The sequence below is a fragment of the Python bivittatus genome, unplaced genomic scaffold (assembly GCF_059951505.1).
Source record: "Python bivittatus isolate LINGU-HERP-01145 unplaced genomic scaffold, Pbiv_v1 ctg000700_np1212, whole genome shotgun sequence".
Taxonomy (NCBI): domain Eukaryota; kingdom Metazoa; phylum Chordata; class Lepidosauria; order Squamata; family Pythonidae; genus Python; species Python bivittatus.
The window spans coordinates 103,659,101-103,720,874 of record NW_028277098.1 but is presented as its reverse complement, the minus strand read 5'-3'; the positions used below and the strand labels follow the sequence as shown (position 1 = coordinate 103,720,874).

General features: G+C 49.1%; 1 protein-coding gene across 1 annotated transcript; it reads left to right on the top strand.

The window, feature by feature from the left end:
- The first annotated feature begins 12,748 nt into the window (after window positions 1–12,748).
- On the top strand, window positions 12,749–30,060 carry CDK5RAP1 (CDK5RAP1 mitochondrial tRNA methylthiotransferase). The gene is made up of 14 exons (XM_088153441.1): window positions 12,749–13,142; window positions 13,955–14,273; window positions 14,817–14,920; window positions 16,167–16,201; window positions 17,440–17,540; window positions 20,035–20,245; window positions 20,615–20,735; window positions 21,913–22,143; window positions 22,223–22,320; window positions 25,777–25,832; window positions 26,681–26,811; window positions 27,978–28,127; window positions 28,682–28,822; window positions 29,255–30,060. Exons 1-14 carry the CDS (start codon window positions 12,855–12,857, stop codon window positions 29,363–29,365), a joined length of 2,097 nt encoding a protein of 698 aa, XP_088009567.1. The 5' UTR covers window positions 12,749–12,854; the 3' UTR covers window positions 29,366–30,060.
- The last annotated feature ends 31,714 nt before the right edge of the window (window positions 30,061–61,774 follow it).

Genomic DNA, 61,774 nt, shown 5'->3' with positions numbered 1-61,774 from the left:
CGTTAAGCAAACTGACTGATGGCTGATGGTAGATTTGCATTGAACTGACGCGGATGGTTGATGGCTCCCTTTGGGAAATGCCACCAACCTTCAGGGGAATCCCGTGACGTTTGGCTGCGGTGCAAGGCAGCCTTCAGCGCCACTCCCCGTTGGCCTTCCACGACCCCAGCGCCCTCCGGGAGTAGGACCCCATGCCACGAGAACAGCAGGACCCCGGCAGCTGCCTGAGGAATCTGACCCGGTGCCAGATCAGATCGTGTGCTGCCTTCGGTCCAGACCCAGGGAGGTGACTAGGCTCACTCAGCAGGGAGGCCAAGAAAAATGCAACAGATGGGCAGCCCTGTTGGGCTGGACCGAGCAAGCAAACACAGCTTCTCCATCCACTGAGTTAGGATTCAGTCCCCATTTTTAGCTTAAAAGTGGTCCCTCCTCTCAAATCAGTCATGCTGTTTGCTGTGCTCCCTTGGTTTCAGTCACGCTTTGCTCGCTTGTGAGAAGAAGAGAGACCTGGCGTTCAGGTCCAGCACTGCAGGGTGTGGCCAAGAAGTCAAGAGGGTGGTCATGATGGTGCAATTGATGGATTGATTGATCGAAGCTCTGCATGGTGGCCACCATCCTGGCTTCCACCGTCTCTGCATCGTCATCCAGTAGCACGGCCTCGTTGTTGTTGTTGTTCAGTCGTTGTGTCCGACTCTTCGTGACCCCATGAACCACATCGCGCCAGGCCTTCCTGTCCTTCGCTGCCTCCCTGAGTTTGCTCAGTTTCATGCTCATTGCTTCAGTGATGCTATCTAACCATCTCATCCTCTGCCGTCCTCTTCTCCTTTTGCCTTCGATCTTTCCCAGCATCAGGGTCTTCTCCAAAGAGATCTCTCTTCGCATTAGGTGACCAAAGTATCTGAGCTTCAGCTTCATTATCGATCCTTCGAATGAGCAATCAGGGTTGATTTCCTTTAAGATTGACTGGTTTGACCTCCTAGCAGTCCAGGGGACTCTCAAGAGTCTTCTCCAGCACCACAGTTCAAAGGCATCAATTCTTCGGCGCTCAGCCTTCTTTATGGTCCAGCTCTCACAGCCATACATTACTACTGGAAAAACCATAGCTTTGACTATGCGGATCTTTGTCGGCAAGGTGACGTCTCTGCTTTTTAATATGCTATCTAGGCTTGCCATAGCTTTCCTCCCAAGGAGCAAGCGTCTTTTAATTTCATGGCTGCAGTCTCCGTCTGCGGTGATCTTGGAGCCCAAATAAATGAAGTCTGTTACTGCTTCCATTTCTACCCGTTCTATTTGCCAGGAATTGATGGGTCCAGATGCCATGATCTTAGTTTTTTTAGTGTTGAGTTCCAAGTCAGCTTTCGTATTCTCCTCTTTCACCCTCATCAAGAGGCTCTTTAGTTCTTCTTCACTTTCTGCCATTAGGGTGGTATCGTCCGCATATCTGAGGTTGTTGATGATTCTCCCTGCAATCTTGATTCCGGCTTGTGATTCTTCCAGCCTGGCATTTCTCATGATGTACTCTGCATATAGGTTAAATAAGCAGGGTGACAGTATACAGCCTTGTCGTACTCCTTTCCCTATTTTGAACCAATTGGTTGTTCCATGACCGGTTCTAACTGTTGCTTCTTGGCCCGCATACAGATTTCTCAGGAGACAGGTAAGTTGGTCTGGTACTCCCATCTCTTTAAGAATTTGCCACAGTTTGTTGTGATCCACACAATCAAAGGCTTTTGCATAGTCAATGAAGCAGAAGTAGATGTTTTTCTGGAACTCTCGTGCTTTCTCCATGATCCAGCGAATGTTGGCGATTTGATCTCTAGTTCCTCTGCCTCTTCGAAACCCAGCTTGTACATCCGGTAGTTCTCGGTTCACGTATTGCTGAAGCCTAGCTTGTAGGATTTTGAGCATAACCTTGCTAGCATGTGAAAGGAGCGCAATAGTGCGATAGTTTGAGCATTCTTTGGCATTGCCCTTCTTTGGAATTGGAACGTAAACTGACCTTTTCCAATCCCGTGGCCACTGTTGCGTTTTCCAAACTTGCTGGCATATTGAGTGCAGCACTTTAACAGCATCATCTTTTAGTATTTTAAATAACTCAGCTGGAATACTGTCGTCTCCACTAGCTTTGTTGTTAGCAATGCTTCCTAAGGCCCACTTGACTTCACTGTCTAGGATGTCTGGCTCAAGGTCAGTGACCACACCAGCATGGACATCAGGGACATTAAGATCTTTCTTGTATAGTTCTTCTGCGTATTCTCATAAAACATTCACAAAGGGTTAAAACTGAGGAATGACCCCAAAGACAAGGCCAGATAAACATTTGGTTCCGGCTGAAGACAGACAGACAGATAGAAGTTTCCCAGAGGCAGAATCCCAGGAAGAGTCCAGGCTTCGAAGCACCAGCCTCAGCAAAACGCATTCACTTGCAGGCTTGAACTCACAACACCCGAATCTCTGCCAGTGTGGCTTCTGCCCAATTAACTTTTTGCTTCTTCTGCGCTCTGTACTGAAGATGGTACCCGCAGGCAGGCACATAAAGCGCTCGACCCTTTGGCCCTCGAAAGCATTTTTCTCTTAGCAAAAGGATTTTTTTCCTGGGGGCAGAGGTTCCCAGCCTTGGATTCGGCGAGTCGGTTTCCTTGGAAAGAGCGTGCTCTTCAGCTCATGATGGAAGCGCAGGCAGCCTCTGCCAAGATGCGCAGACAGGCTGTTAACAACGACTGAACGCTGCGATCGGCCAGACTGCAGGGAGAAGGCAGGTGATGGATGGCAAGGAATGCCCCCCGCCCTGCCCCGCTGCTGCTGTGTCTGGCGCCCCCTGGTGGCAAGAGGAGGGCCCGAAGTGCCTTCTCCGGCATCTGCGCGGATGAAGGGAGACCGCAGCCAGCCGTGGCCTAAAATGCGCCTGGAGATGCCCGCGTTCAAGCGCCCTGTCAGCCCAGCTCACGGTGGGGAATGCGCACGTCTGACGGCCGCTCCTTCCCCCTCCCAGGGTGCAGAGCTGCGGTGGACCTGGCTAGCATCACTCCGCAGCCATGCCTGGCCTCGGCTAGTAGGGAGCGGCGAACGTGGAGGCCTGGGGGCCGGTCAAAGGCACCCGGGAAGGCTTGGCCTCTGAGAGGCACGCAAGAAAGCGCAAGGCTTTGATTGCATGGTGGGGCCGCCATCTCGACTTTTTGGACCCCCTCCTGTGGTCCTACACCTCTGGCTCACGGGGCCTGGTTTGGCAAGCAGATCAGGGTGCTGGGGGCGGATAGGATGACTTTGGGGGTGGCTTTGGGAGACAGGCCAGTAGAGGCTGGGGTGGAAGGGACAGAACAAGCTTTGGGCCTTTTCCCCAAAGGGACATCCTTGCCCATCCATCGTTCTGGATGTTTTTTCTTTTTCTTTCATATTTCCTGTCACTTCTGTTCGCCAAATCCCACATTCGGTGCATGCTCCAGCCAGCAACTTTTCTTTTCAGCTTTAGCTATCATGGCTGGGAGGAGGGGAGCTGAACTTGTACGCAATGGGTGGCACCTGCTTTGGGGCGGGTGCACCGGAAGGTGCAGGTTCCCTCAACTAACATCTCAGACTACTTCATCTGCCCTTTCTTTCCCCGATTTTTTTTTTTTTTAGTCATTTTTTTCCAGCGACAGCATGGCTGGAATAGATTATGCCCCTCCGGATGCTACCAGGACCCTCAAGTCCTGCTGCTGAAGGTAGGGGAAGGAAGTTTGTAGCGCGCGTGCTGCCACGACCGCGTTCAGGCTGCCTCCACTGGGTGCCCTCCAAATGATGGGCATGGACTCCTGGAGCCCCTGCTGGTCTTAGTCTAGCACACCTGGAGGGCATCCGGTTGGGAAAGCGGATGTTCCGGCTGCAGCCCGGGCCAGAGCAAGGACACAAAGGGTTGCCCTCGGATTTCCTGCAAGGGCGCCACGGAGATGCCTCTTCCATCCAGAGCTAATGAACCGCCCACCACTGAGGGCCGCTTCCTTTGGAAGCGCCAAGCGGGAGCCGTGATTCACTCGGGGGTCCTGATCCATCACGTGGCGAAAAGCATTCAGAGTCACCAACCACCTCTCTCTTTTTATTTTTCCTTCCTTTCTCCCCAGGACGAGCTCTTTTCCCTTGGCCCTCACAGCTCCCCTCCCTGCATCTGAGGGTAGGACAAAACCCCAAACAGGCAACGCTTTCTTAGCACCGTCAGGGCCTCCATCTTGACTTTTTTGACCACACCTTCGGAGCGTGATCCCTGAGCACCCTGAGCTCTCTGAGCCCCAGAACGGTGGGAAGACCTTATCGTGTGCAGATCCTCAAGGACCTCAGAGGGAGCCTCCCAGCCCCAGTTGACGAAGACAAGGCCGTCCATGATGATGATGAAGACCATCCGTTTTGCAGAATTGGGGGGGGGGGAGAATTACTTCATGCCCTTCAGCCTTTGATGCCCACACCCTTGTTTTATCTGCTGCAAAGGATGTGTGTGGGGGTGGGTGGGCTTCCCTTCTTCCTTCTTGAAATTGCATTCTATATTTTATCCTAACAATTACAGCGGCAAAAACAACTACATGTTACATGCTTTTATCAAACGAATCTTTTATCATCAGAAAGATTTACAAAAGTCCATCTAATAAAAGGAGTTCACAGACTAACAGCAATGCAGCCATGTATAGCTCCGTTATTCAAATAATTAGGGAGCACAGCGTGATGTAGTTTGGCGTGGTCGTTACAGCACTGGGCTCGAAAGTGGGCAACCATGAGTTGCAGTCCTGCTTTGGGCACGAAGCCGTCTGGGGACCTTGGGACGGTCCCTCTCTCAGCCCGAGGAAGAAGAAGGCCAGGGCCCACCGTTTCCGAAAATGCTGCCAAGGAACGTGCCTGCGCAGTCGTAAGGAGCCAGCGCGAGTTTGATGGACCACGACAGCCAGAGTGTGTGACAGCCAGGCCCTGCGCGAACCCGCTGATCAGCGAAAAAGACACAAGACCCTTTAAGAAATGAAGTGCTGACGGCAGAGTCAAAAAAGTCAAGATGGCGGGCACAACAGCGTGATATTTATTTATTTATTTATTTATTTATTTGCACATCGCATTGGTATAGCCGCCCATCTCACACAGAGCGACTCTGGGCGGCATACAAAGCCCTGCCCTTTTTTTTACAGGCGCCAGGGATGGAGAGAGGGGTCGGGAACCACTGCAGGGATCCATTTTATCACGCTTCTTCCACATGTGGGTGAGAGTGTTCCTGGGGGCTACATGGCTGGGGGTTGGGAGGAGGAATTACTGCCTCCGAGGCAATAAAGGAGGGGATCGTGTGGGATCTCTCCTCTGGATTCCCGTGTCCTTCCCTTTACTTCCCCCCCTCCGCTGCAAAACTCTGTCCCCCAAGATGCTTGGGCACCTGCACGTCTCCCCTTCTTCTGCCCCACCTCTGACCGCCACCTCTGAGCCCCTGGCACCAGCTCCCACCTTCGACGTCCAAGCATTCTCCCCACCTCAGCTGTGGCTCCTCTCTTTCTCTGTTGCGCGGCCAACTGACCCACGCGATCCCCGAGGAACACTTGCATCTGATTCACTGGACATTCCAGCGATCCAGTAGGTGTGTGTGAAGCCTGCCTTGCGGTTTCTCAAAGGTTTTCTTCTCCTGCAAAAAAGGCTTCTGTTTTCTGTCTTATTTTCTGGGGTGGGGTGACCGTTTCTTTGGAACTGAACTTCAGTGCTGGGTGATACGTGTAGGTTGCCTCTGGCACGATCCTCTCTTCCACCTCTTTCCAGCCCTCGGAAATCTCCCTGCGGCTCTTCCCCTCCCAATCCGCCAAAGCCCCACCGTTCCCCCTCAACGCCTTCCCCTGGGGTTGATTGAGGCCTGGGAAGCCGGGAGGCTGCAGACCGTTGGGGACATGACCGCGCAGCGAAGGCAGAACGTCCCGCCCAGGCCTTGGTCGCCGAGGGAGAATGTTCGTGCAATGCTCACATTTCTCTGCAATTCTCCCTGGAAAAGCCTGTCCTGGAAGGGCACTTGTGATTCGTGTGCAGCCCCTTCTGGGTTGCTCTTTTGCCCGAGGGCAAACCTTTTCTCTGGACGAAGGAAAATGTGCTCCCCTCCCCCGCATGATATGCAGCCCTTGGAGAGGCTGGACTGAACATCAGGATCGGAAGCAGTGGTTAGAGCCCTTTGCAAAGCGAACTCTCCGTCTGCCTCTTTGGGGGTCCTAATCCAGCACCAGCCCAGCCCAATGGCCATCAACTCCACCAGGCTGGCAGGGGCAGATGAGATACAAAGGGGAAAGCGACCCAGTAGCTTGTCTCTCTATGTGTGTGTGTGTGTTCATGCCTTCAAGTCAGTCTTGATTCTAGGCGACTGCCTGGACCAGTCCCTGCAGTTTTCTTGGAAACGTTTTCTAAAACGGTTGGCCCTGGCCTTCTTCTTCCCGGGCTGGGAGAGTAGGACTCACCCAAAGTCACCCAGCTGGCTTCTTGTCTAGGACTAGAACACATGCCCTCCTGATTTCTAGCCCAGTGCCTTTAATCACTACCCCAAACTGGGTCTCCTGGGAGCTTTGCTAGCCTCTAAATCAGTGTTTCTCAACCTTGGGAACTTTAAGATGGGTGGACTTCAACTCCCAGAATTCCCCAGCCAGCCAACTCCCAAATTCTGGGAGCTGAAGTCCACCCATCTTAAAGTTCCCAAGGCTGAGAAACGCTGCTCTAAATCATCTGTGAATACTGTACCCAAAAGATGTCATTATCTAGATGCCAGACGGGATGGCGATGGTCTTGGGCAGGGGCTGGACTAGGAGGCCTCCAAGGCCCCTTCCAATCCTATGATTCTATGGTTCTATGATTCTATGATTCATGCCAGGGCCCTTGCCCAACCACATCTCCCCCTGACTGTCATTAGGGTGGGCATGGTCCTTCACCCCATCTTCTCCTCTCCCGATCTTTGCAAGCTCTCCATTGGAGGCTTCGTCCCATCGGTCTACGTTCCCATCTTCCCTATCCAGAACATTTCAGAGTTACTCCAAAATGGAAGTTTTCCCTCTAGTTTGTCTCACAAACTTTGGCCATTAATAATGGACTTGCTGAGAGCATTTTCCCTCTGGCCGTAAACAAACCATCCATTACTTTCTGCAGACCATTAAAAGGCCAAAAGCTTCTGTGGTTATTTATTGTATAGTCAAAAAGCAGATTAACTATGCCCCAGACACCTTCCAGATTTTTTTTTTAATACGGTTTTATCACAGATGGGACTGGAAGATTGGTGGGGGCGAGGGGAGAGAGAAGCAGTTCAATCAATTTGTCATATTAAACTTTGGAACTTCTTTGTGTGATGGAACCTATTACATTTGGATGGAGCCACCCGCCCTGGCGTTTACACTGGTTTTCTTTTCACAAAACCAAGCTGCAGGACATCAGATAATCTAAATGATGGGTCCATTCTCAACATTCCAGGCACGATCGTGATGGGAACACACGTCTGCTTATTCAGGAGCAAAATAGGGTTGAAGGAAGCTCCATTTTTGACATTGAAATGGCTGGATGGGAATGGACACCTCCCTCTTCCTTCCTTCCTTCCTTCCTTCCTTCCTTCCTTCCTTCCTTCCTTCCTTCCTGCCTGCCTGCCTGCCTGCCTGCCTGCCTGCCTGCCTGCCTGCCTGCCATCCAAAATTACCTTTCCTCTCCCCACCCGAAAAAAAAAATATTTTCACTACTGGAAATACTTTGGCATTGGTGCAAAGCGCTTGGGTGATAGTGCTGCTACCCAAGATCCTTTGCTGCCTGAAACAGCATCCAAATGCCATCTCTATTCATGGCCTTTCCTATCTCTCCCCTCCTCAAATACTGTTACCAACAGGTCCCTGAGCCCCGGAGGGGCTGGGGAGAGGGAGGACCAGGCCATCTTAGCTGTTTTCCCCTTTGACTACATCATATGAAAATAGGACTCTTTGCCCTTCCTACCCACTGGGGCAGGCTCTTGATTAAATTGTTGGCTACTCAAGTTTATATCCAGATGAGCACTGGGGATATTTTCTCATCTTACCTTCTTCTGATCATGATGTGACTTACTCATCTGGAACCACAGGTTAGCCTTCCGCAACCTGGTGTCCTGCAGATGTCCTGTACTGCAACTCCTAGTAATGCACCGTCTTGCAGGCTAAGAAGTCTAGAATCTAAGGGCTAATGTCTTTAGGGAGCTGTCAGAGAACTTTGCAAGCAATCCAATCGGTTTCATAAAACTGCATGAATGTGTAACATGTTTTGCTTCAACGTGAAAAGAGAAACATGATAGGCCTGTTCCTGGCTAATGGAAGCTATAGGAAAGATGGCCAAGAACTATTTTCCACGGCCACAGAAACTAGGACCAGAAATAATGGGAAGGTTCTCAGATTTGTTTAAATATAAGGAAAAACTTCCCAACAGTAAGATCTGTCCAAAAGTGGAACTGTCCACCTATGGAGGTGATAGGTTCCCCATCTCTGGAGGCTTTTAAGAAGAGTTGAACAGCCACCTCTCATGGATGGTTTAACTGATTTTTCTGCACATTGTAGAGGGTTGGACTAGATGATCCTTGGGGTGACTTCCAACTCTACAATTCTATGATAAACATCATTTTCTAAAATCAAAGGATCTGAAAGGAGAAAGAAAGAAAGAAAGAAAGAAAGAAAGAAAGAAAGAAAGAAAGAAAGAAAGAAAGAAAGAAAGAAAGAAAGAAAGAAAGAAAGAAAGAAAGAGAAAGAAAGAAAGAAAGAAAGAAAGAAGGAAGGAAGGAAGGAAGGAAGGAAGGAAGGAAGGAAGGAAGGAAGGAAAGAAAGAAAGAAAGAAAGAAAGAAAGAAAGAAAGAAAGAAAGAAAGAAAGAAAGAAAGAAAGAAAACAGGGAATGGCTACCTCCCACTGTTCCTTCTCCTTATTACACCCAGAGAAACCAAATACATGGCAGTGAGCCCAGAAGCGTCATTGCAAATATTCATTTTCATTGCATAGAACCCAAATGCAGAGTCACCTCTGACCTTTTAAAAGGGTACACGAATCATCAGGGATTGCAATGCAAATACTGCATGGCATGTTCCAGATAATGTTGAACCAGGGTGCAATATTCAGCCTTTCTTGCGCCCTTTCACTCTTTCCTGGCAACTGTGTCTATCCACTGAAGGCCATGGATGGATGTGCTCTCTTGCCATCCAGCTCCAGCTGCCTCCTTCCTTCTGCTGTGGGGGTTTGGAAACTGATGTTGCTGAAGGCCCAACTACCATGGCCAACAGTGATGAATGCGCAGAAGGGCAGCTTTCCCACCCACCCCTACACTGACCTTCTCAGTCTTCTGATGCCACCATGCATTTCTTCCAGGGAGGCTGGCAGACCTTCCCATCCTCGGCCACCCTCTTTGTGGGGCTTTTCTCCCTCCTGGATGTCCTGGGCCCTTGCACGGTGCCAGGGGCAAATTTCCCATGCTTGTGGAGTATGTTGAAGAGGACGCCAAATTCCTCTGGCAGGTTCTTCACACGCAACAAGGGTTGGTTTCCAATCAGTCATCAGCTCCTGTCCTTCCCTGAAGCTTCACCCATCAGGATGCAACAATGATCTCTATTTATCGTACTTCTGGAATATCCTTTCCAAAAAGACAGCCGTAACTGTTTGACATATGTGGAGGAGTAGCTGGACCATCTGTAGGAATACAGCAGAGCATCTTTTTAGCAGGTTGACGCGATTTGAGCTCCCGCTTGAAAGCTGCCCAGCAGAGAGCTTACAGATTATTGCGAAGGCTCCGCGCAAGCCAGGAGAATCCCTTGTTCAGGTGTCTGAAGCCCAAATGTCTGGCGGTGCATCACAGGGATGGGAGCGTCCACCTTGAGGAGGCAGAGATGGTGAGCTTGATATTCAAACAGCTGGGGAGCGCTTCAGTCAAAAGAAGAACGGGAGGCCTCTCTTCAAGCAGGACGGCGACCCCCTCCCAGGCAAAACCTCCTGTGGGGTTTTCATTAAGGAAGCAAAATCAGCCAAGTCCTTGGCAGACATTCCAGAGCATGCAGGAGCCTTGCATCTGTCAAAGTTTGGCAAGTAGTCTTTTAAATTAGTCTAAAGGGCCTGGCTGGCCAGGAGACTGACTGACTAATTGGTACAACACTCAGGGAAGCCCCCGTGGTTCACCTCCGGCCTCAGAGCTGGGAGATCCCTCCTTGCCTCATGGCCGCAAGAGGTTTCCGGGAGGTTCAGCATGGCAAGGACTAGAAACATGATGGTGCAAGGCTGCCTTGAGGGGCACCCACTTCCCGGCTGTGAGAGGTTTCCGGGGTGCCAACCCTCCCTGCCTCTCGGTCCGTTTCTCTGTGGTAACAGACTTATTTATCTGTTTGTTTGTTTATCAAATTTGTCACCACGCATCTCGTTAAAAAGCAACTCTGGGCGGTTTACAGAGGAGCTAAAATCAATTAAAATACAGTATAAAAGCAGTCTTAAAAATAATAAATAAACTCCAAGAATGATGGGATTGGTGAATAACTCAGGAAGTAACGAGACTGTATTTATTTGCAACATGCAAGCTGAGAATAAAAGTGGAGGGGGAAGAGGACCAAGCAGATTGCAGGTACATATAATTAAATGCATGTGGATTAACTTTACGTTTTAATTCATTTAATTTAATTGCAACTGGATTAAGATTAAATCAAATGAAGTCACATTTAGTTTTCACCCTGGCTCCAGCCGCTTCCTGTGCATATATCTGGTTTGGAAAAAGTTGTGCATCCTTGGTCTGAAAGGCAAAAGAATTACTTTTAGCAGCAGCAGCAGCAGCAGCAGCAGCAGCAGCAGCACCTTTGTACCACTAAGTACCAGAGGGTCAAAAATATGGGCAGACCCCTGGGTTTCCTGGGGGGTTTTCACCCAAGTATTAACCAGATCTAATCCGGGTGAGCCCAGACGAGCCTTAAAATGCAGAAATACAGTAAAACTTTATTCCATTTTTGTATGCGGCCAGCAGGGTCATTTTGTTGTCCCAAATCGGGTCTTAGCTCGGTGTCGAAGCCAAAAGACATCCAAACACGAGGTGTAGAAATCAAAAATACTTTTATTATGGTACCAAAACAAAAGGACCCCGGCCTGTAAAGCGGCCAGAGCCCCGAACAGAATTTGGCAACAGGTTTTATACTTCCCCAACTCCCACCCCGATACAGACCATCTTACTCATCGGTTAAGCTGATAACAGTTCCCATCCCTTGGCTCCCTTTTAGCTACAGTATTTTCTGCCTCATTTGGTTAGAGCTCCTGAGCATACATAATCAGCTGCCCCACCTCGACCGTTCTCCCCCCATCTCTTACGCCCCTGCAAGCTATTTCTGCTGACCGGGCTCACAGCTAACCGTCACGTATCCTGTTCATTGCAGGCCACGGGCACTCGTGCGCGGTTCCAGCCGTGCCCCGCTAGCCACAAGCAATCACATCCTTGCCAGCTGCCTAAGCTTTCAGAACCGCCGTGTCTCTTCGTGATGGGTCCCACAGACACACAGCCCAATTTCTCCGGAATGGTCATGGCATGGTGTTCATTCTACATACGACCCCTCAATTTCAAAGCACCGTCTTACGTCTTTTAGTTCAGAAAGCTCACCTAGACGGGTTTGCACGTGGCAAGGATTGGAGATGATCACGGGTTTGTGCTCATCAGGAGTTTTTATGGCGTTTTTCGGTAAGGAGACACTCTATGGGAGGGAGCTAACATTGTGAAGAACGTGATGGAGATGCTTAATTTTCCATAAGCAAGGAAATAAAGGGGCTTCATCTTTGGCTTGGGGATAGGGCTACCCATGGTATATCTTTGGAGCCTGTGTTATTTTCCAGAGACATTAAAAACACAGCGTGCATTGGCTGCAAACGTGCTTCACTGCGTTGCCGCCCCGCAGCACGCGGGATATTGCACAGGTTGAGCCAGCGAAAAGGCGCGCCTGGAATCAGCTGGCGGCCTGTGGGCAGAGACCTGACCCAGTTTCTCCCGTTACTCTCTTTCTCTCGGGTGACACCATACCCCGTGTTCCCCAGGCAACGAAGGGCCCAGGCGGCATTCCTCGGAGGGCTAGCGTTCACCTCCATTCACTGGGTGAGCCTGGGCCGTTAACGAGGGTTCAAGCCACCGTGCGAACGCAGACTCTGGGTTAACTCAGCATCCAGGTTAACGGTGCTGTGTAATGCACAATGGGGCGGGGGGAGCAATTGCAATCATGGTGTGGCAACAGGGCGGTGTTTCTCCAGCTCAGCCACTTTAAGATGGGTGGACTTCAACTCCCAGAAGGCTGGCTGGGGAATTCTGGGAGTTGAAGTCCACCCATCTTAAAGTGGCTGAGCTGGAGAAACACTGCACTAGTGCTCCTGCTTCCTGGCCGGGGAATTCTGGGAGTTGGAGTCCTCCCATCTTAACGCCGCCAAGGTTGAGAAAGACTGCAACGGGGGGGGGGGCAGGGCGGAACCTTAGGCCCCGGAACGTCGCGCCGCGGAGCGCGCTTCTAGGGGGGACGGTTTAGGTGCTGCACCCGCGCCGGGCGGCGCCCACGTGGGCGGAGGCCGGGCAACGCAGCCGCGGAGTCGGCTCCTCCCCGGAAGTCCCCCTGGAACTTCCGCCCGCCCCTTTTGGATGGCGCTCCCCTCCTGCCCGGCCGCCGAGTTGCTGAAGGGACGCGGGTGGGCGAAGGGTCCTGGGCTGGGGTCTCTCCCGCTCCCTCCGCCTCTGGTTTGGGGCGCTGCTCTCACGGGCAGCCCCGGTCAGTCCTCCTCCCCTCCCTGCCCTGGAGGTTTTCCAGCAGGGCCTGGAGAGATGGGGGGGTGGGCCTCATTATTAGTATTATTATTATTATATACTTTTTAAATATAATTAATTATAATTGTAATTATTATGTTATCCCGCCCCGACCCTCCTGCCGCCCGCTCTTTCCCCGGAACTGCAGCCCCGCGAGGCGGGTGGGCCGAGGTAGCGGCCGGCCGGGGTCGCCCCGTTCGTTCGTTCGTTCGTTCGTTCGAAGCCTTCGTGGAGCCGCCCGCCTTGAAACCGGGCTCCGGGCGGCGTCACCCCGAGCGGAGAGCCGCGCCTGCCTCCGTGAGGGAAGCCACGAACCCGGGAAGCGGGCGCTGCTGTCCGCGTCCCAAGGCCCGGGGAAGGGCCGGCCTTGGGGCTCCCCGGGAGGTTAGCGGGCGGGGGGCTGTCGGGTCTCGGGGGAGGGCGCTCCACAGGGCAGGGGCTGCAGCGGAAAAGGCACGCTTCCGAGGATCCGCAAGGTGGCAACGTTTAAGCGAAGGGACCCGGAGCGTGCCCACCCTGCCCACTCTGGTGGGATGGGCAGAGACCGCCAGGGAGAGGCGGTCACGCCTAAGGGGGACCGGCACGCGCGGTCTTTGGTTTCTAGGCCGGCACCTTCACCGTTACCCCCGACTGTGTCTCTAGTTGGATGACTTCGGGGTCCCCCTTCCACCTCTAGAGTTCTAAGCGGGGTCTGGGTTGCCACCTTCTGGGAAGGCTGTGAGCTTCTCCCACTAAGCAGGGGGCCGAACTGGAATATCTTCAGGGGTCCCCGTCCCTTTATAACCTTCCACCACGGATTGCAGAAGGAACTGATCTGCCCTCCAGGCCTGCCCCTGCTTCATGTCCTGGGGAAAAGGCTGCAAACTGCCCCTGAGCCCGTTTGTGGAGGTGGGATGGGAGTTGTACTCCAACACATCTGGGGATAGATGGGGAAGGCTGTTCGTCCGGGTGTCCTTATGGTGCTGTGTCAACCATCCTTATCTGCCACGGCTTCAGGATTCTTGTTCTGACACTTGTGCTCGTGATGAACGCTTGTTGCAAGTTGAGGAAGCGCATAGCTCGTGATGAAAGGTCCTCATATCACATACTCCCCTTTGCTGACTTTAAGCACTTTTTGGAATGATGTGTCCACACGTCTTGTTTGAAGGGCCCCTTGGAAGAGATGATTGATAGTTCTAACCTGTTGCTTGCCTTAGGGAGCGGAAGGGTCTCGTGCCAAGATGCTGGCTGTGCGTGGCGCTCTGGTCTGCCCAAGGCCTCTGTGTTGGTCTGTGTGCTCGGGATTCCAGGCCTGGGTTTCGACCTGCAATCCGGCTCCTGGGACTCCCCCAAGGAAAGCAAGACACGAGGGAAGCCTCGAAGGTTTCCGCTCCAAGCTAGCAGCGGGCCCATCTCTGCAGCATTTCCTTCAAGCGGCTGCTCCTGCACAAGATGCCCACCGCCTGCTGGCTGAAGACTTGGAAGACCCAGCACCTTATCTTGAACCCATCAGCCTGGCAGATTCCCCAAAGAAAGGTCTGTATTGCTGCTCCATCACAGATTTCCTGAAATGCAGCAGGACTGCTGGCTTGATTTTGTGTAGAGAGGCATCACTGGAGTCTTTATATGTCCTGCTGCGGAAGCCACAGCAGCAAAATATTTCTTTCATGATTAAATAGCAGTCTGGCACCTAGCAGAGTTGAGCCTGGTTTGTATTTGGAGGGGGGACCACTAGGAAACCCTGAGGCTGGAGGTTAGGCAGGGGAGTCGGAAAATAACAGTGGGAAGTTATTTCCTTGTAGCTGCCAAAAAGGCTATGCAGATTGTCCATACCGTTACCAGGAGTCAAGTGGGGTGGGGACCTTTATCTTAGATGGGTTTACTTGCAGAGAGTGGGTATCTCCTTTGTTGAAAATGGGCATTTGTCCAGGCAGGATTATTGGGGGGGGGGCTTGGCCCAGAGGGGGCTGCCTACAATTCTACAAGAATGGAGCAACCCCCAGAATGAGTGGCAGAACTGCTGTGGCCCCTCCCTTAAGGAATCCCTCCTCCTCCTCACCCCCCTTCTTTGCCACATAGTCTACCTGGAGACCTACGGCTGCCAGATGAATGTCAGTGACACGGAGACAGCCTGGGCCATCCTTCAGCGGAGCGGCTACCAGAGGACTAGCAGCCTTGCGGAGGTACTTGGGGGCCAGCCTGGGCTCTTTCTGGTGGCAGTCTCATTAGAAGTGCTAAAGGCAGCCAGGGGCTGGGGCCAATGGGAGTGCCAGTCTAGCATTCATGGGGGGCACCAGATTGGGGAAGCCTGCTAGCGAGAACCACGGTCGTCTAGTGGTGAAGGTGTTAGATTGGCACTAGGAAGACTCAGATTGTGGTCTTCTTTCAGCCATGGAAGCTTGTGGGGTGACTTTGGCCCAATTGCTCTCAGCCCAGCTTACCTCACAGGGTTCTTGCTATAAGCAGAAAATGAGAGGAAAGGGAATATGTATGCAGCCTTAAGCTCCTGAACAGAAGGCAAGATATAAATCTGGCAGATGAATAAATATAGAAACTCCAGAGACTGGGGATGTCTGTGCTTTGAAAACAGTTCAGAAGTGTTTCCATGGTGCATCTGCTTTAAGGAACCTGCTAATTAAAGCTTTAAAGTTGTCGGCTGCTTTAACAAAGGGCAGAGGAAGGCTGGGCGTGTACTGACATGTGGTCCATAGCACTGCTTCCGAATCTTCTGAAATTTATACAGCCCTGGGTCAAAAAAAGTCTTCAGGCACCTGAATCTGCTTTATTGACAGGTTAAATTATTTTTCAAATGCCCAGTCAGCCTGTCTTTTCAAAATTTCTGCTAAAGGATGTCTACTCATAAGATCTCTTTCTCTAGTTTATCAGCGCCTTCATTTCACACACACGCACGCCTCTGGTTTCCTCCATGGGGCTTCGTAAACTGTATCCTTGGTAATACCAGGATCCTGAATGTCTCAAAACAAACAGCGAGCTTTTCCTGGTCTAAGGACTCATCTTCATCACGAGAAGTTTGCAAAAGGATTCCCTTTCTGTTCAACTGAACATCTGATGGAGTCGAATTCGTGCAGACTTAAAGTCTTGTGGCACAGGAGTCATGGGCCCTCCCTGCCATCGCAAAGTTTAACAGATTAATATTATGATGTCATAAAGTTAGGACTTTTGGAAAAACAGATTCCGATTACCTTCTCCTAAGCCACGTGTTACCATCCCCAGCGTGCCTTCAAGCTTGAATGCTGGAGACGGTTTTTTCTGTTTAAATAGAGCTTCCTGAGGAATCTAATTTGAAGATCGGGCAAGAAGCCTGCTCTGTGCAGATGTGGAACATTTGACCCCAGAGAAGGAAATGTTTCTCTCCACACCTGTTTGTTTTTAATAACTCCAGCTCTTTCTCCCCACACTCTCTTTTAGGCTGACGTGGTTCTGCTTGTCACGTGTTCCATCAGGTAAGACATGGATTGCTGGTTTCTTTGGTTTTAGAAATAATTATAGCATACGGCACCATTCCCCCAGGTGTCCTTACTCCTTAAATCCGAGGCTGCTTAGTTTCTTCTTTGGAGGCTGTTCCGGCTTTTCTGCTCGGGTTAGATGTATTCATAATTCTGCTGCTGAATTGGCAAGGTCACTGGACTGTTCCCTTTCCCGATGGGGAGTTCCCTCCCCCTTCGGCCTTGAACGTTCTTCATCGCGGCGCACCAAACCAACTGTCTCCAGCCTGGCATCTTCCAGATGGGACTGATTGCTTTGGAGTTGCAGTTCTGTCAAATCTGGAGGCTGCCTGGTTGGGAGTGGTTATCTTAGCTGATCTCTCAGACTTATCCAAGAAGCCCAGGGCCCATCTGTCTCAGGTGGGTGAGAGGTGGTTCAGAGGGGAGATCATTTGAGTTAACAATCAGCGTGACAAGCTGTGCTTGTGACAATCCACTTATTTCTTAAATCCAGCCAACCCGACATTCCATTCAATTAAACAAACACAAGAGATCATCTTGCCAATCCTATAACCTGGCGAACATGCCCTGTTGATGGAGCAGTTCAGGGGCCTGGATTCCAGTATGCTACAGTATGCTACAGCAGTGGAGTCAGGTTGCCCCCCTCTCCCCGCCATTTCCAGGCAGAGGCATAGCATGGAAAACTAAAGAATTTGGAAGTCTTCTATTTGGACGGTCCTCAGGGCATCCTTCCCCAACTGGCTGTCTCCCAGTTGGGTTGGAGTTCAGCTTCTGTGACCTCCATCCCTGAATCCCTTGAGCCAATGAATATGATGGTGGCTGGAGTCCAAGAAAGCAAGAAGTCATCTGGTTGGGGAAGATGGTCTACTTCTTGGGCCTTGTCTTCCCCAGCTGTATTTCAGATTGTTAGGTAGAAGGAAGCCACAAGTGAACCTATTCCTTTCTACCCTTCTGGAAAGGAATGATGCTCTCGGCTTATAAATGAGCATGCGGTTTCTGTCACCTAAACCCAGGATGATGAGCAGCTCCAGAAGTTGCTGAACTCTTCTTCCCATCAGCACTGATTGGTCTGTCCACGGGTCAAAGATGGTGGGATTTGCAATCTAGCCGTATCTGGATTCCCCACTTCCCAGAATGGGCTGGGAAAAACACAGGGCACCTCTACAGCCGGAGAGTAGTTTTCAGTCACTTTTCAGCCCTGATCGAAGGTTCACCCATGGTTCGTTGCTCCTCAGGGAGAAGGCCGAGCAGACTGTCTGGAATCGCCTGCACACATTCACGGCTCTCAAGGCCAAGCGGCAACGCGCGCAAAGGCCTCTGCGGATTGGGATTTTAGGTAATGAAAACGCTCAAAGCAGATCGTAGCTACTCGCCAATTCCATCAATTCTTGGCATTTATTTATTATTTATTTAAGACTGCTTTTATATTGTATTTTAACTGATTTTATCTTCTCTGTAAACCGCCCAGAGTCGCTTTTTAACGAGATGGGTGGTGACAAATTTGATAGATAGATAGATAGATAGATAGATAGATAGATAGATAGATAGATAGATAGATAGATAGATGCTCTTGCCAGGAAGGGAGACCTCCTGGGGCTGGACCGGGAGGATCTGAAAATCGGGGGAGAACCAGTAGATGAATTTCCCACTTTCTGTGGAGACTGAATTCTCCTCTGGGTGGGAACCTGGGACTGGGGCGATGGGTTAGGCCGGGTCTTTCCAAAGGCTGGAGTTACTGATGATGTTCCCTAGCTGGGCAAGGAAACGTCTGCAGGCAAACAACCAAGCCCGGAGAGCCCCAGGCACTCCGCAGTTCAACCCTGAGCTACAGAGATTCTCTTCTCTTGGACATTTCTGTGAAGTTTTTGTTTTGTTTTTTAAATTGGTTTTATAGTGTATTGTTTCAGTGTTGACTGTATGCTTCCAGTAACTGGAGTGCACCGAATATGGAGTTTTATTTATCTCTGGTGCTATGCTTTATATTATATCGTTATTTGTGTTTTAGACTCAGCACTTTCAATCTTATTTATAGGTAGTTTTCGGGTTACAGCTGTTCGTTCAGCGACCGTTCAAAGTTACCACGCTGCTGGATGAATGGTACTTAGGGCCGGTCCTCAGAGTTCCAGCCATTGCAGCACCCTCAAAATTTGGGCGCTTGGCAACCAGCCCTCATATACGACCAGTCACAGCGTCCCACAGTCCCGCTCTCCTGCCCTGCAGAAACTGCCTCTGCTTCAGCTTCCCCCACCCGCCTGTCTTCCCCCCATCTCTGCCCTTTTGGCCGCCCTGCATTCCACCACCTATCCTGCCGCTGCCACCCCCAGCTGCCCTTCACCGTATCCTTCCTTCGCTGCTGGCCTGGGGTCCAGGTGCTGGGTGAAGGCGCGGTCCCGGGATGCGCACGGCAGGCTGGCAGAGCCTTGTCTGCCAAAGGGAGCTTGCCAGGCCCGGCTGGGAGGAGGCAGCAGGACGGAGCCGGTGGAGGAGGCAGGGGGGCGGTGTGGGCGGAGGAGCCCCATCTTCCGCTGCCAGCGCAAGGAGCGATAGTCCACAGAGCACGGAGAGTGCAGCGGGCCAGGCCAGCGAGGGCAGGGTGCTCCGTCGCCAGGAGAGGCGGCAGCAGCTCCCCGGGTGAAGGTGGCAGCTGCGCAGGAGGTGCTGGTTCGGGGGGTGGCGGAACTGGCAGAAGCAGAGGGATGGGGGCTTCCTGGAGGCGCCGCGCACACTCCGCAGCCGCGTTGGAAGAAGACGGCGAGGGTCAGCCGGGGGCGGCAGGGGTAGGCGGCAGAGTGCAGGGCCGACAAAAGGGCAGCGATGGGGGGAGTTGAAGCCGAGGCAGTTCGTGCAGGGCAGGAGCAACGTGAGGTCCTCAGTCAACAATCACAATCGGGACTGCCGTCGCCAAGCAGAGCAGTTATGTGATGTTTTGTTCAACAACCAGTACACTTCAGGATGGGAATTCCGGTCCCGGTTAGGGTCGTAACCCAAGGACTACCTGTGCATAAATATGGTAGTTGATTTTGACTGAAGAAGCACATAAATCCTGAGAATGAAATAAAATGCAAACGATGGTTAAATGCACAGACTAACAAGTGCCAGCACTGCTCTGAAGGGTTTTTGATTATTTTTTTTGTTTGCTTTTTTAAAAAAAGCAACGGCTGGGAAAGTAGATCATAGAGAGATCAACCCGGGAGAATTGACAAAATTACTTGGAATTTTCTTCTTCGCCAGCCTGTCAGGAAAAACCATTCAGGTGAAAAAGAGCCAGTAATGCATTGCTGCACGTGAGGCGCAGATTTACCGTTGCAGAGTAAGAGATTTGTCTTTTAAGACAAGGTTTATCTTCTGTCTACTTTCCCTCTGGAAATAAAGAATTATTCAAAACTCTTCCTATTTAAATCAATTGCGAACCTTGCAACGTTTGCTCTAAAGTCTGGTTGATGGTCTGGTGAATTTCAGATCAAAATAAGTCAATAGTTGGGAAATCCTGAAGATACAAGTTGGAAAGAGTGCCACGGTGTGTTGAACACTCCCCTGTAAATAGGAAACTTCCGATGAGCGGGCTGAAATCTTTCTCCTGGGGGTGCTTGCTTTCTGTTTTACATAGGTGGTTGGTTTTAATTTGTCGGAGCATTGAAAAAGGATTGCCCCCCCCGCCCGCCTTTGCCAGGCCAAAGGGGGATCCGTCTGTGCCGCAGCTCATGGTTCTGAATCTGTAAACTCGGTTTCTGGCAGGGATGAGAAATCGAGGGATGGCTCCTGTGGAATCTCCAATTCCAAGATTTGCTGCATTTCTTCTCTTCGGCTCACACGTCTCCTTATTCTTGCAGGCTGTATGGCCGAGAGGCTGAAGGAGAAAATTTTGGACCAGGAGAAGCTAGTAGATATTGTAGCCGGCCCAGATGCTTACCGTGACCTGCCCCGGCTCTTGGCTGTGGCTGAATCCGGCCAGCAGGCTGCCAACGTCCTGCTCTCTCTGGATGAGACTTACGCAGACATTTTGCCAGTCCACCTGAACCCTGGCGCGACCACAGCCTTTGTGTAAGAGGAAAACCGGTTTGTTGCTGCTTTGATCTGACTTGGGAGCCAGGAAGGTGGGATCCAACGGGGTGGGAAGTGCCCGAGATTTGGTCTCAAATAGAATGAAGCCTTGACTGAATGGGCTGCTGGTGAGAGAGGCGTCCGTTGAGCCTGTGTCTGTTAAAAGGTCCTCTGCGCTGTGATGCGTAATTGTCCGAATATGCGTTGGGTCTCTCAGACTGGCAAGCTCAGGGAAATAGCTGCCATATTCCCCCGCTAATATCTCCCATTGCTGGGAAGGGAAGCAAGATTCTCGTCTGATCCTCTACTCTGCCCCCGACTCTCCCCGTAACCCTCTCCCGCTCTCTTGGAATTGCTCCCCCCCCACAGGTCCATCATGCGCGGCTGTGACAACATGTGCAGCTACTGCATTGTCCCCTTCACCCGCGGGCGCGAACGGAGCCGGCCCTTAGCCTCAATTCTCCAGGAGGTGCAGATGCTCTCGGACCAGGTAGGAGCGACTCGACTGGTGCTGCTTCAGAATGCCTGTGCGTGCCCCGTGGCCAGAGTTGCCTGGACTGTTCGATTAGAGCAGTGCTGTTCAAACTTGGCCACTTTGAGATGCGTGGACTTCCTCCCCCCCCTCCCCCCCAGTATCTGCAGTATCTATCAACCATCAATCCATCTGTCTACCTATCTGGTAGATTTATGTAACCACCCATCTCACCTGTGTAGCTCTGGGCGGTGTGAAGTTACAAACACAACAACAGTACAACAAAATAACCAAAAATCATAACCACAAAAACCTTAAAAGCACTAAAAAGCACTAAAAAATCCTGAGCTGGAAACACCCCACCAAGGGAAGGGCAGTGGAGGCTGCCAGAGGCAGGGGGGGGAGGGGGGGCTTCTCCGGGAAGTGTTGGGTGCCCTCTGGTGTCTTTGGGAGCTGGTGCAGCCCGTTCCTCTCTCTGGGCGTTTGTGTGGGCCGTCCATTGGTTTGTTTCGAAGTGCCTGCTCTGTGCTCCAGAGGGGCAGTGGATTGTATCCGTTACATATCTTTTCCCCACCGTGGGGAAGAATGAAGTTGCGTTTTATTGTTTTCCCTGTCTTCTCGTTCCTTTTAAAGCGTCTCTTAATAATTATTAACTTTCTGGTAAGTATGCGGTCTGCCCGTGATGGCTGAACGAACTGATAAATAAGCAGGCAAGTCCTGCGGGGGTGGATCTCCCCCCCCCCCCGCAGGCCGTCTATATCTCCAGCTGCAGACGCAGCTCTGAGCTCCGTCCCGCTGTCTTGTCTCGGTGGCCTGTGCTTCCGGCAGTCTGAATCCATCTCACTGTTGCGCCAGGTGAATTAAATCCCAGCGGTGGCATTTCGAAGCCCAGAGGCTTCGTTCTCGGGGCTGGTCGCACAAGGCTTGGCTCCGGTGGCACTTGCAGAATGGAAACCGGCTTGCTTTCAACAGCCGTGAGTGGGCATGCCGAGAAATCTTGCTCCTGGTCATGCTGATCCGCAGCATGTCTTGTCCCATCGTGGTGGCCGCTGGCTCATCAGCTTCTCCTAAACCTGCTTCTGGAGCAGAAGCTCAGCGAGAGAAGGTCCTGTTCAGCATGGTCTCTTGAGCATCGCTTGACTCATTTGCACCTTTCTTCCCCAGGACTCCCTCTTTGTCTGTCCTCTCCTTGCAGGGTGTGAAGGAGGTGACCCTCTTGGGCCAGAACGTCAACAGCTACCGGGACATGTCCGAGGTCCAGTTCCTCTCCATGGCATCCCCGCAGCTCAGCCGGGGCTTCCGCACCATCTACAAAGCGAAGCAGGGGGGGTTGCGCTTTGCAGAACTGCTGGACCAAGTGGCTGCCGTTGATCCAGAGATGAGGATCCGCTTCACTTCCCCTCACCCCAAAGACTTCCCAGACGAGGTGGGTCAGGCCCCACTGAGCTCTTCCTCGCCCACATCCAGCAGCCGCGCGCCAGTAACAACCCCTCTGCATTTGGCAGGTCTTCGAGGTCATGCGGGAGAGGCACAATATCTGCAAACAGGTGCACCTTCCTGCCCAGAGCGGCAGCTCCCGTGTCCTGGAGGCCATGAAGAGAGGGTGAGACATGCACGTGTGTCTGGGATGTTAAGCACCTTGAAAGTGTCTGGCCCCTCCCCACGTGGCATTCCCCTTTGGCAGCACAGTCTGAAAGCACAGGTTGGGAAAAGTGGCCTAGATTCTGGGCTGCAAGCACAAAGCAGAACACACTTCTCTTCTAAGCACATGCATCTATCCCAGTAGAAGAGAATCTCTCTAGCTCAGAGTTGAACTGTGGAGTCCTTGGTGCTCTCTGAGCTTGGTTGTTTGATTTCAGGCATTTCATTACCCAACTAGATGCCATCATCAGTGCAAGGGAGGGTGGGGTTTGCTCCCTGTTTATATACAGTGGGGCAAAAAAGTATTTAGTCAGCCACCAATTGTGCAAGTTCTCCCACTTAAAAAGATGAGAGAGGCCTGTAATTTTCATCATAGGTATACCTCAACTATGAGAGACAAAATGGGGGAAAAAATCCAGAAAATCACATTGTCTGATTTTTAAAGAATTTATTTGGAAATCATGGTGGAAAATAAGTATTTGGTCAATATCAGAAGTGTCAGGTTCAGCCTGCACTGCACGCCTAGGAACTTGCCCAGCCGCGCTTTAGTCAATTTCAGCGCTCGAGCGCCAGCGCAGAAAGAGGAAGTGCGAAACCGCAAGCTAATGAATGGGCCCCCTGGCGCCACTTCACTAATCTGGAGCGGATGCCTTGTGTTAAGCCAGAGGGCCGCGGGCGCTATAGACAAAGGAGAGAGCCGCGGAATTGAGGAAGAGATCAGCGCGCGAGGGGATGCTCACAGAAGCCCCAGCGAAGGCAACGACCATGCAACAATCAAAGAAACCAGAGAACTGGGCTGAACCGGCCATTCCAGTAGAAGGGGGGGATTACAGGGGGCAATCTGCAAGCTAATTTGTAATATGTAACCTAGCAACGCGGGGCCCGCGGGGGGGATTGAGACAACTATAAAGGAGTAACGTAAATGTACCAAGCCAGTCCTGGCTTTGCTTGTGACTGCTACGTTACGCATGAGTAAACCTCTTTTGTGAACCACACGTGTCACGGGAGTTTCTCTGTCGAACGGGGCAAACCTTACAAAAAGTTCATCTCAATACTTTGTTATATATCCTTTGCTGGCAATGACAGAGGTCAAACGTTTTCTGTAAGTCTTCACAAGGTTTTCACACACTGTTGCTGGTATTTTGGCCCATTCCTCCATGCAGGTCTCCTCTAGAGCAGTGATGTTTTGGGGCTGTCGCTGGGCAACACGGACTTTCAACTCCCTCCAAAGGTTTTCCATGGGGTTGAGATCTGGAGACTGGATAGGCCACTCCAGGACCTTGAAATGCTTCTTACGAAGCCACTCCTTCGTTGCCCGGGCGGGGTGTTTGGGATCATTGTCATGCTGAAAGACCCAGCCACGTTTCATCTTCAGTGCCCTTGCTGATGGAAGGAGGTGTTCACTCAAAATCTCACGACACATGGCCCCATTCATTCTTTCCTTTACACGGATCAGTCGTCCTGGTCCCTTTGCAGAAAAACAGCCCCAAAGCATGATGTTTCCACCCCCGCTTCACAGTAGGTATGGTGTTCTTTGGATGCAACTCAGCATTCTCTCTCCTCCAAACACGACGAGTTGAGTTTAGACTAAAACGTTCTACTTTGGTTTCATCTGACCATATGACATTCTCCCAGTCCTCTTCTGGATCATCCAAATGCTCTCCAGCAAACCTCAGACGGGCCCGGACATGTACTGGCTTAAGCAGGGGGACACGTCTGGCACTGCAGGATTTGAGTCCCTGGAGGCGTAGTGTTACTGATGGTAGCCTTTGTTACTTTGGTCCCAGCTCTCTGCAGGTCATTCACTAGGTCCCCCCGTGTGGTTCTGGGATTTTTGCTCACCATTCTTGTGATCATTTTGACCCCACAGGGTGAGATCTTGCGTGGAGCCCCAGATCAAGGGAGATTATCAGTGGTCTTGTATGTCTTCCATGTTCTAATTATTGCTCCCACAGTTGATTTCTTCACACCAAGCTGCTTGCCTATTGCAGATTCAGTCTTCCCAGCCTGGTGCAGGTCTACAATTTTGTTTCTGGTGTCCTTCGACAGCTCTTTGGTCTTGGCCATAGTGGAGTTTGGAGTGTGACTGTTTGAGGTTGTGGATAGCTGTCTTTTATACTGATAACAAGGTCAAACAGGTGCCATTACTACAGGTAACGAGTGGAGGACAGAGGAGCCTCTTAAAGAAGTAGTTACAGGTGTGTGAGAGCCAGACCTCTTGCTTGTTTGTAGGTGACCAAATACTTATTTTCCACCATGATTTGCAAACAAATTCTTTAAAAATCAGACAATGTGATTTTATGGATTTTTTCCCCCATTTTGTCTCTCATAGTCGAGGTATACCTATGATGAAAATTACAGGCCTCGCTCATCTTTTTAAGTGGGAGAACTTGCACAATTGGTGGCTGACTAAATACTTTTTGCCCCACTGTACAGTAGCATGGCCTGCCCGTGTTGGTGGAGTGTGGTTTTCTCCTTGGTAGTTCCTTGATTGTTTTCTGCTTGTTTGTCTGGCGTCAGTCCCTGCTTATCTGGGTTTTGGTTGCTGGGGAGGATGTGTGCTGGTCTTTTTGTTTCCTTCTTAGCTTTTTTATTGCCTTTTTTGAATAGTGTGTAGATGCTGTTTATCTCTATGTGTCTATCGATGGCTGATTTGTCTGAGTGCCAAGCTTCCGGGCATTCCCTTGCATTTTTGGATCTAGCTTGGTCTAGGACGCTGACAGTTTCCCAGTTGAAACTGTGGTTGTGTCTGTCCACGTGTTGTGAGATTAGGGGGGTTTCATCATGTCTTCTGACTGCTAGTTGGTGCTCGGGGACGCGCTCTGCCAGCCTTCTGCCTGCCTGTCCTACACAGTGTTTGTTACAGTCCTTACACTGTATGTTGTAGATGACTCCTGTTTTTCCTTCTTGGGCTACTGGGTCTTTTGGTTTGCTTAAGATGTTTGGGAGGGCTTTAGTTGGCTGGTGTGCCTTGGAGATGCCGTGTGGTTCTGTGGGTGGTTTCTGAGATGTTTCTGGTGTACGGCAATGTGATCCTTTTCATGGCTTGCGTTGGTTGTGCTGTGGTGTGTCGAGTGGTCAGGCACTTTTTGAGGAAGTTGCCTGGGTGTCCATTTTGTGGGCAGGTGTTGTATGGGCGGTCTGCTTCCTTCTTCTGCTGTCCTGGGTTGCTGCAATGCGTTTGTACTCATCTGAATAATGTTCTTACACCCCCGCCAACACTGGCAGGGCAAGCTGTTGTATATAAACAGGGAGCAAACCCGACACTCGCACTGATGATGTTCCCTAGTCGGGTAACGAAATGTCTGCAAAAAAACAGCCAAGCTCAGAGAGCCCCAAGGACCCCACATGTACCTGTGTGTTTGAAGTGGTTTGAGGCAACACCTGCCTAATTTTGCCCTCATTCTTACCCTCCCAGGTACACGCGGGAAGCTTACCTGGAGCTTGTGTGCCACCTCCGTGATTATTTACCTGGTAGGTGTCCCATTTATGCTTTCTGTTTGCTCCCATGCTCAAATTATGTATTTATGAACTTTAAAGTTAACATACAGGCAAGGGGGGAGGGTGGTGAGTGAGCAGTGCCATAGCCGTATGACGTCATTGCGTCATTTGCATGATTGCATCATCGCCCTGTGCTGCCATGTGGATGTCGCTGTGTGGCCTCTGTCTGGCGCTTTTTTAAAATTACAAGCCCTGAATATCTTTAGCATCTGAAAAAAATTAGCACCCTCCATCTCTGCCTCCTGGACAGAGGAGAAATTTTATTACAGAAGATGTGAGGCAGAAATGCCAACCCGAACCATTGTTTACAGATTTCCTACCCGCTTTTCGGGAATCCTGCTTGCAGGGCAACTGCGTATGATTTATTTATTTAGAGCAGTGTTTCTCAACCTTGGCAACTTTAAGCTGTGTGGACTTCAACTCCCAGAATTCCCCAGCCAGAAATCCAAACAGCTTAAAGTTGCCAAGTTTGAAAAACAGGGATCCCTGTTTCACATTTCCTCTGGAAGCGCAGGATTTCTTCACCTTCTTTTGAGTTTCCCAGGCAAGGGATTGATGACCTCTTGAATCCATGGCTGAATGTCTTGAATGTGTGTGGGAGAGAGAGAAAGAGAGAGAATCGCCCGTCCTGCTGGCCGTGCGCTTCCCACAGCTTCCTTCCTCTTGCCCCGAGGGCCAGGCTTTGCTTGGGGTTGGCGAATACCAGTTCTGTTCGGTTTTGCTTTTATGATTGTTTCAGGTTTGTTGGTAAGCCACTCAGAGTTGTTTTGTGAGTTGGGCAGCCGCACAGATTGAAGGGATAAATGAAATTCCTGTTGCAGGTGTAACACTCATCAGTGACTTCATCACCGGATTTTGTGGCGAGACGGAGGCCGACCATTTGCAGACGCTCTCGCTCCTCCGTGAGGTCCGCTACAACCTCGCATATATCTTCGCCTACAGTGAGCGGCAGGTGAGGCCCGGGCAAGGCTTGGTGGCACGTCTGGGGAGCTGATTCAGGAGGTGGCAGATGGGTTCCATGTTGCAGCCGCTGGCCGAGTTCTGTGCTGCGGGTCTAAACTTATTTCCACCCGCTGGGGGACAGGATCCAGCGTGTCGTGGGGAGAAGAAATGCTTTTAAAAGTGGCAGAAAGAGAGAATGAAAAGGTTGCAAGGGACCTTCGGGGTCATCTCATCCAGACCCCCACCTGGTGCAGGCGTCTGCTCCTCCATCATTCCTCTAGCGTGGCTTAAACCCCTCCAGCAGTGGAAGGGGAGGACTAGGATTGTGCATTTTTTGTGAGTTGAATTTTGTTGGATCTGTTTTTGAATTAGATATATTTTCAAGAACAGATTCAAAAGAATTCAGTATGATGAATATCAGTAAATGTATAAGTTACTACATCTAATAGATGTAGACCTCTGTAATGTATTACACAGACACACACACACACACACGCCAATATTTAACTTCCATATATTACTATACTGTATATTATTTATGCAGTGACAAAAGTGTCAGGGTCTGCTGCAGTACCATTCAGTCTGGCATGGAGTTTGTCTAATCCCTGCTTCATGTTTGATGAGCCCTCCCAAGTTTCTAGTTCTAGATGTTGTGGAGGGGATGGGGCAGGGTTCTCCCCCTTCCTTCCATTGTCTCTGCACGCACTCCTTTTCCTCGCCCAAGTGACCCAAGTGATGGAAGGAGACTTTGCTGGGTACTGCCAGGTAGAGGTGTGGGAAGAACCTGAGCACGGACCCCAAATTCCCACAGTTGTGCCGAAGAGCCACAGAAATTCAGAGCTGGGGTGCCGTAGATGGCAGAGGGACAGGAGGAAGAGCCACTGCCAACGGTCCGATAAGAGGGGCTCGAGGCCAGAAAATAACGAGAAAGCGTTTCAGGCGAGCCCCTCCCTACTTCACACGAAGATAAGGTCGGGGGAGGCACCTCTAGACTTGCAAGATCCCGTTCCAATAAAAGTAGTCCTGACTTACACGGCATCGGTTTCTTAGTCTGCTCTACCCTGCAGGGCTGACAGCCGCAGAGGCTGTCCTTGCCTGATCGTTATTCCTTGACTCGGGTGCTCGTTCAGTCCCTGCGAGTCTTGCCCGCCAGGTCACTGTTGCTCTGCTCCCCAGAAAACCCGGGCGTTTCACCGCCTGCCGGACGACGTCCTGCCCGAAGTGAAGCTCCGCCGACTGAAGGAGCTCAATGCGGTCTTTCGGGAGGAAGCCTCCCGCCTCAATGCGGCTGCCGTGGGGCACGCGCAGGTGGTCCTGGTGGAAGGGGTGAGTGTGCCACGTGGCTAGCCGCTCTCTTATTGTTGGATCTCGTGACTTTTCCCTGTATCCTCGGTTTCAAGGGCAGGTGACAAGGATACCCTTGTCCTGTGGGTTCACCTCTCTGCCCCATTTGCACATAAAGCTCCGAAGCGTTTGCCTTGGAAGCAGCCTTAAAGCCTGGCAGCGGGGCGGTTCTCGCTTGGCCCACAGTTACGACGTCAGCTGAGTCTCAGAAGTGGAAAAGGAAAAATTCCTTTAGGGAATGTGTGGCTTTGTGCTTCAAAGCCTCAATGTACGTGTTTCTCCAGATGGGACTCAGCTGTGCGGGGGTTCTGGTTGGGCCAGTTGACTTTGATTTTGGCAGGGTAGGGGTGGGGGGCACTGCCAGGTGTCAGGTTTATTTTTCAGAAAAGAAAATGGACTATGCGCGCGGTCCAAGTTGTTGGTTGTCTTACAAACATCCCAACCAGCCCCCCAGGAGCAGCGGGACTTGAGTGGTCCCAAAGCAGCCGGCTGGCAGTGAGCTGCATGTCTGATTCCCCCACTCTTCGCCCTTGTAGCCCAGCAAGCGCTCCCCTCTGGAGCTGTGGGGCAGGAACGATGGCGGAATCAAAGTGATCTTCCCTGATGTGGAGGTGAGGGATGGCACCGATGAGGCATCAGCTGTTCGAGTGCAGCCAGGAGATTACGTCCTGGTCAAGGTAACTCTGGGAATCCTAGGAAAGATAAAGTCCTTTGTAATTCCAGAAAGGAAGCTTTATTCGTGTTCTGGATGGTAAGAGTAAGGGTGCAATTTCTTAAACTCTTGATTATGCTGACGGTGTGATCACTAGCCTTGAAACCTCCTTTTTCCCCAGAGAGCCTCTCATTTTCCATCAGTGACTGTGAAGTCTGTCTTGGGAAGAGAAGGGTTATTCCAGCTGCTAGAAGAGTAAGGGGGCAGGCCAGGAGTTGTGGACTTGGCTCATGGTTTGTAGAGCCCTTAAGTGAGGAATTGGGGCAGAGTTTTGCTGTTGCTGCATGGAGAAGGGGAGAGGGAAGGATTGCTTAGGAAGGGTCCCCTGCTGGATTCTGGAGAGCCCCGGCTGCTGCTGCTGCTGCTTCCATGTTCCTCTCCTTCTCCCTTGTCCCAGATCTCTTCAGCCTCCTCCCTGACCCTGAAGGGCACCCCTCTCTGCCGGACCACGCTCAGAGGCAGCTCGCCCACAGCCTTGGCAGAGGCACCCCGCAGGGGAGCCGAGTGAGCAAGGGGAGGATTTCCTGCACCCCCAAGACGGCGAGGAATGAAGGACTGGTAAACAGTGAACATCTGTATCCAGCTGCTGCTCCCGACCTGGTGCCTGGCTCGGGGAGAATCAGTTGGCCAGAGAGAGCAGGGCGTGTCCTTCTCTGCAGCAGGGGCAGGAGGGGAAGGGAAAAGACCAGCTGCTTGACTGGACAAATAGCCTCGAAAGAAAGGACCCGATGCTTCGCCTAGCGGAGGGCGGTTTCAGAAATGCAGCCTGTTCCTGGGATTCTCCCTGTTCTTCTGGCCCGCTGGCAGTGAAGGCTCACAAGTGGAAGGTCTGCGCCTCTTGACGCCCCCCACTTCATCTCAGGGGCACTTCCGTTGGCTTCCAGACGGTCCGGGATGAAAGCTGGTTAGCTCTGCAAGGCAAGCCAGCAGCCCTCCCTCTCCTTGCAAGCTTTTTAGTGGCTCAGGTTGTGTATCCCACAAAGAACCTTTTGGCCTGGGCAGGGGACTCTTTTCGACAAGTGGTGCCCTCCAGCTGGGCTGGGCAGTGTGGCTTTTTGCTCCTTAGAGATGATGGGAGTTGTGGAATAAATAAATGTTTGAAAAGTATGTTTGAAGGACATAGAGTTGTGGAGGCTGCTGTAATCCAGAAAGGGGGAGAGGGACGGGAAGCAGTGGAATAAATTAATGTTTGAAAAGTATGTTTGAAGGACTTCTTATTTGATTTGTTCCAATGTAACACAACATCTGTCTACTGGGGGCTGGAAGAATTAATAGGATTTTTTTGTGAAGTTGCTCACCAGCAAGAACAAAATTGGCCAGACCTTTAGCTAAATATGCTTTATTTATTTATTCTGCTGGTACTGTGTGATTTAAGAGATAGCAGCCATTCTTTTTTTCAATCCCACCAGTTACTTAAAACATTTCGGTCCTTCCTTATAAAGCATGTGGCTCTCAAAAATCAAGAGTCGCTATAAAATAACATTATGATTAGTCGAACAGCAGCAAGTAAGGAATAACTTAAAATCCTCAGAGCCCCTTAAATCCGCTTCAGAACCATTAATAGCCGATGGAGAGTAAAGGCCTTCTCAGGTCCTGCCACATGATTGAATCAGATATCGGGGTTCCCAAGGTCACCCCAAGCATGAGGTCATCCCATGGGCTGAGGGCAACTACAGCTTCACTAGAGGATTTTAGATCATGGTCTCTGGTAGTTTAGGGCAACGTTTTATACAATGGGACTGGGGAAGAGTGGAAAATGGCTTTCCTAACTCAAGTGTGCAAGTCAGCTGAAGGAACTCTTGCACATGTCCTCTTAAATGGAACCAGAACATAGAAGAACTGTGTTTTACCAGCTGTGATATGTTTTCCCCAGCTTTTTGAGGGACTTTTAACTGCACCCTCCTTGAGGGATTGTGGCTGATGAAGCCACACCCACCCCAGAGAAAGCTTTATTCGCATCCTGCAACGTTGGTAAGGTTGGGGTTCACTCTTGGTACGCACCTAAGAGAGATGTCTGTAGTTTGCATTAGCTAATACTGGTGCACTCCAGAGCCTGGCACTAATAGTGGAACCCGTCCCTGCGAGGCCCTAGTTAACAGGGGGTGTTGGTGATGGTTTTGGGTTGCACAGTTTATCTTTCTGGTACCCTGTGTTGGCTGCACTATGTAGAACAGTGCTGGCTGGGGAATTCTGGGAGTTGAAGTCCACCCATCTTAAAGTTCCCAAGGTTGAGAAACACTGATGTAGACCAACCCAAGAATAAATTCCACACAAAGATTAAAGCTACTGTTAATACTGGCTATAATAGCAGTATTTTGCAAGTCTGACTGCTTTAATTCCTTCCCCCCTTACGTGAATTAGGGAGATGTCTGCCTGAGTCTTTTGCGCAGGGCTTAAGCCACGTTTTTCCCCTTGTCACTTTGGTAATGGATCTGGCCTATCTCCATCAAGGTCATCTTCCTTACTCCACGCCTGACCCCAATAGCTGCTAGCCTCCCTCCTCAGACCGACCTTGAATTGAAGATCTCATAGTTGAACCGGTGGCCTCCATTTTCAATTTACCTGCTTCTTTATCTCTGGCTTCTGATTTTTTGCTGTAGACCACAGTACAGTAGATGGTTGGGCAAAGGTAGTATCACATTCGCTCAGTAATTTTAAAAAAATGTGCAGAAATTGCAATACAAGCAGGAAGCAGCGATATGTGTGGCAGGAGAGGCTGTATTTATGATCAGTGCAGCGTAAAAATCTGATTTTAAGAAGGTGCAGAACAGAACCCTGGTGAAAGACAGATACCAAAGGAATAGAATTGGGTTTTTACCCATCAAGGCCCAGGATGAGCCTCAGGTTCCCTTTGGAGATGGAAACACCAGCCACAGAAGTTACCTTCTGTGATTAAAAAGGAGATTTCTATTAAATACTGCAGAATTCAGAGCCCAAAGCCCCAGATGTGGGCAACTTGCAACATGCCCAGTTTCTGGATTAATGCCAGGAGGCACGTGGTTGGCCAGGGTGGGGAACAGGGTATCTAGAAAGATTAGACTTTCTTCTGACTACCGGGATCTAAAGGTAGAGCCTCCTTCAAGTCCAACTTGATTCTTCTAGTGGCTCTGGCAACTCCACGGAAGAGGTTGGCTATTGAGACCTTCTGGATAGGTTTTTTGACTTCTCAGTCTTGCCTACCACCCTAGGATTTTCTGATGGTGTCCCATTCAAGGTCCAACCAGATCTGATTTTGCTGAGGTTCTCTGAGATCAGCCAAGGACACAAAAGACAGGAGTAAGAATATCTATATTTAGATAAAGAAAGGGCGAGCAAAGGTGCTTTTACAGATGGGATGATGGAACAGGTACCTCCAAAGGGCAGAAGAGGAGGAATTCTTCCCCGGACGATCTGCTGCAAAGAATTGCCCTGTGGAGTATCTCAAGCTGGGTTAGCTAAATTACTACTAAATTACCAAAGCATATATTTTGGAGAGATTGGTTATTTATTTAAAACAGTCACATTCTGCTTCCCATTATAGATCATGAAGCAGTTTACAATAAAATTCAAAACATGACAGAAAGCTTGTTTAAAATAATTTAATTGCTGTTTAGGGTTTCTGCTTGGATGAGTTCTGCATTTTTTGTTTTTTTTCATTTAATTTTCTTTCACCTTGCTCTGTTTTCCCTCCGGGTTTCTTTTCTCGTTCCTTATCTGCAAGCTTTGGAGTTAACTGCCTAAAAAGCAGCCCTGGATATTATGAGCGACAATAGGCACAATCAGTCCAAAGACAAATCAAATTCTTTGAGAGAAGAAGTCGCTTACCTCTAGAAATGGCAAGACCAACTTTTTCCAGATGAATTCCTCTGTGGAAAAACATTTGATCGCGAGGCAGGACCGTGTCCCCATAAGCATTTCATGCAAGGGAAGGTACAGGAGGCATTCTGAAAACGGACACAGACCTGTTCAGAAGGACTTCTACTGAGTCCAGTGGGGTCTACTCCTAAGTAAGTGGGGCATCAGATTGCAACTTTATAGTGTAATACAGGGGATATCTTAAGTGCTGCATGCCGCCCAGAGTCACTTTTATGTGAGGTGGGCGGCTATATAAATATGATAAATAAAAAATATCTACTCAGACATAAGATTCATGGATGTATCAGCCAGCCCTTTACAGGGATGGTGATGAACTGACTACCATTACTACCAGTACTAATTGGGATAGGAACTACCAATTACTACCAGGAGACACTCAGACTCTTTCAATCTTTCTAGCTCAGATCTCACTGAGTGGCCCCAACTTCCCAATTTTATGACTGCATCCACCATTTTTGGAAACCCAAGGATTTCTTTTGGTCACTCAGATCTTCCACCCCACTGCCCTTAAAAGAACGATGGACAATCACTCACCGCCTTCTTTCCGCCCCCATGTCTGCTGGGATCATGGCATGTGATTGTCTCTCTGGCCAAGGCAGAGAAGCTCCACATTTTTTATTCTCTCTGTTCATGAAAGAGCTATAGTTGAGAGATTAGATTTCTCCAATCCGCCATAAAAAGATGGACAGCAAAAATTCAACCTCCTGCTTTGATTCTCCAGCACTTTTATAGCTGGTTGCATTATATTATTTGTCTCTGCAGATTACTGATTTCTTCTGAATTGCTTTTACTGGTTTCTGCTCTGGGAAAGTTGAGTTTTCTGCACGTTCTAAGTTAGTACTAGCCGCCTGAATCAGTTCTTGAAAAGGTTTTATTACCTCTTTCCAAGAGTCACTCATGTTAAGTGCTAATCTACCAATCCATCTTCCTCTGTGGGACTATCAGTACAGGTAGTCCTCGCTTAATGACTGCCCTGTTTAGTGACCATACGAAGTTATGATGTTGCTGAAAAGGCAACTTTATGGCCAGTCCTTGCACATAACGACGATTGCAGCATCCACCCAATCACGTGATCGCCATTTGCGTGCTTCACAGTCAGCTTCCAACAAGCAGAGTCAATGAAGAAGCTGGCAGTAAAATCACAAGTCATGGTCACATGATGTCTCGCTTAACGACCATGCCCCTTAGTGACAGAATTGCCAGTCCCAATTGTGGTTGTTAAGCGAGGACTACTTCTAATTGGAAAAGGCTGCTTCTGTTCCTGCCTTTCTCGTGACTAACTTGCTCCTCAGCTCCAGGATCTAAGCAAGCAATGCCTGAGCCAGCAATATTGCATTATGGCTCTTCTCAGTTCCTAAGACATCCCAGACCCCCCTCCTCGTAAGGTCTGTTGGGTTATCTAAGGCATCTTCAACAGGTCACCACTGTCATTTCAACTTTTAAGAATTCACAGTTCACATTTAGGGTTAGGAGAAGTGATCTATGACTAGCACCTGCTCTCTGGTGCTAAGTAATGTCATTCTTGACCCACATCTTCCAGTCAATGTAGACGCTTCAAAAGGCAGCTGGAATTGCATCAGAGGCTTTGAGAGGACATGTTTGAATGAGGAGGCCTGTTCCTATCACCGGGACCTCTTCTAAGAAACTATACAGCCTCAATAGTTTCTTCAGGAGCAGAAGAGTAGAACATTTTCCCTCTCTTCACTATTTTCAGCTGGTGGCTAAATCCATGTGTCTCTTCCTCCTTTACAGATGTTTTTGGACTTTCTCCCAAACTCACTGGGAATTATGGTAGTTGAAATCCAACACTGCTGGAGAGCACATCGGCCCTTGCTCTCCCTCCCATAAATACAACAACCATTGCTTCGCTTGCTCTTCTTCACTTCTGGAACTCTACCATCCAAAGAGCCAGTTGCTCCCTTCCCGAAGCCCCAGCACAGGCTTCCAATTCAGGGGCTCCTCTTTCCCCTCTGCTCTCACATTCCCCCCTTCCCTTAATCACCTGACATCTCTCTTCTTCCAATAACTTCTCTCTTTCTTCCTTCAGTTTTGTTGGAACTTCTTCCCAGAAGACTTCACCGACTCTCCCTCTTTCACCCTTCAGTTATTCTCCAAAGCCCAGATTTTTGTACATCACTGGGCACAACTCTGCCACCTTCCCTATTCAGCTGGTCCTCCCACTGTCTAGTGAAGTCAGAAAGAGTCCACATCGCCAAAAGCATTCGGTGAACCAGGGTGTTCTGGCCAGATGAAGATTCTGGTGGAGAAATTCCCTGACAGCAACCATCTGCTGAAGATTTCAAAAACAAAGTGGGAAATCATTATTTTAGGAAGGGAGGCAAGATTTTATTTCTTTTATAAATGACAAAATGAATTCCTATCAGGACAGATGGATTTTTAAGAACAACTACAGTGATGATGATGATGAAGATGAAGAAGAAGAAGAAGAAGAAGAAGAAGAAGAAGAAGAAGAAGAAGAAGAAGAAGAAGAAGAAGAAGAAGAAGAAGAAGAAGAAGAAGAAACAATCCCCATGACTTATGCACTTATGAAATCACAAGCATGAAAGGTTGGCGATTGTGCTGTGATATCATGACATACCTTTCATGATGTTCACATCGTTGTGGTTCATACCAGTCACGTTCCTCAATCTGTGTTCCCAGATACAATTATGCAGTTCTGGGAATTCCGGCATGTCTGAAGAGCTCCATACCGGAAAAACTTGGCTTAGCTATAGGCCATGACAGCAGGCAGAGCCTCCATGGTCAGAAGCAGAGTACACCTGAATACCCAAAGCTGGAAGTGGATTTTACCCTCCTTAAAGCATCCAGAAATGGCACAGTGGACTGAGGATTCATGCTCTGATCCTCCAGTATCAGAACTGATTCTTAAATAAATACAGCAGCAGGAGTAAATGGCCTTCTAAGTTTTCCAACATACATTACTGGTGTCACCTGATACGTCCCTTTTTTTTTGGAAATAGAAAATTTATATCAATGTTTAATATGGTTTCTGAGAGGTAAGTGGACAGAGAGTTGTTTAAACTGTACAGTTGATGCCAGATATAACATTGATAAAAAGTTGCAAAGTACACTGAATTATTTTATAATATGAAAAAAAGTTTAGTTCTTTGAACTTAATACTAAAATCTCCACTGTACTGTTATTTATGAATACTAAAAATAAAAAGGGGGAAAAAAGAAAAAAGGAAAAAGAGAGCTACTTGGAAAAAGTAGATAGGTATTTAGCGTCTAACTTCCAACTTCCCTCTTCTCCGTACTCCGACCGATTTGCAATGTTTATAAACGTTTAACGCCCCCCCCCCCAAAGCCATGCTGTAAGTGTTTATAGTTGCTCTGCTGCATGATGTGTTGTGTGTGTGGAAGCCATTCTTGCTTGAATTTGGTTATGGATATATTCTGTTGTGGATATTAAGTTCGCCACTGCTGTGTATTCTCCAAGTTTTAGTTCCCAATCAGATCTCATTGGTATTGTATCTGGGAAGAGATCAATACTTCCTTCAAAGGATGCAAATTATTGCACCTCTCTTGTCCAGCCACCTCATCAACTCCTTTTGTCTCTCTCTCTCTCACACACACACTTTTCTCAACACTTGGGAAAGATAAGGACATTTAAAAGTAGTAGGATGGTGGCAACCACCCTGGGTGTGGCCTTCCTTTGTGGGCACCATAAAGCCTTTTCTCCTTGTTCATGGACTAAAGCTGATCACAGATTTTTTTAAAAAATACCAGCAGGTCAAGGAAGGACTCATCAAGAGATTTTGCCCATCCAACACAGTCTGAGCACTGTGACCCCAGAGCTCCCTGGAGATTGGTTTAAAAGGTTGGATCAGCCATGATATGTGTGGGTCCACTGAAAAGCATTGCATGGCAGGTTAACACAAAGGCAAAATGATTCAAGCTTTGTCTGTGATGCCCAACCTGAGGGGGGGCCTTAGTTGAATGGCAGGAAAGATGCTTGGACCGGGGAAGGCCCCAGTTGTATCTCATGTCATTCCCAGTCAGTTGGGGATGCACTTAGCAGCCAGGGTACAATACTGAGATGATTGGGCCAATGGTGTGGTACTCTCTAAGTCAAAAGGAAGGGCAGGAAGGAAAATATGAGTGCATCAGAATGAAGCCAGACCCAGGACTCATTCAGCAGAGGTTGGTATTCTCCAGCCCACCTCAGTGTGTCCCATAACTATGAGGATATTGGAAACTCTAGTTTGTTGCATTATAACACCCCATCACATGCTAGGCATTTCTGTTAGTGCAGACTAGTAAAATCAGTTGTACGCTAACAAGGAAACTAGCATGGAAAAGTACCAGCAACAACATGGGGTAAAGCCTCAAATTTCAGGAGGCAAGCCCCCGCAGCTTGTCACGTGCTCAATCGGAGCACATGATCCCTTGCGCTTCATGTATTACCATATATAGTTATGGGCTTGTATTAGGTAGTGTGACGTATATATGCTTAACCCAGCCCTCTGATGTACTCAATAAAAGAGGTTTCCAGACTCCGGTCTGGGCGCTCTCACCCCCCTCGAAGGAGAATCAGTTCGGTGTCTTCTTTCCCCTCACTCGTGAGAGGCCCGCGGTAACTGCGTGAATGTTACAACTGGTGACCCCGACGTGATCCCCAATAACTGGGTAATCGTCCGTCGCCCTCCGCCTGAGACCTCCGATACTCACGCCCGGGAAAAGGGCTCGATGCGTCTCAGCCGCCTGCCGGCTCTCGTAGGTATCAGAGGCGGGTTGTCCAAGCCCCAGGTTGCGTACCTCCACAAACTTGGAAACCTTCTCAAGGCCCCTTCTCCCTCCGCCTGAGACCTCCGGTGCTTACGCCCGAGAACGGGCTCAACGCATCCCGGCCGCTTGCCGGCCCCCTCGTAAGTATGGGAGGTGGGTTGTCCAAGTCTCAGATTGTGCACCTCCACGAACTTGGAAACCTTCTCAAGGCCTCTAACATTATTCTTTCTAATCGAGGCACCCCATTGCCTCCAATTAAGAAAAAAAGGCTAGCTGGACTGCTAAAATATGTCTGGCTCAAATGTCCGGTCTATCCTGAGACCGGGTCAACAAAAGCCACATTGTGGAGAAAGATTTTGAAGTATTTAAATGAGCCACCAAAAGCTCCACAGCAAATTATTGTCTCCTGCTGTATTCTTTTAGAAGCTCTGGAAGTTTACGATGAGGAGCCGAGGATGGCTGCTGCTGAAATCACGGCGCCGCCTCTTTACGAGGGCCATTTGCCATCGGCCCCCCCCCTCCCTCTAACAACAAAGGGAAGGGATGAGGGACTTTTCCCTCCTCCGGCAACTCCAACTGCCGGACCCCTGGTACGCGCCATGATAGAGGCTCGTGCTAGAGGGGAATTAGATTTGGAGGATATGCAATCTTGTGCTGCCTTCCCTGTCTCATATATTCCCGATCCCAACAACCCCAATAACCCTCCTACCCAAGTGTTTGCTCCTTTGTCTTATAAAGTTGTAAAGGATATTAAAACTGCTGTAACTACTTATGGCTTACAATCTCGCTATTCTATGGGCTTATTTCTAACACTTGCAAATTCTTCTGACATGATGATTTCTGATTGGCAAATGCTGTGTAATATGATTTTAACTCCTGCTCAGTATGTTGTGTGGTGGTCAGAATATCAAAAACAAATTGCCCTTATTGTGCAGGATGGTTTCTCTGCAAATGTAACCATTGATCACTTGCTGGGACAAGGAATTTTTACAACTGCTGCCGCTCAAATCAACTCTCCAAGGGCTTCATTTCCCTTGGTTTCACAAGCAGCTGTATCTGCATTGTGGAAAGTTGATGATTCCTCAGCCACCCCCACACAATCCTTTTCAAAAATCATGCAGGGATCTATTGAAAATTATTCTGAATTTCTTAGCCGTTTCCAATTAGCCATTGAGCGTCAGATTGATAATGAGGACGCTCGTAATGAATTGTTATTAAAACTAGCCTATGAAAATGCAAATGCTGATTGTCAGAAGGTTTTGCAGCCCATTTTTGCTCGCCCTGGAGCCACTCTTGCTGACTTTTTGCGTGCTTGTCGTATCGTTGGCACAACGAGCCACAAAATGGAGGCTCTTGCTGTTGCGATGCACCAAAATCAGCCACTTCCTGCTTCTTCTTCGCGTCCCACCGGAAATTGCTTCAATTGTGGAAAGCCCGGCCATTTTAGAAATCAGTGCCGTGCCCCGGGAGGGGGAGGAGCCCTAAGGGGGCGTAAACCCTCTGGGTCCTCCCGCCCCAACACCGTTTGCCCACGCTGCAAAAAGGGTTTTCATTGGGCAAGCCAGTGTCGCACTAACCCATCCTCTGCTAATCAGCCGGAAAACTAATTGCGGGGCGACCAGCCAGCCCCGCCCCAAAGGCTGAACCTAGCAACGCTGTATCTTCTCAATCTTTTTGAAATGGTAGCAAATGACACAGTCACATATACATTGCCTGGTCATGTCTATCTTCTTTTTATTTCTCCAAAGCTCACGCTTGCCTTGCCTCCTACTTTGCCTGTTTTAATTTTCCCAAACTTAGATCTTACTTCTCGAGGCGTTCTTGCTGCTCCCTTCATGCGAAGCTCTGATAGTTTTTCAGACCTTGCCCTTGCCATGACAATTAACTCCCCACTTACAATTAACGCTGGGGAAATAGTTGCCACTATGATTTTGCTCCCAGAAAACACACCGGATGATTTATTGGCTTTAGAACATCCGCTACGCAACTCACGCCCCACGGCCGATTTTTATATCAGTGGTCGCCTTTTTTCTGGTATTCTAGATCCCGGCGCTGACGTGTCCGTCACACGATCGGCAGAGTGGCCTCCCAATTGGAGAACTGACGAGGCCCCATCCGTGAGAGGTGTGGGTGGCGTACAAGCAGCAAGGGTCAGTTCTGATTGGCTTCCAGTAACCTCTGCCGCAACAACGCACGTTGCCCACATAAAACCTGTGGTGTTGCCTTTACATATTAACCTCTGGGGACGTGATCTCATGTCCCAATTTCAAGCTAAACTTACTCTGCAGTGATGTCTTCTCCTTTTGTTCTTTGCTTAACTTTAAAATCTCAAACCCCTGTGTGGGTTGATCAATGGCCATTAACTTTGGAAAAATTAAATGCATTAAAACAATTGGTATTAGAACAATTAGAAAAAGGGCATATTGAAGATTCTTTAAGCCCTTATAATACACCAGTATTTGTAATAAAAAAGAAATCTGGCAACTGGCGTTTTCTTCACGATCTGCGCATAATTAATGCCATTTTGCAACCAATGGGGGTGCTACAATGCGGACTCCCCAATCCCAGTTTGATTCCTCAAAATTATGACATGATGATCATTGATCTTAAAGACTGTTTTTTCTCTATCCCCTTGCACCCAAAGGATAGGCATTTGTTTGCTTTTACTGTTCCTGAACTCAACAACTCTCAACCCACTTCTCGCTATCAATGGAAAGTTTTACCGCAAGGAATGCTCAATAGCCCCACCATGTGTCAATTTTTTGTAGCACATGTTTTACACCCATATCGTGTGAAATACCCATCTTTTCTGGTATACCACTATATGGATGATATTTTAGTTGCGGCCCCTGGCCCAAGGGGCACAGTTTTGAAAACTTTACCCCACCTCCAACAAATTTTACAACAAGGAGGTCTTTATATTGCTTCTGACAAAGTCCAGACCTCTCCTCCTTTTCAATACCTAGGGCACAAATTGCTTTCCTCTCACGCTGCTCCATTGTGCCCGCAGGTACAATTACCCCCAAAGCCGACCTTGCTTCAATTACAACAATATTTGGGATCAATTAATTGGATACGCCCTTATTTAGGCCTCACTACTGTTCAACTTTCACCTCTTTTTTCTGCCTTAACCAAAGGAAAACAACCGGCAGACATAATCCCATTGCAAAAGGAACAATTGGAAACAATTCAATTAGTGAACCAAGCCTTAAAAACAAAATGGGTGGATCGGTTGTTGGATGATTTTCCTCTTGCACTTTTGTTAATCAATACTTTGAACCTACCCACAGGTGCGATTGTACAAGTCACACCCTCGCTGTTAGTCCTTGAATGGGTCCACCTTTCTCACACACCTCGTTCTACCTTAACCACAAAACCAGCTCAAATGGCACTCCTCATTACAAAGGGTCGCCATCGTGCAAAAGCACTTGCTGGACAAGAACCAACGACACTCTATGTTCCCTGCTCTCTTGCAACTTGGGAAACCCTTCTGGCCTCCAGTGAGCAACTGCAATTTGCCCTTGCTGACTGGCCCGGTTCTGTCTCCTGTCATCACCCTCCTGACCCCAGACTACAACTTTTGAAAACCACACCCTTTGCATGGAACTCTCCTTTTGCTTTATTCCCTATCCCAGACGCCATCACAGTTTTTGCAGATGGAAGCAAAAAATATGGTGCCTGTGCCTGGCAATTTAAAGGCCAATGGCACACAAAAATCACTCCACCACAATCCTCTGCCCAACGAGCAGAACTGTATGCTTCAATTTTGGCTTTTCAACAGTTTCTTGACCAACCCTTTAACTTGATATTGGACAGTCTGTATGTCTCACAGATTATTTCTTCTATCTATCAGGCCTATCTTTCGCCTTCTATTGAACCTTCGCTCTTGTCTCTCTTCCTCACTCTTCAACACCTCATCTCTCAAAGAACGAACCCTTTTCACGTTTCTCACATAAGAAGCCACCAACCATTTCCAGGCATCATCCAAGAAGGAAATGATGTTGCCGATGCTGCAGCCACTGCTGCACTCTCACCTGATGCTTTCTCTCTTTCTTCACTTACCCCGTGGGAGAGTCACTCCTATTTTCATCAAAACAAGAAGGCACTGATTAAACAATTTGGCATAACAACAGCAGAAGCAACAGCTATTTTACAACAGTGCCCTACTTGCAGTAAACAAGCACACTCCATCCCTATGGGGGTAAATCCCCGAGGGACTGAAAGTTGTCAAATTTGGCAAATGGATGTTACCCAGTATCCTTCTTTCGCTCCATGGAAGTACATCCATGTGTCCATTGACACATATTCAGGTTTCATCATGGCTACCCCACAAAGAGGAGAAGCCACAAAACATGTAATTAATCATTGCATTCGCACATTTGCATCGTTGGGACGCCCAAAGGAACTCAAAACTGACAATGGGCCTTCTTACACAAGCACAGCATTTGCTGCCTTTTGTCAAAAATGGAGCATAACTCAAAAATTTGGCATTCCATATAATAGTCAAGGACAAGCCATGGTTGAAAGAGCTCATCAAACCTTAAAACATGCTCTTGACCGCTACATCGGCTCAAGGGGGAAAAATGCCCCTGGTCTCCCAGCAGTGCAAGACACTCTTAACCTGTGCCTTTACACCCTTAACTTCCTTAACCTGACTGGCCAACCTGCAATGTCAGCTGCTTGTCGTCATTTCTCTTCTTCTCCCTCTGCTGAACATCACCGACCGCTCGTCTATTATCGTTGCCTACCAGACCTGACGTGGCGAGGACCTGCAGAGCTCATCACCTGGGGTCGGGGATACGCCGCAGTCGCCCTCCCTGAAAAAACCTTGTGGATTCCTGGTCGGCACATCCGCCCCTGTCATCTTCCACAAAAGCTAAATACTCCTTCTTCTGATCCTGTCATTCCTCCAGCTCCACCTATTCTTTGTGACGACCGCCGCGATCAATAAAGGATCTCAGACCGCACTGTTTTTGAAAGGTCAAAAATGAGGCCTTTTTGGCTTTTGCTGCCTTTGCTTGTGCTGATATGTAAGGCCTCCGATAACCCCCACGCTCCCCTCAACCAGACGTGGGTAATCCTTGACTCACATTCTGAGGTGGTGAACTCCTCATCAGCCAACCGATCTGGACCTTGGTTTCCTGACCTCTACTTTGACATCGCAAAAATGCTCCGACTCACTGAAGGCGATAACTTCATTAAAAAGCACCATTTTTATGTATGTCCAGGATATAGAAAGGAGTCTTCATATAAGAAACTTTGTGGAGGGGCTGATACGTACTTTTGTGCAAATTGGGACTGTGTTTCCACCGGACATATTTGGTGGGATGCCCCGATAAAAACTGATTATGTTTCCATTAAAAGAACCACCCAAAGCTTGAAATGTCAACAAAAAGAAGAAGATGGGACTATACAGGGCTATTGTAACCCGGTTCGCATTACCTTCACTGAGCAGGGGAAGAAATATGAGGGTTGGCAAGCGGGACTCACTTGGGGGGTTCGCCTCTATGATAAGGTTCGGACAGGCCATCGTGATAAGGGAAACATTTTTACCATCAGATTGATATCTACCCCTATTACTCCCCCTGTGCCGGTTGGCCCTAACCAGGCAATCATCCCTTTCCTTCCAACTACTCACTCCCCGGGTAACTTTACCATCATAGAAGGAGTTATCTCCTCTCCACGCATTAGTAACCCATTGTGGGACATTGCCCAGGCCACTTATCAGCTTTTGAATGCTAGCCACCCCAATCTTACTTTTTCTTGTTGGCTTTGTTATAATGTTTTGCCTCCGTATTATGAGGCTGTAGCTTTTGAGGCAGCCTTTAACACGTCTACTTCTGACAAGGGCTGCCGATGGAGACATGGCTCTCAGACCATCCAGGCCATAACGGGTAAGGGCACCTGTATAGGCAAGATACCTTCCCCATACAAATCATATTGCAATGTTACTGTCAGCAACATTGACACCACCCTTTTCTACATTCCTCCGGAAAATGGGTGGTGGGCGTGCTCCATGGGACTTACAGCCTGTGCACATGGCAATGTGTTAAACACCACGGGCTTTTGTATCCTTGTACATATTATCCCACGCATGTATATCCACGCTGAGGATGAAATCCTTAATGCCTATTCTATCACAGAGTTGTCTCGAAGCAAACGAGAACCGGTTTCCACCCTCACCATTTCCTTGCTGGTAGGTTTAGGTCTCACAGGTGCTGGCACTGGGATTGCGTCCTTTGCCCACCAATATACACAATATCAAAATTTGAGAGCTGCAATTGATCTTGACTTAGAACGCATTGAAACATCTATTTCCCACTTGCAGACATCACTAACCTCCCTTTCGGAGGTAGTATTACAAAATAGACGAGGCTTAGACCTCCTCTTTCTACAAGAAGGTGGCCTGTGTGTGGCCTTGAAGGAAGAGTGCTGCTTCTATGCTGACCATTCTGGAATTGTCCGAGAATCCATGACCAAACTGAGAGAGGGCCTGAATGCCCGCAGGCGAGAGCGTGAAGACCGACAAGGATGGTTTGAGGGATGGTTTAATCTCTCCCCGTGGCTCACAACCTTGGTTAGCGCTCTCGCTGGACCGTTATTATTGTTGATTATAGCATGTACAGTTGGTCCTTGTGTCCTTAATAGGCTTATAAGGTTTTTTCAGGATAGACTGGGTACCATAGAAGCACAGGTCAACATGGTCTGCACTCATAAATACCTGCCTCTCCCAACCACGGAACCAGTGGCACCTGAACAGCTTTTTTGCAAACCTCAGCTCACCTTTATCAGTGATGAGGAGGAAGCTGCTCTTTAAAATAATAAAAACAGAGGAGATGTTGCATTATAACACCCCATCACATGCTAGGCATTTCTGTTAGTGCAGACTAGTAAAATCAGTTGTACGCTAACAAGGAAACTAGCATGGAAAAGTACCAGCAACAACATGGGGTAAAGCCTCAAATTTCAGGAGGCAAGCCCCCGCAGCTTGTCACGTGCTCAATCAAAGCACATGATCCCTTGCGCTTCATGTATTACCATATATAGTCATGGGCTTGTATTAGGTAGTGTGACGTATATATGCTTAACCCAGCCCTCTGATGTACTAACCCAGCCCTCTGATGTACTCAATAAAAGAGGTTTCCAGACTCCGGTCTGGGCGCTCTCACCCCCCTCGAAGGAGAATCAGTTCGGTGTCTTCTTTCCCCTCACTCGTGAGAGGCCCGCGGTAACTGCGTGAATGTTACAGTAGTTCAACACAACTGGAGTGACCCAGAAGAGGGAGACTGGTCTAGCTGAATCAGTGGAGAGCTTGAGGCAAGGAATTCCTTCTGCTGATGGAGAAACTTGTTTCATCCAGAGAATCAGGAGGTTGACTGATCCCTCGATTAATCTCTCCATCACTGAGTTCTGGGCCCCTTCAGATTCGTTCTCCAAGAGGAGCTCCTTATGAATCTTGGAAACTTGCCTCTTTCTTCAACTCAGAAGACCTCGACTCTGCTGAGATGTTTACTGACGATTTTTATTCTGTGGTTACCTGGCAGATGTTCATCTTTCTTCACATTCAGAAAACTAATATTTAGTGGACCTTCAGTGCACACAACCATGACTCTGGACTTCTTAGCGTGTTGCACTGAAGACCATCGCCTTCTTACAAGGCACAGTTTCCTCCAAGACGCAGCTGTTACCTAAGTTAAACACTGGGTAACCTCTGGCACTCAGAAAATGTCAGGCATTCATGCCCTTTGCCAAGGAGAGAAGCAAAAAATTACCATCAACAGCTTATGCAGCACGTAGGAATTGTGTAACACAAGGAGAAAGTAATTCAATCCACCTCTTTGCTTGAGTACTGGTGGGCATCTGAGGGAGAAACCTGAAGGAGACAACATGCTTAACCTGCCTACTGAATTAACCCATTTTGGGGTTTTGCACAATAGAGGGATCCCCCTATCAACTAATCACAGGAGAGGTTTGCACAGTACCGTAGGGTGCAAAAAACAAGGTGTGTGCTTAGCATGTGGTGTGAACATCGCCATGAGGTCTTTCATTAACTGGGCTAAATGTGCTGGGTAAACATTTAAACACAGCGCTAATAGTGCACGGATGGTTTCTGTTCACATTCAAATGTAGATGGGTCAAGAAATACGTTTCTGATAAGCTGGGATTTGCTGACTGATTAAGGCACTTGTCCCCATCAAAGCATTGTCCCATTTAAGTTATTTATTTATTTATTCGTTTTTATTTATGCATTTATTTTGCCTTATATATCATCATATATATATTATACCATCACCTCCCAGGCCAGTTTACAAAAAGAATAAAGCAGGATCAAATGTAAATATAATTTTAAAAATAAGCTAACAGCCCCAAAGCAGTATAAAACAAACAGCAGGAGTAACACATTACATTAAAAGCTTGGGAAATAGGGTCTTTGCAAGACATTAGAAGGAGACCGGCTGTGAGGGCGGGGGATGATGGACACTGCAGTTCACCATGACTGGAGAGACAGGTTGGGGCAGGATTACAGGGCACTGCTTAGCCTCTGAACCCGCGTTGCTTATCCCTGAGTTGCTGATGCACAACAACTTTATATTGGCTGGGCTGGTCATTCTTGAACTCTTGGTAGGGAAAATGGGTTTCCTGCTGATCCTTAGGATTTTCTGGGAACGGCAGTTGAGACCCAATAACCTGGCTCCCCAGAGTCAACAGGAAGGACAAATTGCGGCCAAACATCTTGTCACAATCAGGACACCAACCCAAGCCCCCTGAGACGGTGCAAGGGGCCCTTAGCCACATCGGTTCTTCAGCCTCTAAGATGTGGGTAGCCCAGGACAAGGGAAGGTGGGTGGACCTCCTGATCTCTTCAGGGCGGCCCTGGAGAAACTCCGTCTCTCAGTACTGTAGCAAACACCGCAAGGGAGGTGCTATGAGGCTGAGAAAGATGAGCGTGGCTGCATCCGTTCTGTCCCTTGTGGCTTCACAAAGGAGGCTGTTGACAACCAAGCGTTGTTCAGAAGACATTGCCAAAGAATCACAGGGCTGATGGACCGCAGTGTCCAGAGAGGCGGAAGAAGCTGCTGGGAATATTTACCCTAAAAAAAGAGAAGAAGTTTAAGGAGAAAGAATGGGACCTCGGTTCTTTTCACTTCTTTTGGCAAGAGGGAAGGAGAGCGTTGGACTATTTATTTATTTTATGTTGTTTATTTGCTTATACGTCACATTTATATAGCTGCCCATCTCACACAAAGCAACTATTTCAGGCATGCACAGTTGTGGCAGCCCAGGGGCTTCCGACCTCTGAGTAGGATGCAGGGACCAGACTCAAAGAAGCGGGCAGGGTTGGAACAAAAGTGAAATCAAATTAAAATTAAATGAATAATTACAGCCACAATGTATCATTTATTTATGTATACAAAGGGATTCCTCCTTATTTTTCCCCATAAAAGCAATCATGAGAAGTAGGTTGGGCCAAACCTGTGACTGGCTCCAAGTCACCAAGTGAACTTCTGGTCAATTGGGAATTTCACCCTGATCCTCTCCAGTCCACGTTCAATACCTTCACTGCGACATCAGACCGGTCCCTCTGCCCACATACATGACCATTGCAAATTGCAGCTAATTTGACTGTTGGGGGGGGGGGAATGTCATAGGTAGCCCCAACCGTACAAGTTGTGTGCTTTGTTCTGCCATGTGTGTTGTTCAAAATAAGAACTGCAATGATAGGCTAGATTATGGGGAGGGGAAGAGAGAATGAAACTAGAAGCTCACAAGGGTCAGTTCCACACAATCATTCCCAGCTTTTGGAGTAGCTTAAAAAGCTAGGAGTTGTTCGTTCAATCAGCGTGGAGAAATGTGCTTCCACCCCACAGCCTGGGACAATCATCCATTCCAGGTGTTTTCAGCACGAAGCTTCCATATGCAAGCAAGGAGCACCCGGGAGGTCAGGAGGCTACTAATCAAGGGTGCCTCTTGTAGGGTGCTCAGGAGTTTAGCACTGGGGGCTGGCAACCTCTGCAGCAGAGGAAAGCGATGCTACAACATGGTGGTGGGCCAGCACATGGGAGCACCACATGCAGGGGTGGGAATCTCAAGCCAGGCAGGAACGTAGAACAAATGAAGACATCCCAAAACTCATTTTTGCTTATTGTTACCCAATGGGCGGCTTGCTGGAGCGTCTCAGGGAAACTTCTGGTTGCCTTGTGAATTTGCATCTGCAGAGAAGCAAGATGGCGAGGACTCGTCTTGCAATTCTGCCACCACCCTGACCCCTGCCTGCCCGGCTCCTAGAGCCTGGACACAGAACGGCTTCATCCTGCAATCTCCTCTGACACCTTCAGGGATACTGTACTGACCCTTTAGAAATGCAAGCAAACCCTTTAGGCTCCCTGGGCACTCCAGCAGGGTTGGGGTTTCCCACAAAGGCAGACATCAGTTGAACCCAACCCTGCATGTGGGGGCCATGAGTTTTGCAAACCACACCCGTCCGTGGCTTAGGGAAAGACTCATTTGCCACTTGACTTCACGGCACAAGTAAAGATAAATTAAATTCTGCAACTCCAGATTCAGTGCCCCCAGAGTGGACTTCTGGGGAATTCTGTTGTCTTATTTTACAGAAGTTCTTCCACTGTTTGGAGAGCATCACTCGGGGGGGGGGGGGGGTTGTCCGTTGAAGGACCCCTTTGCAAAGACTCTGATGCTAAATTCACTGCCTTGGGGCAACTGCTTGGAAAGCCAGAGAGAAAAGGATTAAATGCACGTTTGCATCCAACCAGGGGCCTCTGCAGGGGCTCAAAGAAGTCAAATTGGCAGCTACGACTGGGCAGTTGAAGTCCTGCCCCTTTTGTTCATGCAGCCACAATCACCATCTTGACTTTTCGGACCCCCCACCCCCCCATGGACGTCCCTGTAGCCCACCAAAGCTGTCAAGAAACAACAGCCCTCTTTCTTGTTCACACAACTTTCCTGCTTCGTGCATGAATGGGGCAGGAATTTTTACCACCCCAAAATAAAAAGCCGTTTGTGAATGAGAAGAGAGGGCTCCCTCTACTTTCCATCTGCCATTAGCCTTGCTTGTTGGGATGATGGGAGCTGCAGTCCAACTCCTTTGGAAGGTCTGGTTGGGAAAGGATGATGAAACAACGAGGAACTTACAGTTGAGGAGGCTCTTGAGGAAAGCACCCGGGAAAGGGTTGTCCTAGAGATGTAGGAGGCAGAAGGTCAGAAATGGTCCTCTTGGGGTTTTTTGAAACATGGAAAATGTCTTTTTCGTACTCTTTTTTCAGCATTTTTTCACGAGTATTTCTGCTGAGAATGGGTAGCTGTTGATCTTTTCTCTCGGCAGTAAAGTAAAACATTTACTTCTATAAAGACTCACCAAATGTATGATGAGGTCATTTAGTCCAACACCTGCTTCGTGCAGGATTCCCTCAATCAGCCCTGGCAGGTGGCCCTCCAGCCCCCACCTGACAAAGTCTAGCAAGGGGAAGCCCATCACGGTTCTAGGCAAGCTTTGCTGCTGTTCAACAGCTCTTGCCCTCAGAAAGTCCCTCCCACCCTCAGCCTGAACTTCCTTTCTTTGCATTTCAATCTTGCTGGCCCCTGAACTGCTCTCGGTCACAGCACAAAACAGGCGCACCTTCTCATGCACCCCACAGCCCTTCCAATACCTGTCAACCACCCCACCTTCTCTACTGCAGGCTAAACACACCCAGCATCTTAATGGGGTTCCTCCCAAGGTTCAGTTTCCAAATCCCTTATCATCCTAGGACAGTGTTGTCCAAACCTGGCTGGCTGGGGGATTTTGGGAGTTGAAGTCCAGTCATCTTAAAGTGGCCAAGTTTGGACAACACTGTCCTAGGAGTTCTCCTCTAAACTTGCTCCAGTTCCTGCGTGTCCCTTAATGTGCGGTGCCTACGTGTGGTCCAACCAGCATGGAGCACATATGGAAGTCTTTCCTCCCGTGATCAGGACCCAATGCAGGACTGCACTGGCCTTTTTAACTGCAGCACCTTGCTGTTTGCAAAGCTTGTGGTCCACCAGAATGGACCTCTAGAACCTTCTCACATGAACTGCTGCAAGCCATGTCTCTCCAATCCTGTTTTTATACAGTTTTTTTCCTACCCAGCTGCACAACCTTACTCTTGTCACCACTGAACATTGTCTTGTTAGATCTGGCCCAATGTTGTGATTCTGTTCTCTAACAATTAGCTAGTCCCCCAGATTGGAGTTATTTGCAGCTCATAAGTGTCCCTGCCATTCCATCCTGCAGATCATTTCAAAAGATGCTAAACAGCTGCATTGATGGAATATGCTTATGAGAATGCAAAAAGGTATTTGTAGGATTCTCTTAAACCGTTACTTGTCTATACTCCAAAAATGAGACCAAGTTCCACAAAGAGACTCCACTGGGAAATCAGATTTTGTAGGAGAATGTTGGTCTCAATATCCCTCTCTGTTTAAGCTCAGCTATGGAAAAAACCCTCTGCGGTCAAGATCTGGTAGGTTAAAACAGGAAGGCAGGCTTGTTGAAGGGGTATTAAGAAGATTTTCTGAGCAGAAGTAGGATTCACAGCTTAGGGGCCCACTAGAGAGAGGGGAAGCGGGAAGAACCAAGAGGAAGATCCCACAGTCATGACACACCTTCAAATCCAGCTCAGAGAAGTGTCCTGTAGAAATCGGAATGCTGGAGAGGGCCATGTGGATTTTCCCAAGAAGTCCAAAGGAAACGTAATCTGAACAGAGCAGGAGGGTGGATGTGAATCGGGGGAGCAAAGGAGACTGTTAAATTTTGCTCTCCACTCCCTCCCTCCATCTCCCTTCTCCTTCCTCTCTTTTTCGGCCCTCACAAAGGCTGAGTGAAGAGAAGGGGAAGGCCACGGATTCCCACACACAGCTTTCCCTTCTGTGGTCATTGGGTTGGAGATCCAACTACCTGGCAGACAAACCTCTTGACTTCTGTCTTCTCTCTCCAACTTGGAGCTGCAACTGATGACAGAGATTGCTCTCCCCCTCCCTCCCCGAACAGAAGAGGCCATGATGATGTCATGTGTGTTGGGATGTTATCCAAATGATGACATCATAATGCTTGTGACATCACTCATTGCCCCACAGGTGCTGATGCAAGGAAGGGTCTTCAGGGAAGGCATCTAACGTCTTTCCTCTCATGGCCTTTCTGAAGCATGGTTGGCCACTGGGTGCTGATCCTCAAAGGCATACAGAACACCTTGAGGCACTTATGCCTTTCAGGGCCTCTTCCTTAAGGACAGATAGATGCATAGGATGCAAAAGAACACATAAAATTTTGAGGTGGGTCACATGGACTTTAGTCCTACTAAATCTTGCATGAAGGAGCTGAGACAGAAGGAGTTCATCCCATCTATTTGACCCAGGGCTCCTGGCATCTTCAGTCTGAGTTCATTCTGTTTAGAGGAGGAGGTGACCATACATAGCCTTTTGAGAAGATGCTAACTTTCCATATCAGTGAACAAATCAGCTGTCTCAGAAATTCATGGGACTGTTGCCCATGGCTGATTGTACAACTTCTGCCCTCCATGTTTAAGGCAACAGAGGTATTCAAACAAAGAACTGTAGATCCTACTCAGAGCACCTGTTTTGGATGTACAGGGCCCCAGGTTTGCCAGGAACTCCCCTTAAATAATACCAGGCAATAGAATTAGGAAAAGAGAAGGTTGGATCCTGATGCTGGGGTGGGGAGGACTCAAGACCCTGGATCTGTGCGTTCCTGCAGTAGCCTACATGGACAGAGTAAGTTCACCCAAGGAGCCAGAGGTACAAGTACACACATGGAGGAAACTTACTGTTGAGGGCCTGGAGGTTCATATTGATGAGGTTGATCCACCTTTGAAATATGGGACACATCTAGAACAGAGCAGAAATTTGGAAGCTGAGGCAGAGAGAGAAAAGGCCACAATGAGCCCAGGTGATCTTCATCTAGGAGCTGGAGGAATCAAGGAACAGCCTTCTGGACAATCCACAGCTCATGAGTCTCCCTGAAGATTGTCTAGAAACTTCAGCTGGTGTCTGCATGCTGACCGGTGAGAGCCAGTTCAGCAGCGTCACACCTACACTATGGACATTGCCTTGGCTTCCAGTAGATTTCCAAAGACTGTTTAAGGTGCTACGATTAACCTATGAAGCCTCAGAGGCCTTGAGCAGAGGGATCTTGGGGACCATCTCCTCCAAACAGATTCTGTCCAGCTGATTCTTCTGCTTGGGAGATGTCAGCCTGAGAGGTGAAGGGGTAGGAGCTCTGAAATAGAACTTCTGGCCCTTTGGAGTTATCCCTTTGCCAAGTTCTGCCCACCAGACCTGCCAACTTCAGAAGAGTCATTAAGACTTGGCTCTTCCAGCAAATGTTTGAAGCCAGAACCCCTGCCGCTTCGCGTTCCACTTTAATCTCAGAGCTTTGTCTGAATTTTAATCTTAATGTTCAGTTCAATTTTCATAGCATTATCTTAGAGGATTTAAATGATTCCTTCACTATTTTTGTGAACCGCCCAGCATTTTATAATTTGGCAAACACTGGGAAATAACAGTCCTTCCAGAAACAAAGTGGTGGTCCCTAGGGGACCATCCTCATAAGCTTAGGTGGAGGGGGGTCAAAAAACTCAAGATTGCAGCTGCAACCACGTGATCAAATCCCTGCCCTCTTTTAATATGTATTGCAACATATAAAAATGGTGCAGGGCTATGATCACGTGTCCGGCCACCGGCTTGATTTTTCTGGGCCCCTCCGCCCCTCCTCATTTATCACTGAAAATCACCAGGACGTGGCTGGCAAATATCCAGATATCAGGTTTAGAGTTAAGATTTAAGGTTAGAAGAAAGCTATGTATGTGTGGGGATGGGCGTGGGTGTGGATTAAAAGTTCAGGAACAAGGCGGGCTGATCTGTTCACCCTCTGAAAAGGCACCGTTTCAAATGTCCCTCTTGAAGTTTGCTCACTTCTTGGTTCAAAATACGGGGCTGATTCAGAACAGTTTGTTTCCGGGGGGAGGAAAAAAAGACTGGGCACTAGTGGCGAGGGGCTAATTCAAAGCAGGCGCCTGCTCACTCGGTTTCGCACGATTCTTCCAGTTCTCTAGGCTGGATCTGGGGCCTGGGGAGGAGGCGAGCCGGAGGACGTGTGTGCAGGCGTCCTGCCCTTCCAGCCTCCCAGCCGGGCAGGCACCTGGTCACTCACCACAACAGGCAAGGTACTCCGAATGGCAGAGTCGAGGACCTTGTTCATCAGGACGGCAATCAGGCTAGAGAGAAAAGGCGCAAGAGAATTCCAGTGAGGCCCTGGGTTGCGTTTCAGCTTTCTCATGATCTTTGTCTCCTGGCACTAGGGTAGCCCATGCAAGGCTTGCAAGGCACCAATAGAGGCGGATACGTGTAGCTCAGGGTGGAACCGCGGAGTCCGTGGGGTTCCCTGAGCTTGGTTCTTTTCTTCCAGGCATTTCATTACCCGGCCAGGTAACATCTTCAGGGCTAGAATGGGGTGGGCTTTGCTCTCTGCTTATGTGCTGTGGCCTGCCTTGCCAGGGCTGGGGTGGGGTGGGGGCTTTGTTTGGCTCCTCTGGTAGTTCCTTGATTAGGGCTTTGATTGTGTGCCTGGTGGTGACCTTTGCCTATCTGGGTGATGATTGCTGGGGAGGCGATCTTCTGGTCTTTGGTCTCCTTTGAACAGTGTGTAGATGCTGTTTATCTCTATGTGCCTGTTGATGGCTGCCTTGTCTGAATGCCAGGCTTCCGAGAATTCCCTTGCATTTTTGGATCTAGCTTGGTCTAGGACGCTGACAGTTTCCCAGCTGAAACTGTGGTTGTGTCTGTCCACGTGTTGTGAGATTAGGGGGGTTTCATCGTGTCTTCTGACTGCTAGTTGGTGCTCGGGGACGCGCTCTGCCAGCCTTCTGCCTGCCTGTCCTCCGTGATGGCTGCTACGGTCCTTAAACGCTGTATGTTGTAGATGACTCCTGCTTTTTCTTCTTGGGCTACGGGGTCTTTTGGTTTGCTTAAGACGTTTGGGAGGGCTTTGGTTGGTTTGTGTGCTACGGAGATGCCGTGTGGTTGTAATAGTCTGTGGGTGGTTTCTGAGGCGTTTCTGGTGTATGGCAGTGTTGTAGTAGGTTGAGTGGTCAGACCACTCAACCCACTACAGCACAACCAACACAAGCTATGGAAAGGATCACACTGCCATACATCAGAAATGTCTCAGAAACTACCAACAGACTATTACAACCACATGGCATCTGGCCAAGGACAATCGATAAATCTGGAAAGACTCAGTTTGAATGAGAAAGAAACTACCAGAGCAAACACAACAGAGCCAACTTTAAACGAAAAGAGGTAATTGCCTTCCACAAAGAGATTGCTAAAATCAGATTTGATCTAGGGCAGCTTTTGACTGGAAGGGCCTCTTCTACACAGACTCCTCCTCTCCCACACTCTGGCTGGGTCCACACAACAAAATTCATTTAGGATATGGACTAGCTTTATGGGATTGCACAACTGAATGGGCCATAAATGAACATGATCCAGGCGCGCACCACTAAGCTACAGAAACTAATCAAGCTTGGTCTGCGTAACAAAGCTGCTGGGTCTGAAGCTGGTCTGGATGAGTATATTGTGTGAACACAGCCTCTGAGCCCCCCAGATGGCACTTTAGGGGATAGATTCCAAGTTTCCTCCTTTCTGCCAGCCTACCTGGGAGGCAGCTTGATGGTAAAACCAGCAACAAGGTCCTGGCAGTTTTTAAGGACCAGCTTGAGATCACCAGGTCTGTCTTGGGTGATGGCCAGGTGAGCAGTGATGTTCACATCCAGAGGAATACCATTCTTAAACAGGGGCCTGTGGGATAAGAACAGGCAAGGAATGTGCTGTTGGAAAGCCACGGTTAGAAAGCCAAACCCCAGGCTGCCAGGTCTTCTCCTGGCCCACCATTCTGCACACAGTCTCCTCCAAATGGACTACTGTTGATGTGATGCCTCATCACTTCTGAGTGAGCCTGAACAGGGCACTGAGCTTTTCATCCTCTTCCCTTTGGATGGGCAGGATCCATTTCAAAGCCCACCCTCAGGCATATTTCTGAAATGGTATCATAAATGTTGCTTGGGAACACTGAGATACCTCAGGCAGGACACACGTTACATTGGAAGTTCTTCTACTAATACCCCACCCTCCCTCCCTATTCCCCCCCCTCCAAAAAATGATGGATCCTTGGCCACCATGCTCTTTGCTCAATCAAAATGTCTCCCTCTGCAATCATGGGAGAGATTTTTCAGTGCAGAATGGTGCCCAAAGATTGGTTTGTTTGTTGAGGTTCTCCAGAAGCTCAGTGTAATAGACATAGCATTCTTTCCTTCTATTTTTCCCCACAACAACCCTGTGTAACAGGATGGGCTGAGAGAGAGCGACTGACCCAAAGTTCCCCCTGGAACTTTTACTGCCAAGAGAGGACTAGAACCTCCATACCTGAGCGGGGACTAGAACTAAGAGAGAATTAGAAGAGGGTCTCCTCTCTCCTAATCCAGCACGTTCCCCACTACTCCATACTGGCTGAGAGGGAGGACTGGCCCAAAGTCTCTCAGAGAACTTCCATGGCTAAGGGAGGACCAAAACCTGGGTTTCCCCTCTCTTGGTCCAGTACCTTCATCACTACCCCATACTGGGTCTTGTGTAGAGATGGAGGGACTAGCCGGTGGTCACCAAGGAGTTTACATGTCTATCGGGGGAACAGAATCTGGGTCTCCCCCCTCCTAATTCAGCACCTTCCTCACTACCCCACTCTGGCAAGTTCACCTAACTATAATGACTCACCCTGGCAACTTCATGGTGATTATTGCTTGCAAGTTGAGAATTAACTCAGTTCCATGTAAGATCTTCCAAGATCCTCTGATGAACTGAAGATTCAAAGCATTATACCTATGAGGTGAATAAAATAAAGAGGGTAAAGAAAAGTGGTGACCCAAAATTGCTGTTTGCTTTTCAGGTTGCTCTCATAGGTCCTCCCCTTTTCTTTTACTGTCTGCAGAGAGATCCATTTTATCTGATAAGGGAGGTGATCTACCAAATACATCTTTCAGTAAGAATCCCACTTGTCACTAGACAAGAATCCCACTTGTCTCCTGGAGAATTCTTCCCATCTAGTCACATCTGTGATTTTTTTTTCCACCTCACATTCAAGGTGGCCACAGTAAAGCTGAACCGAATAATGCAGGTCCACTCTGTGGGTAGAATGAGTTTGTTCCTTCTGCTTTGTGAATGATCCAAAAATAATCTGCATCATCTGGGAAGAAATTTACGATGCTGTATTCAGGTGCATCTTCCTGACACACTAACTTTCTACGTGAGGGATTTGGTTTGCATGAAACCGTTAGACGTATGCGTTCTCTCGCCCTCCATAATCTTAATTTATCTAGCTCAAACACAAGGATACTTTTCAATGGAAAAAATGTGAACCTATTCTGTCCCATATATTAAAAATAATGCTTTCCACATCTTTCTCCTACATCTCTCCTGCAATAAAGTCAACCTTCCCAACTAAATGTTCTCTTGATGTTTTGGGAATCCTCAGCCAGTTGAAGTTCAGGGAGTTGAAGTTCAATGTGTCTGCAGGACCCCAAGCGGGAGGAGGCCAGTAATATAGCTCCATGAGCAAGTAGGGATACTGAGGGATGTCACTGGTGCTACATCTTGGGGGGCCAGATGGGGGGTTGACCTCTTTGTTCTCATTAACTCACCACTGGAACTGCTCTTCGGATTTGCTATTTTTCAGATCAAGTAAGTTTTCACTGAGGATGCCTGGTAGTCCAAGAAGACCTTTCTCACCCCCAAGGAGATTGCCAAGGATGTTTTGATCCAGAGCTCCATTTAGCAGACCGCCATCTCCAGGTAAACTTCCACCAGTGAGCACCAAATTAGTTGTATTGCTGAGAAGACCTCCAACATCACCAAGGACACTACCAAGCACGCCTCCTCCACCTTCGCCTCCACGTCCAAGGACACCATCAAGCACACCTCCACCTCCTCCTCCACCACCACCAAGGACACCACCAAGCACACCTCCTCCATCTTCGCCTCCACCTCCAAGGACACCATCAAGCACACCTCTACCTCCTCCTCCACCACCACCAAGGACACTACCAAGCACGCCTCCTCCACCTTTGCCTCCACCTCCAAGGACACCATCAAGCACACCTCCACCTCCTCCTCCACCACCACCAAGGACACCACCAAGCACACCTCCTCCATCTTCGCCTCCACCTCCAAGGACACCATCAAGCACACCTCCACCTCCTCCTCCACCACCACCAAGGACACCGCCAAGCACACCTCCTCCATCTTTGCCTCCACCTCCAAGGACACCATCAAGCACACCTCCACCTCCTCCTCCACCACCACCAAGGACACCACCAAGCACACCTCCTCCATCTTCGCCTCCACCTCCAAGGACACCATCAAGCACACCTCCACCTCCTCCTCCACCACCACCAAGGACACCGCCAAGCACACCTCCTCCATCTTCGCCTCCACCTCCAAGGACACCATCAAGCACACCTCCACCTCCTCCTCCACCACCACCAAGGACACCGCCAAGCACACCTCCTCCATCTTCGCCTCCACCTCCATGGACACCATCAAGCACACCTCCACCTCCTCCTCCACCACCACCAAGGACACCGCCAAGCACACCTCCTCCATCTTCGCCTCCACCTCCAAGGACACCATCAAGCACACCACCACCTCCTCCTCCACCACCACCAAGGACACCGCCAAGCGCACCTCCTCCTCCTCCTCCTCCTCCTCCTCCAAGCAAGCCTGTGCCAAAAGAATGATTTGCGTTAGGCTGTTTCATCAGCAACACTTGTACTAAACAGACCTTCTATGTCAAAATCTTACCGAGTTTCTTCTTTGCAAAGAAAGTATTATTTCTTCTTTTTCCCTCTAGTCCAGTTCTCCGGATCTTGAACTCAGTTTCCATAGTGTACAAAGTGGGACTAACCACTATTTGCCGTGAAACCGGCATTTTAACTGATTAGTGAACATTTGTAGGTCTCTTCTCCAAATGAATCGGAAGGGAGGTCAAGGGAGGCCTCTTCCAAACTATCAGCCCTTCTATATTTCAGACCTCAAGAATCCAGTTTAAAATGCCCCCAGCTGATCCGGGCGGCTTTGACTATTTCCGATCAGGATAAGGGGCCCCAGTCATGTCTATACCTTCAGACGTCTGAACAGCGGGGACGGGGCAAAATCTGCAAGATGGCAGGTGTGATGTAGATTTTGACACACACGCGCCCAGATGCCCATGAGTCTGAAGGCTGCAGACAACAACCGCACAATTAGCCCTGGTCTGTTCTGGTTAATAGCTGGGCGCAGAAGCTGGGCACTGCTCCCTCGCCAGCCAGCTACAGAACTCCTTATCTTGTCTAAAAATATTTCTCTTCCCCTCGTCACAAAAAGATAAGAAATTGCTTGTATTTTTCCAAGTTTCTGGGCTCAGCGCAGTGGCAAAACCTAGCTGCCCTCCCAATGCCTGGCATGTTGGCCATTCAAGCAGCTTGTCTCCTTTGCCTGACTGTGCCATGAGGCCCCGCCCATGAGCTGGGAGGCGGGGCTTGTGAACCTCCCCTCCAACGAGATCACGGGCTGCCCCCTCAAGCCCGAGGCATTCGCTGCTTCAGCTGAGGCCCCCACAGACAAAAGGGCACGGGTCAGGGCATGGTCTATCAAAATTGTTTGCCATGGTATGGCTCTAGGCATGAGTGCACTGGGTGGTCAGTGGGGGTCTCCACACGTCCCACTGCTGGAACTTTGCCTTCATCTGGAAGACCCCTCCAGCAGATCTAACTCCATTTCCCCAGTGACCTCGGTCAGGAAGGGGAGGAAGACTTAAGGAAGCCGATCAACCCCTTGATCCCGAGTGGCCGAATATATGGGAGAATGAACCAATCTGTGTGTGTGTGTGTGCGCGCGCACACACACACACACACACACACACACCATCTCCTGCCGCCATCATCCCTGTATCCCACCCAGCTCCCCCCGATCCCTAATTCTGAACCAGAAGAAACCCTGAACCTTCCAGCGAAAGCCAGCGGGGCCTAATGATTAAGCTGCTGGACTAGGACGGGCAATACCGCGGTTCACGTCCCACCCGGGGCACAGACATCCCTGGGTAACTTTGGGCCAGTCGCTCCCACTCCAGCCTCCTGCGCAAAGTTCTTGTTGTAGGAGACAAAGGAGGAGGGAATGTCATGTGCACCAACTCAAGGTGGGAAATAACCTGAGATATATATAAATACCAAGGACTTTCTCTCAAATCTGAAGGTAGGTACTTTCAATTAACGGAGTGGCAAATTGATAGTCTGCCTTTCCTCCAGCAAGATGGAGAAACCTCACGGTTTCCCGTGGTCCATCTCCTTCAGAGTCCCCCCTTTCTCTCCATTTAAGGGGCTTTGGTTCTATCTCCCCCCAGCCCATCGGAAGCCCATGGCCCAGATTCTTTTTATTCTGCAACATTCTCGCTGGGAGACCCCTGTCCTGGTCATCGGACAGCTGTGCAAGTCCCACCCTCTTTTTTCCTGGTGTCACTCAGACTCCCCCCTTCCTCCATGATTCTTGTCTTCCTGTCACCCCGGAACCCTCCTGGTCCCCCCACATTCCCCACCTTTTCTCCCCCTGTGCACTTCTGGTGTCCATTTCGCTCCCTGATTTGCTCTCCCCCCAAGACACCATCAGCCTCGTGCCCTTTTGTACTTGTAAAATAACACCGTCCTTAAAACAACAAGGGCATTTAATTTCAATGTAAGTTAAAAATGAGAATGAACGTAACCTCCAGTACATGACATTTCTATAAAACGTATGAATAGCCCCTCGCGCCTTTTCCGATGTGAGCCTCTGTCTCGGCTCTTTTCTCTCCCCCCACTTCTCTATCCAGCCAGAGCCGGCTTTGCTCGTACACACCGTGTGCCTTTCTTGGGGTTGATCTATCACCAGGCGTGAAATCGGCGCTGGTGGTTTGTGAATCCTGGTTTCAATGCAGCCAATTGTGGCTCATTCAAAAGCTATGATCAGACAAACGTGGCTTAATGGGACAGGCAGATCAGGCCATCACCGGCAATGCCAATCACGCTGCTGCTGTTTTGAAGTATATAGAGATGGAAGTGCTAGTTGATCTAGATTATAACTCTGTTTTTATATATACAGTATTTGCCAGCCTTACACCGTTTTGAATGTGTGTTTTCATGTTTTGGAAGAGATTCGTTCTTGCTTAAGCCTAGTTAACTACGCCCTTAGTTTCTACATAAGCTTTTTTCTTAAAACGCCAGGGCGGGAGATTAAATGTCCCCATCCAGATACACCCACGGACACACCCACCCACGAGGAGCATCCCCGCCGTTTCGTAACCTTTGCGTTAACATGTGAATCATGGATTTACTCCGATGGGATCTACCCAAAGGGGAAAGGTGGCATTCTGCCAGGGCACAGCTGGCACAGTCGCTTGAGGTGGCCCCAAGGTGACCCCCTCAGGATTCAACTCACCACCTCCAGGGCTTCCAGAGCCTAAACCTAGGAGGCCGCCCAGCTCGAGCGTCGGCCCCAGCAAACTGCAGAAGACGGCCATGCGTACCGCCCCGGCCATTGTCAAGGCGGTCATTCTGAAAGAGAAGGAAGCAAAGAACGCGGGCGGGTGACGCGGATGGATTCTCAGCAGTCGCGGCCCTTGGACATTTCTATCCAGGTCTGGGCAAAATTATTGCACTGGAAAATAACCTTGGGTCGTGATTTTATGTATCGGAAGCATTTATATGCCCCTTTCCAGGGAAGGGGCTTTGACTGCATGGGTGTGGCCACCACCTTGGCTCTTCCCTCCCCATCCCGGTGGACACCCCTGTTCCTTTCCACAAAACAGAGCAGCTTAGCAGTCAGTTTTCAAATAGAAAAATAAAACAACAACGCGGTCAATATGGTTTAGTAGACAAACCGATACATTAAAAAGGGGTGGGGAATATCCTTCCAGTTCACACAGGGAAGCCTGGTTGAACAGCTGGGTCAGAAGCAACAGTTGAGTTTTTCCTCAAATCTAAGGGAGAACGAGTAGATGCCACCGCCAAGAAGATGTGCACATGAGACAGTGCAAAAAGACAATTTAGCCCGTCAGTGGCACCCACAGAAGGATCTTGCCAAGCAATCTTAGTGATTGTTGGGGTTGACATCTCTGTATCATCACCTGATTCCTGATGGGGCTGACAATCGGTGCGGAAATGTGCAAGAAACATTTGAAAGCCTCAGGATAAGACTTATCATTCCCCCTCCCCAGGAAAAAAAAATCCCAGAAAAAGCCTGAACATCTCAACTGAATCAGCCCATAATGTTTTGCCTCTTCCCCAAAACATTAAGGACACTTCCTGTCAACCAAAATTTTCCCCACTTTGGGGGCAGATGATTTCCAGACATCTACAAGGTCATGATTCACCAAATTTGTTTGGATCTGGAAATTGAGCATGGGAACATTTCCAGTTGTCACATCCAAGTTTTATGTTCCTTCCTGAATGATGGAGCCCAGAGAAGATGCAGCACTTGAGATGTTAATCAAATGATTTGAGCCACCCAGGATACCATTTTTACAACAGTTCCTGGCACAAGTAAATGAGAACATAATTTGCTGGAGAGCCTTTCTTGTTCCCCCTTTGATCATTAGCTAAGCAGTGCAACGCTGAGCCAGAGGCTTATGGAAAAGGAGCGAAGTGAAATCACAGAAACTTGCTGGCCTCCCTTGCACAGAATTAATTGCTGCCTTTAAGAACTTTTAAGCTGCCGGCCCACCTGTGCAGAGGAAGCATGTCAAATCAGGAGCCATCATTTCTGCTCAATTAAAGGAAATAGACGTTGGAGGGGTTTAGCAATTTCGACTCTGCTGCAAAGCCCAGCTTGCTACAGAGAGGCAAGTCTGCTCGTTGACCCGGAAGCTGAGAATTAACACCCTCTTCTTCTGAACTGTCCATGGAAATAATTGTCGCAACAACAAATGCAGGTGGTGGAGTCCTGAATTGATTAAGCTCAATTAGCCAACGGCCTGCCGAAGGTTCCCCAACGGGAAGGGCTGAAAGGGGGCATTCTCTACAGAGGCTCTTCCACGCTTGAAAGCTGGCCCCCAAGACAGGGGTGGCTCCCATCTCCTGGCCTTCCAAAAGTTCCCCGAACTTGGTCTCTGGGACTTGAGTGCTGGAGAGCTCCCAGGGCCACTTACAATGCGACATCAATTGTAATTTATAAACCCATAATTAAATATTTGCATTACTTTTATTGCA

What these genes read in the sequence shown, in the direction of transcription:
- CDK5RAP1 (XM_088153441.1), top strand. Translation starts at nt 12,855, where the DNA reads ATGTTATCCCGCCCCGACCCTCCTGCCGCCCGCTCTTTCCCCGGAACT. An exon ending in TCTGCGGATTGGGATTTTAG is followed by an intron (nt 17,541 to 20,034) that starts GTAATGAAAACG and finishes TTATTCTTGCAG; the next exon opens with GCTGTATGGCCGAGAGGCTG. An exon ending in GAGATTACGTCCTGGTCAAG is followed by an intron (nt 28,823 to 29,254) that starts GTAACTCTGGGA and finishes CCCTTGTCCCAG; the next exon opens with ATCTCTTCAGCCTCCTCCCT.